This window comes from Alnus glutinosa, chromosome 5 (assembly GCF_958979055.1).
Source record: "Alnus glutinosa chromosome 5, dhAlnGlut1.1, whole genome shotgun sequence".
Taxonomy (NCBI): domain Eukaryota; kingdom Viridiplantae; phylum Streptophyta; class Magnoliopsida; order Fagales; family Betulaceae; genus Alnus; species Alnus glutinosa.
Genome location: NC_084890.1, coordinates 20487599 through 20559687, shown reverse-complemented (window position 1 = coordinate 20559687; position 72089 = coordinate 20487599). Strand labels below are relative to the sequence as shown.

At 36.9% G+C, this 72089-nt stretch overlaps 7 protein-coding genes across 7 annotated transcripts; 1 reads left to right on the top strand and 6 right to left on the bottom strand.

Annotated features, from left to right (window-relative positions):
* Positions 1 to 2431: 2431 nt before the first annotated feature.
* LOC133868709 (tetrahydroberberine oxidase-like) lies at positions 2432 to 4235 on the bottom strand. Its single transcript, XM_062305689.1, has one exon. It carries the CDS (start codon positions 4224 to 4226, stop codon positions 2571 to 2573), a length of 1656 nt encoding a protein of 551 aa, XP_062161673.1. The 5' UTR covers positions 4227 to 4235; the 3' UTR covers positions 2432 to 2570.
* A 13146-nt stretch (positions 4236 to 17381) lies between these two features.
* Positions 17382 to 19607, bottom strand: LOC133869071 (berberine bridge enzyme-like 18). Its single transcript, XM_062306044.1, has 2 exons — positions 18980 to 19607; positions 17382 to 17440 (listed from the first exon to the last, which is right to left on the bottom strand). Exons 1-2 carry the CDS (start codon positions 19605 to 19607, stop codon positions 17382 to 17384), a joined length of 687 nt encoding a protein of 228 aa, XP_062162028.1.
* A 7924-nt stretch (positions 19608 to 27531) lies between these two features.
* On the bottom strand, positions 27532 to 29042 carry LOC133869070 (uncharacterized). The gene is made up of 2 exons (XM_062306043.1): positions 28645 to 29042; positions 27532 to 28537 (listed from the first exon to the last, which is right to left on the bottom strand). The coding sequence occupies exons 1-2, from the start codon at positions 29040 to 29042 to the stop codon at positions 27532 to 27534; spliced, it is 1404 nt and encodes a 467-aa protein (XP_062162027.1).
* A 5370-nt stretch (positions 29043 to 34412) lies between these two features.
* LOC133869304 (tetrahydroberberine oxidase-like) lies at positions 34413 to 36259 on the bottom strand. Its single transcript, XM_062306259.1, has one exon. It carries the CDS (start codon positions 36214 to 36216, stop codon positions 34591 to 34593), a length of 1626 nt encoding a protein of 541 aa, XP_062162243.1. The 5' UTR covers positions 36217 to 36259; the 3' UTR covers positions 34413 to 34590.
* Positions 36260 to 43363: 7104 nt separating this feature from the next.
* Positions 43364 to 44425, bottom strand: LOC133869069 (uncharacterized). Its single transcript, XM_062306042.1, has one exon. It carries the CDS (start codon positions 44423 to 44425, stop codon positions 43364 to 43366), a length of 1062 nt encoding a protein of 353 aa, XP_062162026.1.
* A 22542-nt stretch (positions 44426 to 66967) lies between these two features.
* LOC133869907 (uncharacterized) lies at positions 66968 to 67895 on the top strand. Its single transcript, XM_062307002.1, has 3 exons — positions 66968 to 66977; positions 67070 to 67490; positions 67598 to 67895. Exons 2-3 carry the CDS (start codon positions 67076 to 67078, stop codon positions 67768 to 67770), a joined length of 588 nt encoding a protein of 195 aa, XP_062162986.1. The 5' UTR covers positions 66968 to 66977; positions 67070 to 67075; the 3' UTR covers positions 67771 to 67895.
* A 1836-nt stretch (positions 67896 to 69731) lies between these two features.
* Positions 69732 to 71578, bottom strand: LOC133869303 (tetrahydroberberine oxidase-like). The gene has a single exon (XM_062306258.1). The coding sequence runs from the start codon at positions 71533 to 71535 to the stop codon at positions 69910 to 69912; it is 1626 nt and encodes a 541-aa protein (XP_062162242.1). The 5' UTR covers positions 71536 to 71578; the 3' UTR covers positions 69732 to 69909.
* Positions 71579 to 72089: the final 511 nt, after the last annotated feature.

Below are 72089 nucleotides of genomic sequence, written 5' to 3'. Positions count from 1 at the left end.
CCGGTCATTCCAGATTCCGATGAAACTGTTCGGATTCTGGCCTATATCTTGGATTCGGGCTATAGTAGCCGGAATGGCAAAATCCGGTAAAAGTGATCGAAATCCTGTCTGTCAATGACGGAATCTCGTATTCGGTAATTTTTATATTATTTTACATTAATATTTATATGTTTTGAATAAAATTAATTTGTATAGGTTAATATGATTGAATAAAAATATTAATAATATTTATGATTTTCCGTACACGCTAAACACTGGAAAATGCTTTCGCCGAAAAATATTTTTCAGAAAAATGACTTCCCTGAAATCATTTTACGACGAAAACTATTTTACATCGAAACAAATGGAGCATTAGTTGCATCGGTGTTTGCTAAAGTGTGCTTTCTTCAACTTTACAAAAAAAAAGTGAAAAAAACTACTAAGGACAAAAAAGCAAGTATAGTGATCCAAGAAGATGTATCAAATTGTGTGTGGAATAAGGTGGGGGTGATAAGTGTAATTAATGTCCAACGTGAACTTTAGTTTTTAAGCTTAATTAACATATATACTTCTTGAATTCATATTTTTAATTGCATGTAAATCATATTTTACTCAAAAAGAATGTAAAAATATTTGTAAAATGTAGGAGTTCATGAATGACAAAATTGGCATTGATAATTATATAAACAAAATCCAAAATTTATTTTTTAAATTTTTTTTACAGGAGTGATGTTAAAAATTTTAGAATTGTGACTCGTGTGTATATATAATATTTTAGATTCCATATCAACTACGACAATTGTGTCGTCATTGATATATTCCCATCAATGATTACACATCCTGTCACTAATAGCAATGATATTGTCCTAAATATTTCCCTGTAAATGGAGAAAAAAGATTTCCACCCGAATATATAATTAACATAGTAATGTTTTTTTTTACAATTTTTATATAACTTTAACAATTTTTTTACAATGATTAATCATTGAATTTATTTTTTTATATGTAGGCCCTAAATATTCAATGATTGATTTTAAAAAAAAATTTGTTAAAATTATATATATAAAAGTTGTATAATAAATATTACTCTAATTAGTATTAGCAACGACAAAAGTTGTACACTTTTGTTCATGTAAATCATATTCCATTTTCTGTTGGGCTCATCCTCCATCTTGTTTCAATTTTCAGATTATTTTGACTTGAGGGTAGTGGTTATAGCTACCCATTAAACACTATATTTGGGCCTCTTTCTGGTTCCTCTTTTGATTCATGGACCATTGATCAAATGAATTTTTGGTCAAGATTCTCAATTAAGTGCAACCACCTAATCAAACTCCAACAGCTGTCTCAGCTTGCCACTCTTCAACCGCTTTACTCGTAATCAATAAAATGTCTCCTTATTACCAAGGAAAATATAAATTATTAACCCTTTTAATTTTCTTTCATTTGAAGAGACAGAAAGAGTAAAGAGTGTTTCCCAAATATATAAAACAATTTCCCTTTTTCTTTTCATTTTTACCTTTCTTTTCTTTGCTTCCTAAAGAAGATCCCTTACTTTTTACATATAGAAAAGAGTACTACTCTTCATCTTTTCCCAAATACTTACAAGTTAGAATCTCCGAAGACGTTTCTTGAAACTTTCTTGCATCTTTCAATCCCCTTTTGCCCAACTGTACAGGCTGTTGTGCTCTATTATTGTCTTACTTTTGCCCAAATGTTCAGCTGATAATTGCAACAATATTTAATACGTTTGGCCGCTAAATTCCTATCTCAATCAAACCATTTCAAAAGTTGTCCACTTGCTCGATGCATCCATATATAGAATATGGATCCAGTCTGTCGTTTTAGACGAAAACAAAAGGAAGCAGCCAAATCAACTCTACTTAATTAGATGATAGGCACTGCATTTACTATAGTTATCTTGTTAGAGTTGATCATTTGGTCGCTTCCTTTTTGTTTTCGACTAATTAGTTTGTTTATAAGCTTAGGCGAAGGGGGAAAAAAAATAGACATCTAAGTTTCTAGATGCATTCACATATATTCGTTACCAACGACAGAACAACAAAAAATTACACAACTAAGTTTCAGCTTAGGATTGGTGCCAATTTCAAGATGATGCTGGAATTACCTTGAATATCTTATAATGTCGGAAGGTGATCGATTCGTGTGGAAAGGGAGGCAAACGGATTCGAAACAGTTCATAGGTTAGCTAAGGAAGCGCTTTCCATTATGAATAAACAAATTCATATGGAGGATGTTTCTCTTTATATTTTTGACATAGTAACTACTGAACGCAGCGCCCATTATGAATGAATAAGTTCATATAAGTTGTTGGAGGGACTAATTAAGTTTCAGTTTAATTATTGGCAAACTAGTTACATAAACACTTTAGAATATGCAAAAAGATTCATGCCTACGTACGAAACCACCCAATCTATATTTTGCAATTCACATAGTATCCAATAAGCATTTATATATCTATATATGCTTATAGTAAAAGATCGAGAAAAGTAAAAAGGAAAACGTCCTTATTCATGAATACCGATCGAGTACAAATTTTTCTATCTGAATGGCTCTAATCGCCTCTAGCTCTACTTCCACCGGGATGAAAAAGGAGGGATGCTTTGTTCATTCTCAAAGAAATTAGCAGGATCAACCATAGTCTTCACATGCACTAACCTCTCAAAGTTGCTCTTAAAATATTTAGTACCCCATATGCTCGCCCGTTTATAGCTTGTGTTGCCTTTGTTATTATTTGCTCCAATGTCAAGGTCCCTATAATTGCAATATGCAGCTCTTGGAGATTTCGAAACGTAGGGAGCCATGTAACCGTAAAACCTTCTGATCCAACTTATATGCCTTTCGGATGCCGCAGTTTCTTTTTCTTCCCAGTACACGTAGTGTTGGATTTGGTAGATATTACCAGCTCTATGTGGGAAAGGAATTGCAGATTCGGAGATTTCACTCATTCTGCCACCATAAGGAGTCAGGATCAATAAAGCTGACTCTGCCTCTTTCTCGTGAAACCTCTTCCAGATCCCTTCCAACCCAACTTCGGGAATAGGTTCCTGGACATAGTCAGATTTTGCTTTAAAACGGGGTCTTGTGAGAGAAGTCCTATTTAGCAAAACGTCCAAGGATTCGCCAATCGGGAATCCAAAAAAGTAGAGGGTAGATTCAATCCAACTCATTTCAATACAATCTTCTCTCATCAAACCCAGCTCAGGGAAGCTCTCTTGCATCATTGGAAGGAGCTCATCTATCCCTCCAAGATACAAGGAATTGAATGAAGCTTGGATGGTCCTCTTCCCTTCCTGGCTGGCATAAACACTTTGTAAGATGACGCGAATGAATAAGTCTTCGTGAAGCTTGGCTGCAACATATTGCCACCGGTAAACAAGCTTGGTGGCATTTTCTTCCAAGTTCCGATTAACTTTGAAAACAGTCACCGTTGATGGAACATGAACCAACTTGATTTTCCATGCAAGAATGATTCCAAAGCTGGCCCCTCCTCCTCCTCGAATGGCCCAAAACAGATCCTCTCCCATGGATTCTCTGTCAAGGATTCTACCCTTAACATCAATCAATTGCGCGTCGATAATATTATCAGCAGCAAGGCCATATTTGCGCAACAATGTGCCGTACCCTCCCCCGCTGAAGTGTCCACCAACGCCCAGAGTCGTGCAAAGTCCCGCCGGAAAGCCAAGAGTTCTACTTTTCTCGGCAATCCTATAATAAACTTCCCCGACAGTTGCACCAGCTTGAACCCACGACGTTCTATTCTTTGCATGAACACTGATTGATCGAAGATTAATTAGATCAATTATGACAAACGGCACATCTGAAACATAAGAAAGACCCTCATAATCGTGACCGCCGCTTCGAACTCTTATTTGCGTGCCGTGTTTCAGGGAACATTTAATGGCTGCTTGGATGTGGGAGACATGCAATGGTGTAAGAATGACTAGAGGTTTTGGGGTGGCAGGTGTTGAGAATCTGGGGTTTTGTATCGAGAATTGCAAGACAGAGGAATATGAGGAGTTGGCTGGGGTGTAAATGAGTTTAGAAATTGAGGTGGAGTTTTCAGAACGCAGGGTCAGGCAGTGAAGAAAGCTTTGGTGTGGGTGAGCCGAAGTTGCCCATAAAAATGAGAAATGGAGTGCGAAGAGAAATGGAAACACAGATGAGCCGACAGACTTCATTCTCGAAATGATGAACCTTTGGGGGTGCTTAAAGCTACTACTCATATGCGCGAGGAGACTGTTCCAACATCAAGACTGAAAAGATTCCCACCATTAAAATTAGATAAGGAGACAGTCAGACAGAGAATTCGACAACCCAACAGAACTTTGACCATTCATTGGTTTTTGGTACGTACTTTGGAAGAAACAATTTTGGATGTTTCTAGTATCTAATTGATCATATTTTCAAATTTCACAGAATTTTGGGTTTCATTTCTGCTAAGTTATATATAGTTAAATAGGGTGAAAGTATATAAGCTAATTAGTTAGGCTCCGTTTGTTTTGACATAAAATGTTTTTGAATTAAATATTATTTAGCCTTCTAAACTAATAATCATTTTTTATGAAGTACCACGAACTGATAAATAAGTTTTATGATTTAGCCATTCAAACTACCAATTTGTTATTATTTAACCTCCGTTGTTAGTCTCGATTGTTATGTTGGATGAAAAATTAAACTTAACCAAAAAATTTTGAAAATGCCCTTATTTTGACCATTGAAAAACCAAAATTACCATTTTTTTTTTTATTAATTAGTAGAAAATGAGAATGGGTAATTTTGGTTTTTCAATGGTCAAAATAAGGGTATTTTCAAAATATTTTGATCAAATTTTATTTTTCATCCAACATAAGAGTCAAGACTGACGGAAGGGGGTAAATTTAAAATAATTACCGATTTACAACTCACGAGTTATTAATTAAGTATGAAAAATTCTCTAACGGTATAAACACATTTGCACCCAAACTCAAGTGTTCCACAAAAGGTGTTAAAAGGCTTTAAAAATTTTAGGGTTCTTCAAGAACCGAATGTCTAATGCTACCATCCATCATTTGATAGAACCATAACGAACGTTCGATAAAGGTTACATGCAATTTAAAATATGATAGCTCATCCATTTTGTTCATGCAGGATGTGAATATAAAATCATCCTTAGGATCCGTCAGCCCCATTTTTTTTTACCATTTTGCCTGTAAAACCATATATTTATATAGATAGAGAGAGAGAGAGAGAGAGAGGGGGGGGGGGGAGGGGCCTTTTCTTGGAGGTTTCGATTCTTGCATGAGTAATATTAAAAAGTAGACTTCGTTTTTAAGTAAAAAGAATCGCTAGATACCCATATTACAGTACTTCAAAATACTCTTACATGACTAATTTACAATGGGTTTTGATTTTGGAAATAAGATCTACCATCTTTAATGTTTTTAAAGCATGATTGGGGTTTGGATTAATTATGCTTGCTTTAACCTGTATGAATCATGAGTAATACTAAAAAGTCTCTCTTGTGTCACTCCAAAAATGATGTGGCTTTTAAAATCACCATTGAGCTTGTGATTGATCACTATTGAATTTTGATAAAATTGTGATTTTAAAAGCCACGTCATTTTCGGAGGAATACAAGAGTGACTCATGAGGGATTTCTAGAATTATTCATGAATGGTAGATCATGTGGTGCTTCAAGACTTCTGTGAGGATTACGATTTGGGTTATTGCATGCATGAGATTATGATGCTATATTTAGATCTTGAGTAATAGTTGTTGTTACAGTGGATCAAACGTTCGATTCTTGGCTTACCGAACGTTCGATGGTGACAGTAATGGATAATTAGGGTTCTGCTTGTAAGATTAGGATTTCCAGTTTAGTGTATACCAAATATTATAATGTGATTTGTAGCGTCGTAAAATAGGATGTCTGCGACAAGGATGATCGACCAAGATAAGTAAATGCTTACGAAATGGATACACTCCTTTAATATACAAATGTGCACTACCAAAAAATAAAAATTAATAATAATAAAATTAATGTCATTTTTTGAACGACACTATTCACAAACAACAATAACAACAACAACAACAACAAAAAAAAAAACCGACAACAGTCAATTAGTGTCCTTTTCTTTCATGACATTTCAGTTTGGCCGTGATACCACCTGTCAAGAATTATTTTTAACGACACTTTAGCCTTAAGCATCATAAATTTATGTCTTTTCAATGTTAAACGACGTAAATAGGTTTGCAACGTTTACACAGTAAACGTTATTGAAAATAGGGACGTTTTCTACACAAATGATGTGTTTTTGTGACACTTATACAGTAAACGACACAAAAAGACTGTTGTTGGGGATCATGCGCTAATCAAAGTATGCGCAGCGGAATACCGATCCCAGAAAAAATTTCTTCAAGATAAACAAGGTTAGATTAATTAAACTAACATGTTCATGATACTTACAATTGAAATCGGCCTCTGTTAGGCTACTAGAGCCAATTGACTTTGGTTGATGAAACCCATCTGAATTCTATGAAATGTTGAATAGTGAAGAAAGTGTTCTTGACTCAACCTCCAGATCTTTTCTCTGATGACTAAGAGTATGAACTCACAACTTGAAGTAGTAAATTAGTAATAATACTCCACTATAGCCCTCTATTTTTAGATTTAGATTTACACTCATGATAGGGTTAGGAGATAAGATAGAGCTATAGCATAGATAAGATAGGAGTTATAGGAGGAGTAGAATTTCACCTCCTACCAATTAGGGTACACAGCCATATGGGATTGAAACAGTCCCATTGGCCATACACCACATGGCCGTGGGGCATCTAGGACTAGGATTTTAGCCCTAGCCCATTGCTACCAATTTTTTAGCATGACTTGGATTTTATCCCTTAAGCCAAAGCTCTTTTATCTCTACTTAAGTCATTTGGAATTAATTCCAAGTGCCCATAACTCTTTAATTGCTTAAGCCCATAGAAATTAATTCATAGACCCAAAGCTCTTTAATTGTTTAACCCTATAGAAATTAATTCCTAAGCCCAATTATTTCTAAGTAATGAGCCACATAGGAATAAAATTCATTTGGCCTATGTTTTATCAAATAAAACAATCCAAATAAATAAATACATAACCGAGAGACATAGCATATGGTCAATTTACATTTGCTCAAAGAATTTCCTAAAGGGAAAAATATAAGTAGTTTTCAATAGGCCTGTGACAATATCTCACGACTCTATTTAATCACAATTGATTTTGCTAAACAATTGTGACTCCACTCTAATATTAATGAATCAATCCCTATGACGTACTTATTTATTATATATTACTCCTCCATGGAATCATTCTGTAGTTGAACCAAAGTCAATACAATGTTACTTAGTTTACTATCTATTTTCCTTGACACTAGTGATTTAATTACATAATATATCCCTTTTGTACCTTGTGAGATTTTCATCTCACCCTACACAAAACAAATTTTCAGTAAATACCACCGAAACACTCAGGTCCGAACTTTAAGATAATCATTCCCATTAAATATACATCAAGTGGAATATTTCTTATCGCTTTGTTCCATAACAAAGGATTTGAATTCCTTCTTGAAGAATGTGTTCCCACAATACTACATGTGATTACATAATGCACAGAAGTGTTGACCAGCAATTTGATCTCATTCTAAAACATCAAAGTGACTTACACTTTACATTTGAGTTAACAACCTTCTCAGGATTTAGAGTAACTGTTATTAGTCGTCGTGCACATGCATCATTTCAAATCATGGTGTTGAAAGAATGATGATTCACGTAGTCCATTCGGTGCATGGAACTACCTTGCACTTACACCAATATATCAACCCGACACCCTCCCTACTTCTCCTAATCAGGATAGATCGTTAAGGTGGACATGTTATAGGCTAGATGGATTTTCCAATTCCTTTTATGACTACTATCAATCTTCTATAAATTACAAGAACCTATTACTATGATCTTCTGTGTGAAAATTTCATTACTCACACCTTAGTCCAATACAATGTAACTTAGGGATCTTACATATATATCATATGAAAATATTCAAACATATATGTACATATAAAGCAATAATATATATGTCAAATATTCAATATTATACAATTATAGAAAAGCAACATCAATGCAATTGGAGTTTCAGACACCAGTCCCAACAATTGTTCACTGAAAAACAACGTAAATAGTTTGCGATGATTACATAAAAAATGACATTAAACTTTTATGATGTTTATTGTGTAAGCGTCACAAAATTATGTCTTTTACACAGTAAACGTCATCAACATTCCACATAAATTTGACATCATTTACAAACCACAGTAAACGACGTGATTTTTCCTTTTTATAAAAATGAAAAATAAAAAAATTGGGTATTATATTTCCTCCACTTTTTTAAAATTCAGTTTTCACTTTGAAAAATAAAATAATGACTTCTAACAACCAAGTGTGTGTTTGTGTGCAACAAAATATCTTAAATGAGGAATTTAAAGAAGACAAGACATTTGTTGACGAAGTGGAAACTCTAGGAAGAGAAAAACCACTCCGGAGCAGCCAAACCCAGGAAATCCACTATCCAAAAACAAAGTAAGTTACAAAGCACTCGTACTCACAAAACTCATTGCAGTAGTCATACCTTTAACAATAACATGAAGCCCATCGTGAAAGCTTCCCAACCAACTCTCCTACTTGAAAGGGTCTTTGATGGAATCATTTACCTTAGGGCCGACCCCTAAGCTACACTTCACACGAACAAGGAGCACACACCAGCAACAACTTGAGAGCTAACGGATCTTCAATTCTTCCTAAACACCCTCTCAAAGCTAAAAGAATTCAATACCGAATTCTGTACAATTTACAAGCTTAGGGCCCTCTATATATAGGCTTACAAAAACCTAAATCTGCTGAGATTCGGACTCTGGCTGTTAAGCGTCTGGATGGAAGTTAGCCACGTCCAGACGGTCTTCTGTGATTGCCTTTCAGAAATAGCACAATTCTATCCTTATCAAGTCCACGTCCGGACAGCTTGGCCGAGCGTTCGGACGGTCTTCACTATAACTCCTTTCTGCGTTCGAACAGAACACTAGAATATTCTGAAATGCTGGACAACGCCCGGACGTGTTGCCACGTCGTCTGGACGGCTTGCAGAGACTTCCCTAACAATGTCAACTTCTGAAATCCAACTTAGTGTAGAATAAAGATTGACCTAGCGTCCGGACGGTGTTGCTCTGTCGTCCGGACGTCTTCAACATAATCTGCTAGACACTGCGGGGCGTCCAGACGCCTTCAAAGGCTCGTCCGGACGGTTGCACAGGAACAGGTTGATTTGGCATGGAATATGCAAGGACTCTTCATAGACATCTTCTAGAAACTTGTGACCATACACATGGCATGAAATGAGACACTGTCCATATTACTTGAAGACTCTGAATAGAACCGATAATCCTGTTAAAACGCAACTATTACATAAAATGTTTTTGTCAACCAGAATGTTGTCAATATAAAATACTAACAAACTCCCCCTTTGGCCATTCATGGACAAAAAACACTTGACTGGTTTGGAAATACATTGCCGGTCCAAAACAAAAAATACTCCCCCTTTTTTGTCTCAAAAGAACAAAGGGTAAACAGAGTATAAGAGAAAACCACAATTACTAAAATTCAAAACAATAAGAATAGTAGTAAAGTGTCTCATCAAAAGCTTAAATCAACATAAGAGAAAACCAAAACCTCAAGATATCACATTTCCTGAATTTGAGCCACTTCGGCTTCTTGCTCCTGAAGCCGAGAAACCATAGACTGAAAATTTTCAGTCACTTGAGTCTTCTAGCCCGAAACTGATCATCCGCAGAAAGAAATCCTCTAGACAAGTGGTCTGCAAGATGATAAAGAAGATTCACCACTGAATCTCTAGCTGGGAGAAAAATGTTACAGAAGACTCTGTATGAGCAAGGGGAATGAGCTCATCTAAAATTTGAGATCTCTGGAACATATGATTTCAACACTGGTCTGTTTTCCAAAGAGCCCTTTGTCTGACACTATGTTGGCACTGGAAAACATAGTCCTGAAAATATTTAAACAGAAATCTATCCAAAAATAACACCACAATGAAACCAAATGAAAATAAATATTAGATCCTGTTAGTTTCAAATAGAATGTGGTATTATGATGGCTATCAATTGGATGCATAAAGAAATATAAAAGTAGATATAGCAATCCAAAAGGCACAGATTAGTAATATCCATCGAGCATAAAGACAGAAAAAGATATTCATGCACAATCTCTCAAATTATAATCAATTAAAGATTCTAATATTCTAAAAAGAACCAAAGCTTAAGAGAATAAGGAAAGTCAAAGGAAATACCTGGGAATGAGAAAAGATGTGCAAAGAATGCCAAAATCTCAGGATCAGTCCGAGAGAAAACACACACAACACAACATGATAGAACAGGCAAAAAGTAGTGTGTGTGTGTGTGTGTGTGTGTGTGTGTGTGTGTGTGTGTGTGTGTGTTTGCCAGAGAAAGCAAAAAACTCGCTTCAGGATGTGGTACATACTCGTCCGGACGGCATGCTGTCAGATAAGAGATCGACAGAGCCGAGCACGTCCGAACACAAGAATATGTCCGTCCGAACGCTTCACATAGAAGCTAAAAAACAGAGGGAAATATGCAAGAAAAAATTTTTCCTAACGTTAGCTTCAGAACACGCATGTATAAATAACTTATAAAATAGTCAAATAGCATTTCAAAAATATACCAAGTTATAATTGAGAGTTAAGAGTCAATAAGCACAAAAATTTCCCTACAGATAGAAATTTTTTAATCATAAACTTCACTCCTGCAATGTGTGTGTGTGTGTGTGTGTGTGTGTGAAAGCTTTCTCAATAAGGTATGAAGTTTACTGATATGACTTAAAGCAACCGGATTTTCTAAATAAGAGAGAAAATCAATGTAAGATCAGTCAAAAGTCAAATCTTATTTTACTAGGGCCTAGCCACCTTCATCTGATACACTCCCCCTAAGCTGTAGCACTTTTCTTTTACTTCGTCCTTTAGTGACCATCTATTTCCACAATGATTTGGTCACTGACTGTTTCTATAGGGACAAGTTCAAGAACAGATTTATAGCACAAAAGCAGTGGATCTTTTTATTCCTCCATATTTATTCAGTTTTGAATGCTTTTTATCACTTGGTGCTGCAACCAAAAAAGAATGCCACAATATATGGGTTCTAGGTTCAACTAGCGAGTTTGTCAATTTGACCATTTTAGCAAAAAAAAATCTCTCATTAGAATTTCCAGAAGCTAAAAGTCAGAGAGAAAAAAAAAAAATGTACCTTAGGGGAGCTTTGGATAGTGCACAATTATTCATTGCATGAGAAAAGCAACTATCTAGCATTAAGATGCACAGGAAAACTTAGCAGATATCAGACATAAACTCTCAATTAATGCACAATGAACTGAGATATCAGACAAAAACACATACAATCTCTGAAAAGCTATATGAAAAAAAAAAAAAAAAAATTCTGCATCTTCTACCCCAATTTTTTTTTTTTTTTTTTTAATAAAAGCGAAAAAACAACAAAGACATGCTTAAAAGGAAAAGAACATATGTCTAGACAAAGCATGTAGGTAAAAGCAAACATGTCCTTAGGGAGAGAGGTTTGACTATACCAAGACAGAAAAGCAGTGACATGCTTTCTCTATCATCCCTAAAATGTACTTGCAAAAAATTCTCAAAGCAACCAAGAGAAAATCTAGGGATAGAAAAGGTGATTCCTCAAACAAAATGCAAGGCAAAAGTAGGATATATAAGATATGACACTCAATGCAATGCAAACATACCTGGTATGCACTAGAATTTAGGAACCAAAATCTTAGGCATGGTGAGACTGCACCTATACTAGGTGAGTCCACTCCCCCTCAAGGGGTGAATGGTCTCATCCTTTCTGACCCAACCCTGGTGTACCCGTGGTAGATGTGATAGGGTATTGCTCATACTGTCCATTCTCATCGGCATCCCTTGTAACAAGCTCAACAACCCTTCATAGGCATGGTTGCTATAGGGCTTTTGCGACTTTTTCTTATAGAGCCTTGATGTGTTTTTCGGAACAGACCGATGTTGTCGCCGCTGATGCCGTGGAACCTGATGTCCCACCGAAGGTAGAGTACCAGATGTGGTGTTCCTAGGCAACTTCCTCTGAGCCTTCTTCTTCTGAGCTTGGAGCTGTGGACATTTGGGTCGGATGTGACCGATGATGCCGCAGTGATGACAGGTGGGCGCTTCTTTTGTTGGAATGCTGCTTGACTTTCTCTACAGAAATATGGTTAGCATTCTTACAAACAATATTGCCCTTACCTTTTATATGTCTCCTATGCGGAGGGACATATATTGATAAGAAAGAATCTTCAACTTCACTTTTCCTCAGAGCATCCTGCTTAATCCAAGGCCTGTGAAATTTCAACAAATAACAATTTGGCCTAATAGGACCAATCTTCCCACAATTATGACACTTAGGAATAAACTTACCTTGTATTCCTAATTCCTTGGAGTTAGGCATCACATGATTAGTTAAGCAAGAATTATCTAAACAAGCTGTATTTTCTATCACAGGCTTAATATCAATAAAATCTAATTCAGAATCAGAAGCATGTGAAGTAGAAGTACTTAAATCATTAACAATTAAATCAGGCTTGTTAGAAATATCTGTATAAATACAAAGCATGCTTTTCAAATTATTACTAGAGAATTTTTCCAAAAGATCCTATGACATCAACAGTATCAAAAAGCATGGTATTCTCAGATTTCAATGAGTCAATCAAAACATGTGATTCAAATAATTGTAAAATCAAATACTCTTTTTCTTGCTTAATCTTCTTGAGTTCTTTATTGGATTTCTTAAAGAGTTTACCTATCAAAAGGGTATCTTTAGAGAAATTATAAAAATCATCTTCAGAGAACTCAGAAAGATTTACGTTAGAAGAAGTCATGGATCACACTTAGGAAATAAATCCAAACACAAGTGTACCCGCTCTGATACCAATTGAAAAATAAAATAATGACTTCTAACAACCAAGTGTGTGTTTGTGTGCAACAAAATATCTTAAATGCGGAATTTAAATAAGACAAGATATTTGTTGACGAAATGGAAACTCAGTGAAGAGAAAAACTACTCCGGGGCAGCCAAACCCAGGAAATCCACTATCCAAAAACAAAGCAAGTTACAAAGCACTCGTACTCACAAAACTCATTGCAGTAGTCATACCTTTAACTATAACACAAAGCCCATCGTGAACGCTTCCCAACCAAGTCTCTTACTTGAAGAGGTCTTTGATGGAATCTTTTACCTTAGGGCCAACCCCTAAGATAGACTTCACACGAACAATGAGCACACACCGGCAACGGCTTGAGAGTTAGCGGATCTTCAATTCTCCCTAAACACCCTCTTAAAGCTAAGAGAATTCAATACTGAATTCTGTACAATTTACAAGCCTAGGGCCCTCTATTTATAGGCTTACAGAAAACCTAAATCTGCTAATATTCGGACTCTGGCTGTCGAGCGTCCAGACAGAAGTTAGCCACGTCTGGACGGTCTTCTGCCATTGCCTTTCAGAAACATTGCAATTCTATCCTTATCAGGTCCACATCCGGACAGCTTGGCCGAGCGTCCGGACGGTTTTCGCTATAAATCCTTTCTGTGTTCGAACGGAACACTGGAATATTCTGAAATGCTGGACAGTGTCCGGACTTGTTGCCACGTCGTCCGGACGGCTTGCAGAGACTTTCCTAACAGTGTCGACTTCTAAAATCCAACTCAGTGTAGAATAATGATTAACCTAGCGTCCGGACGGTGTTACTCTGTCGTCCAGACATCTTCAACGTAATCTGCTAGACACTGTAGGGCGTCCGGAAGCCTTCAAAGGCTCGTCAGGACGGTTGCACTGGAACCGGTTGATTTGGCTTGGAATATGCAAGGACTCTTCATGGACATCTTCTAGAAACTTGTGACCATACACATGGCATGAAATGAGACACTGTCCTTATTACTTGAAGACTCTGAATAGAACCGATAATCCTGTTAAAAAGCAACCGTTACATAAAGTGTTTTTGTCAACCAGAATGTTGCCAATATAAAATAATAACACACTTGATAAAACAATTACAGAATAACTTAATCCAAAACAAAATAATATTGCATTTCAGACAAAATAATATCATTAGATTGCCAACAAATATCCTCAAACAATGTTTTAACTCTATCCAAAACAAAATAATGCATAATGTTTTGTAAGCTTCTGAAATCACCATTGTTTCATAATACATAGTGTAACACCTAAGGATATTTTGGTATAAATGTAATGTCCAAGACATTATTTGAGTATTTAGAATGTAAATTCGATTAAGTACTAAATGATTAGAATTGGTAAAATGGCAAGAAAACACCTTGGAAACACTTAGAAAACACATAAAAGACAAGTTTTAGTAAGTCGTGTTTGGAGGGGCATAGGACGAAGTCAGGACGCAAGTTCCAGAGAGTGAAAATTCATTCCCTGGAAGTGATGTCCAGACAAGCATAAGACACGGACAGGACGCGTGTGTGCGGAGATGCATGGGACACGGACAGGATGCAAGTTACAGAATGCTAATTTTGCGACTCTTAAACCCACGTGTCCAGACATCCACTTACCGTGTTCGAACATCACACGATATAAAACCGAAAATTAGTCTTTTTAGCTCATTTTTCCGGATCTCTCTCACCCCCTCACGATTTCTCTTGGGTTTTTCACCCAAAACCCTAAATCTTTGAAGATCTAAGCCACCAAACTCAAATCTAACTTCATAAACGTAATCTACAAAGCCTGATCTACGTTTTGACTGATCGATTTGAGGTAATTTCGAAAACCCTTGTCTCTTGAAATTTTGGGTTTATTCTTGAAAGATTGAGTTTAATCTTTCATTATTCTTTAGGTTTTGTGTGTTTTTGAGCTTCCTAAATGATCCCCAACCTCTAAGTTGCGTTTGGGTGATTTTTGGTAAGTTTCCAAAACCCTAGCTTTTTGGGTTATCATTTTAATTGTGATTTTAAGTGCCTAACACTAAGATTATCTTATAATTTAGTAATATTTGTGTTTGGCTTGTTGAATGGAACCCTAAAAATTCTATGGGTTTTCCATGGGTTAAGCTCTTGAGTAATTCAAGAGTGATACATTGCAAGTTGTTGGCTAGGAAACCAAAGTTGAGCCCAGTATCCGCACAGCCAAAGGTGAGTATTCTACTCACTGAGAAAAATGATACTACGTTTTACGTATTTTATAGAAATGCTAATGATACGTTGTGTTTATATCGAGCCAACAATATGTTGATTATATGTGTTTGGATGATTTCAATTACTTTTAAGTATGTTGAGATATGATGATGATGATGTTTAAGTGATTTGAGATATGAACATGAAAGTATGCTTTGAAGTGTGTTTTGATGAAGCTTTATGTGTTTTAAATTACAAGTATGAAAGTATGAATTGAGCTATGTTTTGATTGAGTTTTAAAGTATGATGAGAATAAAATTGAATTATGTGACTTGTGTTTAGAAAATGACCCGATGAAATGTTTATGATTTATAAAAGAAGTACGTGTTGAAAGTATGAACATGAATGTAAATATAATATGATTTGAGCATGATAGCATGAGCATGTGAAAGACAACTGGGCCAACTTTCCCTTTGGCATTGTGTTGTGTTAGACCACTGGGCCAGTGTTCTCTATGGCACTGTGTTGGGTTAGACCACTAGGTCTGCGTTTCCTTTAGCATTGTGTTGTGTGAGACAACTAGGCCAGCGTTCCCTTTGGCACTGTGTTGGGTTAGAGCATTGGGCCTACGTTCCATTTGGCACTATGTTGTGAAAGATGTCTGGGCCTGCATTCCCTTTGGCACTGTGTTTTGTACATGAGCATGCATGATATTTTTATGTGATGTTTTAAGTTGTTTTCATGGCTAGACGTATCTATATGCCTATGAGGTTGAGTGGAACAACACATATGTATATGTTTACGGCTAGACTGTAAAAATGTATTAATGGCACTAAGCTTGATTTTGCTTAGATACTTGTGTTTCCCAAAATTTGGAAATGCCTGTATCTCTGTATACCTAAGTTTGATGCCATACATTTTTTACTTAGACGGACATGTATGTTAGTATTTCCCAATGGTTGGAAAGCTTGTATGCATATATAGCTAAGACACCTATTATGTATGTAAAAGATAATATGTGTAGATGAGCTCGTACATATGTACTTCCAAGTGGTTGATTGGAATGTGTATATACATTCACAGCTACGTAGTATGTTCACATGTTTCTAAAATATCAATGTTTACCTTAACAGCTACAATATGATTTCAAGGGACGGATTTTCATAAATATAAATGTTAGCGGTTATTGTAAACGAATGATAAAATGAAATATCGGTTCTATGCGAAAACTTAGTGAGTATTATTATACTGCTGAGGTGGTGAACTCATACCTTCACCTATACGGACATGGCTAGCTCTACGACCGTATAGATCTTGTTCCTTTGCCTACAGGCATTGCGGATGTAAAGGATGACCAAGTTGCCTTGTATTTGGGCTATTACGACTGAAGCATATCGCAATGCCTTATTTTGCCTTATTTTGTAGTTTTGTACATGGCTCACGTTGCTTGTGACACATACATTTGTTTAGCCATTCGTTCGAGTATGTAATTAATGTTTTGATATCGATTTAAGCCTTAAACAGATAGATGTTAAATGGCTCTTTTGTGTAATTAACAGTTGATTTTTTTATATGTAATATTTTCGCTATCCAGATTTATGTTTTCTGCTGCATAAATGTTGATTTTGAATATCAGGTACGTAGTATGGGATATGTACTATATGTTGACTTTGCAACAAATAATCGTGCCACTGTAATGATCCATTTATGTTTGTAAAAAAAAAAATTGGTCGTCACAATAAATATTGATATTAAATTAGACCAAATATATTTGGAAAATGTATTTTATGTCTAATTATTATGTTCTCGGTTTAGCATGAGAAGTTGATAGTTAGAACTAGGCTCAAAGAGAAAAGAAATTTTTGAAACTTTGGGAGTTTTTAAGAGTTGTAAAACTAAATAAATATATATATTATAAGAATTATCACTAGTAGTCATGTGAACATGCACTAAAGCATATAAGCATACTTGCTTTTATAGTTATTGACTATTGACCGGATTAGTATTTTGCTTTAAGAAAAAAAAAAAAAAAAAAAAAAAAAAAAAAAAAAAAAAAAAAAAAAAGAAGACAAAAGGACAAAGAAATAGAAGATATGGAAGGATCCAGATTAGTGTGTGAAATTTGTTCATCTACAGTGATGAACTAGTGGGTTTCCAAGAGTTTTCATTATAGAAAACTCCACCAAATTCTGTAGGGTAGTAGTAGCATGTTTTAAAAACAACAGCACTCACGTAAAATCTAGAGGAACTTCATGCTGGATGTGTAAGGTGCTTATATAGGAGTTATATGAAGTATGTCCACCATTTCATTTCTTTTGTAAAATTTCAGACTTGTCCCCAAAACTTTCCCTATAAATAGGCCGGATTAGAGGAGTTATTTTCATTCAAAAAAATTTGCTCTCTCTCTTTAATTGTCATATATATGTTAGTTATATATATATATAACTAACATGCATGAGTTATATATATATATATATATATATATATATATATATATATATATATATATATATATAGAATAGTAATTAGATTTGGAACTACTTAAAGTGGGAGTGCTAGGTATAATTCTTTTATCCCTATTTTATGTCAATTATAGGTATCACACAAAGATTCTTACTCATTTTGTATTAATGCTTTGATATTTAAATTAAACTATGTATTCTTCTTGATATTTTTTTTCTTTATACTTTTCATTTTAAGCTATGTATTCCTATGAGAACAAAGATTTAAAAATATTTTAATGTATATGGATTAAACTAAGATGAAGACTCTTTTGTTTTCCTGAATTCTTTTTCTTTTCTTTTTTTGCTTATGTGATTTACTCCATTTTTAGTCTTTTTTTTATTTTTTAAGTGTTTTTATGCTTGTGAATGCAAAACAAGGAAAAAAAAATTATTTGATTGTTGTGCATAAAATGAATTTAAATACTTTTGAAACATGACCAAAGAGATATTAAGCGTTGAACATGATGTGATGATTTATTTGATTGCGTTAAATGTTTAATGGAAGATTTTGTTTTATTTTGTATTTGTACAAAATTATTTTCCTTAGTTTGTTTAGTATTTTTTAAAATGTTTATAATTACTTGGGTTTTATTTATATTTAAATATAATAGATATCACACTAACAATATTATAGATTCTTGCTAATTTTTTATTAATGCTTTGATAATTAGATTAAACCATGTTTTCTTCTTGTTATTTTTTTTTCTTTATACTTCTTTTTCATTATAAACTATTCATATGAGCACAAAGATTTTAACATGTTTTAACTTATATGGATTAAACTAAAATCGTCTTATTTTTTAGTTCATTTGAATGTTTTATGGAATATTTTTGTTTTCGTTTGTATAATTTACTCGATTTTCAGCCATTTATTTAGGTTGCTATGTATTTTTGTTTAGAATGTTCGGAATTATATGGGTTTTATTTGTATCGAAATGTAATATGTATCACACCAATAATATTAGAGACTCCTGCTAATTTTTTTTTTTTTAATTGATGCTTTGATAATCATAATCTACAAGTTTTCTTTTTGCCTTTTATTTTTTTTTTCTATTTTTTTTTTCTTTATACTTCCTTTCATTTTAAACTACTCATATGTGAACAAATATTTTAACATGTTTTAAGTTATATTATATAACTTATATGGATTAAAAACAAAATTAAGGCTCTTATTTTTTAATATATTTGAATATTTTTTAATATATTGATGGATTCTACCATTACCATCAATCAATTGTGCGTCGATAATATTATCAGCAGCAAGGCCATATTTGCGCAACAATGTGCCGTACCCTCCCCCGCTGAAGTGTCCACCAACGCCCAGAGTCGTGTAAATTCCTGCCGGAAAGCCAAGAGTTCTACTTTTCTCGGCAATCCTATAATAGACTTCACCGATAGTAGCACCAGCTTGAACCCACGCCTTCCTATTCTCTGCATCAACACTGATTGATCGAAGATTAATTAGATCAACTATGACAAACGGCACATCTGAAACATAGGAAAGACCCTCATAATCGTGACCGCCGCTTCGAACTCTTATTTCCATGCCGTATTTCAGGGAACAATGAATGGCTGCTTGGATGTGGGAGACATGCAATGGTGTAAGAATGACTAGAGGTTTTGGGGTGGCAGGTGTTGAGAATCTGAGGTTTTGTATGGAGAATTGCAAGACAGAGGAATATGAGGAGTTGGCTGGGGTGTAAATGAGTTTAGAAATTGAGGTGGAGTTTTCAGAACAAAGGGTGATCAGGCACTGAACAAAGTTTTCCTGAGTGTGAGCCGAAGTTGCCCATAAAAATGAGAAAAGAAGAGCGAAGACAAATGGAAACACAGATGAGCCAACAGACTTCATTTTCGAAATGACGAACCTTCGGGGCGCTAAAAGCTACTATTTATATGCGCGAGGAGACTGTTCTAATATCAGTACCGAAGAGATTCCCACCATTAAAATTAGATAAGGAGAGAGAGAATTCGACACAGAAAATTTGACCGATCCGAAATTTTTAACATGCTCTAAAAAAATTAACAGTATTACCTGCTGTAAAAAATAAACGATTCAGAGTTAACATAATATTTTTTGGGTTAAATACATTTTAATCTCCTAAATTATTACCATTTCTCCGAATGGCTCTCCGAATTATCAATGCTTGGATTCTAGCCCCCCAAACTACCAATTTTTGATTTTTTGATCCTACCCGTCCATTTATGCCGTCAATGCCAACAGAAACTGGATCATGTGCACGACACGTGACCTTTTTAGCCCAAATACCCTAAAATACCCCTCCCTCTACACTCTGAAATTCCCACGGTACCCTTCGAAATAATGCAACAAATTATTGAAATAAATAGACAACTTAAAAATAGTTATTACAAGAATGCCATTCAGTAATAATCTATGCGATATGGTTTTTTACTTTGGGTAGATCATGGATTTTTACATTGGCTATTTTCTAGGGTTACCGAACAGACTGTGCCAATGAGGGGGTTGAAGATGGGATCGTGATTGTGCCGACCGATTGTGCCTAACTAACCGACTGTGCCGACTAATTTGTGGAGAATGAACTGACGCGAGGGTGCCGTTTTTTGGCCGGTTTCTGGGTGGCTTTCTTGCCAGTGTTTTGCTGATTGAAGATGAGAGGTTGCCTTGCTGGGTTTTTTTGCCGATTGAAGTCTGGGTGGGTGTCAAGTGTGTCGACTGTGCCGAAAGAGGGGTTGGGTGCCGAGTTATTTCCAAGCTGTTGCCGAGTGATTTCCAAGCTCCTCTTTCATCGGGTTCCTCTGCCTTACCAAACCCACGAGCATTGTGAGTTTTTTAGATTGCCCAAACCCACGACAGTATTTATAATGCCTTTTATTTTGCCATGTTGTTTGTTTATTGGGGGTATTTTCAATACCGACATGTTCATGTAGGTGGGGTTGTGTGAAGATAATGCCGACATGTTCATGTGGGTCGGGTTGTGTTGTCTGTTTGTTTGTTCAATTGGTTTAGTTGTAATAATGGTCCACTGATAATGCAGACATAGTTGACAATTGTTTTAGTGGATTGCGGACAGCTATGTTCATCGTGGGTCACAATGACCCCAATTGTTTAGTGGTCCCTTTCTGCAAATATTTAAATCACCTAGTTTTAGCTACATAATTTCATATCTATGGCTGTTTTAGGGTACCTCTTCCCCTCCATAATATTAATACTATTAATAAGGTATTTTAATAATATTGTCTCTGTTGAGATCTTTAACTTAATGAGACCACATTTCCTCCAACTTGTGTGTACTAACCAACGAAAGCATGCCAAGCGGGGAGCTTAGACCAAGAGAATTAGACTCAACTGCCTTGGAACAAAGAAACGTGTCAGATTCATATGGGAAATAGTATTTTCTAGTAGACGATAGATAGGCAAGCTATGATTTACTGTTTGGACATTTTGATTGTAGGATTTTTCCTTAGCTTTCCAACGACACCAATTTCGTCTCAATCCGATACTCGAGCAGAGAGTTATGATAAAAGCACTAAGACGTGTGCAGAATTCTTCCTGGAAACCTTAAAAGCGTTCTGACGGTGTTGTCCTTCCGTCCGGACGGTTGCGGTTTCCCGATCCGTGTCTGAACATGAAATCCATTTTCTACTTGAATTCTGAATAGCTTGACCTAGCATCTGGACAGTGTTGCCCAGACGTCCAGACGTTCTTCAACGCTGAAGCTTTTAGACACTACGGGGTATCTGGACGCCTTCAAAGGCCCGTCCGGACGGTTGCACAGGACCCGCCTATTCTGACTTGAAAATTGCATGGAATCTTTATGGTCATCTTCTAAGAAACTTGTGACCATACACATGGCATGAAATGAGACACTGTCCATATTACTTGAAGACTCCGAATAGAACCGATAATCCTGTTAAAAAGCAATTGTTACATAAAGTATTTTTGTCAACCAGAATGTTGCCAATATAAAATAATAACAAACTCCCCCTTTGTCCATTCTGGGACAAAAAACACTTGACTGGTTTGGAAATACATTCCCGGTCCAAAACAAAAAATGCTCCCCCTTTTTGTCTCAAAAGGACAAAGGGTAAGCAGAGTATAAGAGAAAACCACAATTACTAAAAATTAAAACAAAAAGAATAATAGTAAAGTGTCTCATCAAAAGCTCAAATCAACATAAGAGAAAACAAAAACCTCAAGATATCACATTTCCTGAATTTGAGCCACTTCGGATTCTTGCTTTTGAAGCCGGGAAACCATAGACTGAAAATTTTCGGTCACTTGAGTCCTCTAGCCCGAAACTGATCATCCGCAGAAAGAAATCCTCTAGACAAGTGGTCTGCAAGATGATAAAGAAGAGTCACCACTGAATCTCTAGCAGGTGCAGATCTAGAGGAAAAGGTTACGAAAGACTCTGTATGACCAGGGGGAATGAACTCATCTAAAATTTGAGATCTCTGGAACATATGATTTCAACACTGGTTTGTTTTCCAAAAAACCCTCTGTCTGACACTATGCTGGAAGCCGCTAGACAACATATTCCTGAAAAATATTTCAACAGAAATCTATCCAAAAATAACACCACACTGAAACCAAATGAAAATAAATAGTAGATCCTGTTAGTTTCAAACAGAATGTGGTATTATGATGGTTATCAATTGGATGCATAAAGAAATACAAAAGTAGATATAGCAAGCCAAAAGGCACAGATTAGTAATATCCATCCAGCATAAAGACAAAAAAAGATATTCATGCACAATCTCTCAAATCATAATCAATTAAAGATTCCAATATTCTAAAAAGAACCAAAGCTTAAGATAAGAAAAGTCAAAGGAAATACCAGGGAATGAGAAAAGATGTGTAGAGAATGCCAAAATCTTGGGATCAGTCCGAGAGAAAACACACACAACACAACATGATAGAATGGGCAAAAAGTAGTGTGTGTGTGTGTGTTTGGCAGAGAAAGCAAAAAGCTCGCGTCCGGATGTGGTACATACTCGTCCGGACGGAATGCTGTCAAATAAAAGAACGACAGAGCCGAGCACGTCCGGACGCAAGAACATGTCCGTCCGGACGCTTCACACTAGAAGCTGAAAAATAGAGGGAAATATGCAGAAAAAATTTCCTAACGTTAGCTTCAGAACACGCATGTATAAATAACTGATAAAACAGTCAAATAGCATTTCAAAAATATGCCAAGATATAATTGAGAGTTAAGAGTCAATAAGCACAAAAATTTCCCTGCAGATAGAAATTTTTCAATAGTAAATTTAACTCATGCAATGCGTGTGTGTGTGAAAGCTTTCTCAATAAGATATGAAGTTTACTGATATGACTTAAAGCAACCGGATTTTCTAAATAAGAGAGAAAATCAATGTTAAATCAGTCAAAAGCCAAACCTTATTTTACTAGGGCCTAGCCACCCCCATCTGATACACTCCCCCTAAGCTGCAGCACTTTTCTTTTACTTCGTTCTTTAGTGACCGTCAATTTCTGCAATGATTTGGTCACTGACTGTTTCTATAGGGACAAATTCAATAACAGATTTATAGCACAAAAGCAGTGGATCTTTTTATTTATCCATATTTATTAAGTTTTAAATGCTTTTTATCACTTGGTGCTGCAACCTAAAAAGAATGCCAGAATTTATGGGTTTTAGGTTCAACTAGTGAGTTGGTCAATTTGACCATCTTAGCAAAAACAATCTCTCTCATTAGAATTTCTAGAAGCTAAAAGTCAGAGAGAAAAAATGTACCTTAGGGGAGCTTTGGATAGTGTACAATTTTTCATCGCATGAGAAAAACAACTATCCAGGATTAAGATGCACAGGAAAACTTAGCAGATATCAGACATAAACTTTCAATTATATATAAGCATATTCAATTAATGCACAATAAACTGAGATATCAGGCAAAAACACATACAATATCTGAAAAAGCTATCAAAAAAATAAAAATTTTGCATCTTCTCCCCCAATTTTTATTTTTTTTTTATTTTTGTTTTGAAAAATAAAAGCGGAAAAACAACAAAGACATGTTTAAAAAGAAAAGAACATATGTCTAGACAAATCATGCAGGTAAGAGCAAACATGTCCTCTGGTAGAGAGGTTTGACTATACCAAGATAGAAAAGTAGTGACATGCTTTCTCTATCATCCCTAGAATGTATCTGCAGAAATTCTCAAAGCAACCAAGAGAAAATCTAGTGACAGAAAAGGTGATTCCTCAAACAGAATACAAAGCAAAAATAGGATATATAAGATATGACAATCAATGCAATGCAAACATACTTGTTATGCACTAGGATTTAGGAATCAAAATCCTAGGCTTGGTAAGACTTCACCTCTACTAGGTGAGTCCACTCCCCCTCAAGGGGTGAATGGTCTCATCATTCGTGACCTATACCTGCTTGACCCGTGGCGGTGGTTTGCAGGTCTTGTTCATGTTGTCCATTCTTCTTAGCATACATTACATTAGGCTCAACAACCCTTCATAGCCATGGTTGCTAATGGGCTTCTACGGCTTTCTCTTGTTGTGCCTTGATTTATTCTGCTTTGATTTGCCACTCTAATTGGCAAGAACCAACTTCAGTTGTCGCTGCTGATGCCATGGAGCCTGGAATGTAGTCGGAGGTAGAGTGCCTAATGTAGCTCTTGTTGGCAGCTCCTTCTGAACCTTCGACTTCTGAGCCTGAAGATGTGGACATTTGGGTCGGATGTGACCGGTGATGCCGCAGTGATGACATGTGGGCAGAATTCTTTTGTTGGAATGCTAATTGACTTTCTCTGCAGAAATATGGTTTGCATTCTTACAAACAATATTGCCCTTAACTTTTATATGTCTCCTATGCAGAGGGACATATTTTGATGAGGAAGAATCTTCAACTTCACTTTTCCTCAGAGCATTCTGCTTAATCCAAGGTCTGTGGGATTTCAACAAATAATAATTTGGCCTAATATGACCAATCTTCTCACAATTATGACACTTAGGAATAAACTTACCTTGCATTCCTGATTCCTTAGAGTTAGGCATCACATGATTAGTTAAGCAAGAATTATCTAAACAAGTTGTATCTTCTATCACAAGCTTAATATCAATAGAATCTAATTCAGAATAAAAAACATGTGAAGTAGAAGTACTTAAATCATTAACAATTAAATCAGGTTTGTTAGAAATATCTATATGAATACAAAGCATGCTTTTCAAATTATTACTAGAGAATTTTTTCAAGAGATCCTCTGATTCGTTTAATTTATTCTCTAGTGCATCAACAGTATTAAAAAGCATGGAATTCTCATATTTCAAAGAGTCAATCAAAACATTTGATTCAGATAATTGTAAAATCAAAGACTCTTTTTCTTGCTTAATCTTCTTGAGTTCTTTATTGGATTTCTTAAAGAGTTTACCTATCAAAAGGGCATCTTTAGAGAAATCATAAAAATCGTCTTCAGAGAACTCAGGAAGATTTATGTTAGAATAAGTCATGGATCACACTTAGGAAATAAATCCAAACACAAGTGTACCCGCTCTGATACCAATTGAAAAATAAAATAATGACTTCTAAATAACCAAGTGTGTGTTTTTGTGCAACAAAATATCTTAAATGCGAAATTTTTGTTCTTACCATAACTCCGAGTATACACCTTTATGGTTATATAAATAAATATAACCATAAAGGTGTATACTCGGAGTTATGGTAACCACATTTGTACCTTTAGTATACACCTTTATGGAAAATTTATGGTAACCCTTTAGTATACACCTTTATGGCTAACCACATTTGTCCCTCTTCCTACCGAATTTAGCGAATTAGCGAATTAGGTAAAATATTACGTGCAGTGCCCTTCTAGTGAAATACACTGGTTTTTGCAATCCGGACTCCTCTCGAACTAAAACTGAGCTGACAGTTGATGGTGACACTGCTAGGTATAAGTACAGAATTTCCCCTTCTTCTGGTGAACTTAAGAGTGGTGGGCTGGCTAGGTATTCTTTTAACTGGCCAAAAGCCTCTTCGCACTCGTTGCTCCAAACAAATGTCTTCCGAAGTATCTTGAAGAAGGGCAAGCATTTATCCGTTGATCGAGAAATGAACCGATTCAAGGCTGTTATCCTCCCGGTCAATTGCTGTAGTTATTTTGTTGTATGGGGAGCTTGCATTTCCAGCACAACCCGAATTTTCTCCGGATTTGCTTCGATCCCTCTACTTGAAACCATGAACCCCATGAACTTTCCTGATGAGACGCCGAAAGCACATTTCGCCGGGTTCAACTTCATCTGATATCTTCTTAGTGTGTTGAAAGTTTCTTCGAGATCAGCCAGGTGGCTGATCTCTTTCCGACTCTTCACCAGCATGTCATCCACATATACTTCTACATTTCTCCCGATCTGGTCACTGAACATTCTGTTGACCAGCCTTTGGTAGGTTGCCCCGGCATTCTTCAAAGCAAAGGGCATCATATTGTAACAATATAACCCTCGGTCAGTGATGAAGGAAGTTTTCTCTTCGTCGAGCTCGCTCATGTGGATCTGGTTATACCTCGAGAAGGCATCCACGAAACTTAGGAGCTCATGCCCCGAGGTGGAGTCGATTAGGACATCCATGCGCGGGAGAGGGAAACTATCTTTTAGGCATGCCTTGTTGAGGTCGGTGAAATCTACGCACATTCTCCATTTCCCGCTTGACTTTTTCACTAAGACAACATTGGCCAGCCATTGAGGGTAGTCCACCTCTCGGATGAAACCGGCTTTCAATAGTCTCTCCACTTCTTCATCTATGGCTTGGTTTCTTTCTGAAGCAAAGCTTCTTCTTTTTTGCTTGATGGGTCGGTAGTTTGGGTCGACATTCAGCCTGTGCGAAATTACCGAAGGATCAATCCCTGGCATATCGTCATGGCACCGGGAGAACACGTCAGAATTACTTCGGAGGAAAGCTATCAAGGATTCTTTGATCTCCAGAGATAACAGAGACCCCACTCTAACTCTTCTCTCTTTACCTCCTACTTCAAATTCTTCCATCTCCTCGGCTGGTTCTCCCGACTGTAATTGCTATTGTTCGCCTTTCTCCCCACCATTGCCCCGCGAGGGGGCTCCCTTCATTGTTACGTTATAGCACTGGCGTGCCACGCTCTGTTCTCCCCTTACTTCTCCGACCCCCCTCTCGGTCGGGAATTTAATCTTCAAATGTGGTATGGAAGTAATTGCCTTCAGATCGTTGAGGGTTGTCCTTCCGAGGAACGCATTATAGGCCGAGGGTCTGTCGATCAGAAGGAACTTAACCATGATGGTTTTTGTGGTTGGATAGTCCCCGGCATTTACAGGGAGTTCAATAGATCCGACCGGCTGGACTTGCTCCCCAGTAAACCCCACCAAAGGGCAGGTAGCCGAGATCACCTTTTCCGGGCTAATCTCCATGTGCTGAAAGGCCGACCAATATAGGATATCGGCCGAGCTTCCGTTATCGATAAACATTCGGTGAATTCGGTGGTTAGCTACTTGTAGCGTGACCACGATTGCGTCGGTATGAGGGAGCGAGACTCCCGTATAATCTTCATCTGAAAACCCCACCATTATGGACTCCCTCCGGTGGGATTTGTTGGGTCTCTCTACAGTCATAATCTCCTGATACTTCTAGTGCTGAGCATAGGCCTTTCTATCTGCACTCATTTCTCCTCCTCCACCGAAACCCCCGAATATGGTTCGGATATCGGCAATAACCGGTTCATTACGTGTGTCACGACCCCATATGCCTCTGCTGTTGCTTCTGCTTCTATTCCGTCGAGGCTCTTCCCTACGGGGTTCCTACCTCCTCCTGTCTCGACAAACTTCCCGGTGCTTCTGAAGGGAGCGATCTCTATGTCTCGACTCTTTGTCTTGATGCTCGCGAGACTCTTGATTCTGCCGAGGCTGGCCCTGGTTGTCTACAGTAAAACGGAGTAGTTTTCCATTTTTGATGAACTTCTCAATCAAGATTCTGAGATTTCGGCATTCCTCGGTGACATGGCCTCGTGCATCATGGAACGCGCAGTATTTATTTCTGTTTTCTTCTTTCACGTATTTGTTGTGGAGCGGGTAAGGCTTCTCGTACTGTGGGTCCCTCTTGATTTCCATCAGTACCTCGTTAATTGGAGAGTTCAAAGGAGTCCATTCATCTATGGAAAACTGGTAATACTTCGCAGGCTCCTTTTTTGTTTCGGTCCGTTTTTCTTCCTTCCCGGCTTTTTCCTTCTTGCCGAGATTGCTTGACTTCGCAATCTTTTGTTTGTGGGACTCCCTCAGAGCCGCAAGGATTTCCTCCTGATTAACGTACTTCTCAATCACGTCCGTGAGATCGGCCAGATTCTCAAGATGATTGAGAGCAATCTCGGACATGAGAGGCCCTTTTACCCGTAATCCTTGATAAAGAGCGGCATAAACCATCTCCTCGGTCAGGTTATCCACCATGAGCTTTGCCTGGTTGAACCAGATCACATAATCCTTTAGAGATTCGTCTCCCTTTTGCCGCATCACCATTAATTGACCGAACGGCTTCTTCCGTTTGCACCCAACTAGGAATTGGGTAATAAATTTTCGTCCGAGATCTTCAAAACTTGTGATGGAACCCGGTGGGAGTTTTCGAAACCAGTCCCAAGCAGAACCGGACAAGGTGAGCGGGAAGGCTCGGCACGCTAATTCTTGCGGAGTTCCCTGCAAATCCATGTGCGTTTTGTAGTTGTCCAGGTGCTCAGTAGGATCTTCAACCCCGGCATAAGTTTGGATAGCCGGAATTTTGAATAGCAGGAATTTTGAATTTTTTTCGGCAGTTGGACTGCCATGATACATTCAGCGAATGGGGAAGATCTATTCAAGAGACTGTCTACTCGATAAATTTTCCCCTTAGTCTTTTGCTGGATTTCAAGCTGCAACTAATTATACTTTTCTTCATACTTCTCATCGAGCGTGGCAATGGCTTCGTTGAGCCTTCTTTCTTCATAATGGTGATTCACCATCCCTTCACTAGGAGGAGGATTCACGGCTCCTTCAATTCGCCGAGACCGGTTTTCAGGTTGAGTTCTTTCCGTGAGGCTTCTACTCTCCTTGTCTTCTTCCTCGAGGGTGTTGCTTTCTCCTTCTTCATGTCCTCCAGGTACTTCAGGAACCCGTTCATCTGCCAGCCGCCTCTGCAAACGGATGTTCTGCTGAGTTAGGACCTCCATGTCCCTAGACATTTGGGCTATTCGAGCCTCCATCTCAGCCGTATGTTGATGAGATGTACCCCCCACCTCGTTGCGAGGGTTATTCGCTCCTGAAGCTGTGGCTCTTGTTCGTACCATTTCAGATATATTTTTGCGTAGTAAACAACGCACACTTGTTAGTCGTTTCCCACAGACGGGGCCAATCTGTTAGAACAGATTCTGGTATGGTAGTTGATGAACCGGATGAGCCTATCTCCTCTGTCCTGCAAGAGAGAAAGCTACATCGGGGGGAGTCCGACATCCCACTCCGATGCTTTTGTCATTATAATCTCAAGTGTATGTTACTCTCAATCGAAGTTGAGCAATCTAAATTATACCTGTCTAGTTGTGAGGTATTTATAAAAGGAGTGTCGAGAGCGGTCTGACTTTTCCATTGGACTACGTGTCAGATCCAGAGTACTTGTCGACTACTCGAGTCGTGGAATTGAGGTGTACTCTCCACGATCGTTGCCGAGTCGGTCTTTAACTGACTTGAGGTCGTGGCATCGTGGTTTGAACTCCGCAAAGATTGCGGAGTCAACTCTCAACCGGCTTTAGATCGTGGGGGCACCTCCATTTTGTGCGGATCATGGGACTGAGATATATTCTCCACGATCGTTGCCAAGTCGGTCTTTAACCGACTTGAGATCGTGGAGTCGTGGAACTGAGATATATTCTCCACGATCGTTGCCAAGTCGGTCTGTAACCGACTTGAGATCGTGGAGTCGTGGGACTTCCTTCATGGTCATCATAAGCTGCCAAGTCGGTCTTTAACCGACTTGAGATCGAGGAGTCGTGGGACATCCTTCATGGTCGTCATATGCTGCCAAGTCGGTCTTTAACCGACTTGAGATTGTGGAGTCGTGGGACTTCCTTCATGGTCATCATAAGATGCCAAGTCGGTCTTTAACCGACTTGAGATCGAGGAGTCGTGGGACATCCTTCATGGTCGTCATAAGCTGCCAAGTCGGTCTTTAACCGACTTAAGATTGATGAGTCGTGGGACTTCCTTCATGGTCATCATAAGCTGCCAAGTCGGTCTTTAATCGACTTGAGATTGAGGAGTCGTGGGATACTTCCTTCATGGTCGTCATAAGTTGCCAGGTCGGTCTTTATGTAGACTCAGCAGATTATCGAGTCCGTTGGAAATGATAGTCTTGATGGGCCACGGTCCTGGCCCATTTGGGCAGAATCGGATTTCTTCCCTAATATTTTTTATATGTGATATTTTCGCTATCCAGATTTATGTTTTCTGCTGCATAAATGTTGATTTTGAATATCAGGTACGTAGTATGGGATATGTACTATATGTTGGCTTTGCAACAAGTAGTTGTGCCACTGTAATGATCCATTTATGTTTATAAAAAAAAAAATGGGTCGTCACAATAAATATTGATATTAAATTAGACCAAATATATTTGGAAAATGTATTTTATATCTAATTATTATGTTCCCGGTTTAGCATGAAAAGTTGATAGTTAGAACTAGGCTCAAAGAGAAAAGAAATTTTTGAAACTTTGGGAGTTTTTAAGAGTTGTAAAACTAAATAAATATATATATTATAAGAATTATCACTAGTAGTCATGTGAACATGCACTAAAGCATATAAGCATACTTGCTTTTATAGTTATTGACTATTGACCGGATTAGTATTTTGCTTTAAGAAAAAAAAAAAAAAAAAAAAAAAAAAAAAAAAAAAAAAAAAAAAAAAAGACAAAAGGACAAAGAAATAGAAGATATGGAAGGATCCAGATTAGTGTGTGAAATTTGTTCATCTACAGTGATGAACTAGTGGGTTTCCAAGAGTTTTCATTATAGAAAACTCCACCAAATTCTGTAGGGTAGTAGTAGCATGTTTTAAAAACAACAGCACTCACGTAAAATCTAGAGGAACTTCATGCTGGATGTGTAAGGTGCTTATATAGGAGTTATATGAAGTATGTCCACCATTTCATTTCTTTTGTAAAATTTCAGACTTGTCCCCAAAACTTTGCCTATAAATAGGCCGGATTAGAGGAGTTATTTTCATTCAAAAAAATTTGCTCTCTCTTTAATTGTCACGTACTAACATGCATGAGTTATATATATATATATATATAGAGAGAGAGAGAGAGAGAGAGAGAGAGAGAGAATAGTAATTAGATTTGGAACTGCTTAAAGTGGGAGTGCTAGGTATAATTCTTTTATCCCTATTTTATGTCAATTATAGGTATCACACAAAGATTCTTACTCATTTTGTATTAATGCTTTGATATTTAGATTAAACTATGTATTCTTCTTGATTTTTTTTTCTTTATACTTTTCATTTTAAGCTATGTATTCCTATGAGAACAAAGATTTAAAAATATTTTAATGTATATGGATTAAACTAAGATGAAGACTCTTTTGTTTTCCTGAATTCTTTTTCTTTCTTTTTTTTGCTTATGTGATTTACTCCATTTTTAGTCTTTTTTTTTTTTTTTTTTAAGTGTTTTTATGCTTGTGAATGCAAAACAAGGAAAAAAAATTATTTGATTGTTGTGCATAAAATGAATTTAAATACTTTTGAAACATGACCAAAGAGATATTAAGCGTTGAACATGATGTGAGGATTTATTTGATTACGTTAAATGTTTAATGGAAGATTTTGTTTTATTTTGTATTCGTACAAAATTATTTTGCTTAGTTTGTTCAGTATTTTTTGAAATGTTTATAATTACTTGGGTTTTATTTATATTTAAATATAATAGATATCACACTAACAATATTATATATTCTTGCTAATTTTTTATTAATGCTTTGATAATTAGATTAAACCATGTTTTCTTCTTGCTATTTTTTTTTTCTTTATACTTCTTTTTCATTATAAACTATTCATATGAGCACAAAGATTTTAACATGTTTTAACTTATATGGATTAAACTAAAATTGTCTTATTTTTTAGTTCATTTGAATGTTTTATGGAATATTTTTGTTTTCGTTTGTATAATTTACTCGATTTTCAGCCATTTTGTTTAGGTTGCTATGTATTTTTTTTTAGAATGTTCAGAATTATATGGGTTTTATTTGTATCGAAATGTAATATGTATCATACCAATAATATTAGAGACTTCTGCTATTTTTTTTTTTTTTTTTTTTATTGATGCTTTGATAATCATAATCTACAGGTTTTCTTTTTGCCTTTTATTTTTTTTTTATTATTTTTTTTTCTTTACACTTCCTTTCATTTTAAACTACTCATATGTGAACAAATATTTTAACATGTTTTAAGTTATATGGATTAAAAACAAAATTAAGGCTCTTATTTTTTAATATATTTGAATATTTAATGTTTTATTTTTCTATGATTCATTCAAAAAAAAAAAAATTTAAGTATTTTTTTTGCTTTTGAAAGCAATATACGGTAAAAAATAATTTGATTAAGTATTGAACGTTGCCCTCCACAACTTTTGTTGATGTAAACAATATTTCATTTTCTCCAATTCTTTTTATTTAGTTACAAAGTAGAGACATAATTATTTTTTTACATTTCATTAAAATGTGAAAAGATAATTATGTCCCTCCTTTATAAGTAAATGGAGAGGATCCTGTTCCTTTTCTATTGCGGTGGGGCTGCCAAGTAATGGACCAGTCTGTCATTTTAGACGTAAACGAAAGGACACAGCCAAATCAGCTCTACTTAGATGATAGGCACTGCATGTACTATCCTTTTTGTATTTTTGACATAGTAAATGCTAAATGCAATGCCTTTTATTTTTATTATTAATTAATTGTTAAAGGACTAATTAAGTTTTTGATGCAGGGGGATTCGAGTCAGACGATGCTGAGCTGTCAGATTGCAAATTGATGGCCCTGAATTACCTGGAGCGGGTGGATCAGCGCAAGATTAGCAAGAAATCGTGATCTGACCTAATTGGAACAATTTCTGAGTGCGCTGCATTGTTTTGATCATAACTTTGGTTACGAGTATCCGATTCACACATATGACCCCAATTCGGAAAGCTCTCTTCGGCGTGCATGTCATGGCCACCAAGCTATGCTCTATGCGCCTTGTTTCGAGCCCAAAATTTGCTATTTTCATTTCCAAAAACTTAATTTTAGATTTTTTTTCTATTTATGGTAATTTTTTGTTTATTGTTTAGGAGGTGATTCTGAGCCCGATTTGGGTCAGATTATTGGCAGCCTACTTAATTTATTTTGTATTTTGTTTTATTAGGGTTATTAGCTTTTTGCTATTTTTGGTAAAATTCTACTAGAAGTTGAATTTTCATCTATATTAGCCCGACTTGTGAGCGTTTTTCGACATTCTTGATTATTTATATTTTCATTGAAATTCAGAGATTGTCTCTGTGTTTTTGGGATAATTTTTCTATTTTCTTTCTTGCAAACTGCCTGTTGAATAGCCTACAAAATAATTACTATTATGTCCAACGTCAGGTTTTTAAATTCATTTTACATCAAAAACAAACTGAACAAACCGAAATTCATGGTCACGTACGTATGCTAGGCACCCGGCCAACAAAAAGCCGACGTTGGGGGCAATGACACTTCCCTTTACCCAATGCCAGTTCACTTTTTTTCTGGAGATGTGTGTAACACATGTTTCAACTTTTGTTGCTGTTAACAGATTCCATTTTTCCATTGTGGTGGGGGTGCCAAAGCAATGCCAATGGACATGAATCACCATCTAGTACAAAGCAATGAAAGCATAAAATATCTATCCAACTAAGAGGCATGGGGTCATGCATGGTGAGAACCCTAACTTTCTTCCCTTGTGAAAGGGGCACTCATGTACTAGTCTATCATCTTAGAGTTGATCATTTGGTTGATTCCTTTTTTTTTTTCGTTTAGTTTGTTTGGTTCATGCTTAAAGCCTATTTGAAATTTCGTTAAAGATCTTAAAAATAATTTTTAGAAATAAAAAAGTTGTGCCAAATATAAAGTTGGAAAAAATTCAAAAAGAACTTTGATTTTTTGCTATAAAAAATGTCAAAACATATTTTTGGGAAAAAATTAAAATTAAAAAAGCTCTTTCTAACTCTAAAAACTCTGTTTCCAAATGCGATCCCAAACAGGCATTTGCACAAAAGGAGGGAAAAAATATATATATATTTCTAGATGCAATCAGGTTGGTTAATTACAAAGGAAAAAGCTACAAAAAAATTACATAAATACGGGCAAACTAGTTACATAAATACTTTAGAATATGCATGAAGATTCATGACTACCAAATCTATATTTCGCAATTCACATAATATTCAATGAGCATTTATCTATATATGCTTATAGTAATAGAGGAAAGTAAAAAACGAAAAAGGCCTTATTCATGAATCCCGATCGAGAATAAATTTTTCTATTTAAAAACCTTGTTGAAAATAGAAAACCACACACACTAAGAGATGGAAAGAATGGAAAAAGAAGAGAAACACTAAATATATAGATATACGATACAAATGACACTTCTAACTTTTTCACATTAATTTCATCTATTTACATTTCATAGAACTCCCATATATATAACTCCTATGTAAAATAAGTTCTGAAAACTAAAAAGACACCGCACCTTCGACTCCTACGTAAAATAACTTCTTCACATATATAGGAGAATAGAAGAAAAAAATTCAAATAAATGTTATTAAAATTAAGTCTATTATTCAATATACCTCTTCTAATCGCCTCTCTTCTTCCACCTGGATGAAAAAGGCGGGATACTTTGTTCATTTTTAAAGAAATTAGCAGGATCAACCATAGTCTTCACATGCACTAACCTCTCGAAGTTGCTCTTGAAATATTTAGCACCCCATATGCTCGCCCGTCTATAGCTCGTGTTGCCTTTGTTATTATTTCTTCCAATGTCAAGGTCCCTATAATTGACATATGCAGCTCTTGGAGATTTCGAAACATAGGGAGCCATGTAATCGTAAAGCCTTCTGATCCAGCTTATATGCCTTTCGAATGCCCCAGTTCCTTCTTCTTTCCAATACACGCAATGTTGGATTTTGTAGATATTACCAGCTCTATGTGGGAAAGGAATTGCAGATTGGGAGATTTCACTCATTCTGCCACCATAAGGAGTCAGGAACATTACAGCTGACTCTGCTTCTTTATCGTAAAACCTTTTCCAGATCCCTTCCAACCCAACTTGGGGAATAGGTTCCTCTACATAGTCAGATTTTGCTTTAAAAGGGGATCTTCTGGGAGGAGTCCTGTTTAGCAAAACATCCAAGGATTCGCCAATTGGGAATCCAAAAAAGTAGAGGGTAGATTCAATCCAACTCATTTCAATACAATCTTCTCTCATCAAACCCAGCTCAGGGAAGCTCTCTTGCATCAATGGAAGGAGCTTATCTATCCCTCCAAGATATAAGGAATTGAATGAAGCTTGGATGGTCCTCTTCCCTTCCTGGCTGGAATTGACACCTGTTAAGATGACGCGAATGAATAAGTCTTCGTGAAGCTTGGCTGCAACATATTGCCACCGGTGAACAAGCTTGGTCGCATTTTGTTCCAAGTTCCGATTAACCGTGAAGACGGTCACAGTTGATGGAACATGAAACAACCTGATTTTCCATGCAAGAATGATTCCAAAGCTAGCCCCTCCTCCTCCTCGAATGGCCCAAAACAGATCCTCTCCCATAGATTCCCTGTCAAGGATTCTACCATTACCATCAATCAATTGTGCGTCGATAATATTATCAGCAGCAAGGCCATATTTGCGCAACAATGTGCCGTACCCTCCCCCGCTGAAGTGTCCACCAACGCCCAGAGTCGTGTAAATTCCTGCCGGAAAGCCAAGAGTTCTACTTTTCTCGGCAATCCTATAATAGACTTCACCGATAGTAGCACCAGCTTGAACCCACGCCTTCCTATTCTCCGCATCAACACTGATTGATCGAAGATTAATTAGATCAACTATGACAAACGGCACATCTGAAACATAGGAAAGACCCTCATAATCGTGACCGCCGCTTCGAACTCTTATTTCCATGCCGTATTTCAGGGAACAATGAATGGCTGCTTGGATGTGGGAGACATGCAATGGTGTAAGAATGACTAGAGGTTTTGGGGTGGCAGGTGTTGAGAATCTGGGGTTTTGTATGGAGAATTGCAAGACAGAGGAATATGAGGAGTTGGCTGGGGTGTAAATGAGTTTAGAAATTGAGGTGGAGTTTTCAGAACGAAGGGTGATCAGGCACTGAACAAAGTTTTCCTGAGTGTGAGCCGAAGTTGCCCAGAAAAATGAGAAAAGAAGAGCGAAGACAAATGGAAACACAGATGAGCCAACAGACTTCATTTTCGAAATGACGAACCTTCGGGGCGCTAAAAGCTACTATTTATATGCGCGAGGAGACTGTTCTAATATCAGTACCGAAGAGATTCCCACCATTAAAATTAGATAAGGAGAGAGAGAATTCGAAGCAGAAAATTTGACCGATCCGAAATTTTTAACATACTCTAAAAAAATTAACAGTATACCTGCTGTAAAAAATAAACGATTCAGAGTTAACATAATATTTTTTGGGTTAAATACATTTTAATCTCCTAAATTATTACCATTTCTCCGAATGGCTCTCCGAATTATCGATGCTTGGATTCTAGCCCCCCAAACTACCACTTTTTTATTTTTTGACCCTATCCGTCCATTTATGCCGTCAATGCCAACAGAAACTAGATCATGTGCACGACACGTGACCTTTTTAGCCCAAATATCCTAAAATACCCCTCCCTCTACACTCTGAAATTCCCACGGTACCCTTCGAAATAATGCAACAAATTATTGAAATAAATAGACAACTTAAAAATAGTTATTACAAGAATGCCATTCAGTAATAATCTATGCGATTTGGTTTTTTACTTTGGGTAGATCATGGTTTTTTACATTGGCTATTTTCTAGGGTTACCGAACAGACTGTGCCAATGAGGGGGTTGAAGATGGGATCGTGATTGTGCCGACCGATTGTGCCTAACTAACCGACTGTGCCGACTAATTTGTGGAGAATGAACTGATGCGAGGGTGCCGTTTTTTGGCTGGTTTCTGGGTGGCTTTCTTGCCAGTGTTTTGCTGATTGAAGATGAGAGGTTGCCTTGCTGGGTTTTTTTGCCGATTGAAGTCTGGGTGGGTGTCAAGTGTGTCGACTATGCCGAAAGAGGGGTTGGGTGCCGAGTTATTTCCAAGCTGTTGCCGAGTGATTTCCAAGCTCCTCTTTCATCGGGTTGCTCTGCCTTACCAAACCCACGAGCATTGTGAGTTTTTTAGACTGCCCAAACCCACGACAGTATTTATAATGCCTTTTATTTTGCCATGTTGTTTGTTTATTGGGGGTATTTTCAATACCGACATGTTCATGTAGGTGGGGTTGTGTGAAGATAATGCCGACATGTTCATGTGGGTCGGGTTGTGTTGTCTGTTTGTTTGTTCAATTGGTTTAGTTGTAATAATGGTCCACTGATAATGCAGACATAGTTGACAATTGTTTTAGTGGATTGCGGACAGCTATGTTCATTGTGGGTCACAATGACCCCAATTGTTTAGTGGTCCCTTTCTGCAAATATTTAAATCACCTAGTTTTAGCTACATAATTTCATATCTATGGCTGTTTTAGGGTACCTCTTCCCCTCCATAATATTAATACTATTAATTAGGTATTTTAATAATATTGTCTCTGTTGAGATCTTTAACTTAATGAGACCACATTTCCTCCAACTTGTGTGTACTAACCAACGAAAGCATGCCAAGCGGGGAGCTTAGACCAAGAGAATTAGACTCAACTGCCTTGGAACAAAGAAACGTGTCAGATTCATATGGGAAATAGTATTTTCTAGTAGACGATAGATTGGCAAGCTATGATTTACTGTTTGGACATTTTGATTGTAGGATTTTTCCTTAGCTTTCCAACGACACAAATTTCGTCTCAATCCGATACTCGAGCAGAGAGTTATGATAAAAGCACTAAGACGTGTGCAGAATTCTTCCTGGAAACCTGAAAAGCGTTCGGACGGTGTTGTCCTTCCGTTCGGACGGTTGCGGTTTCCCAATCCGTGTCTGAACATGAAATCCATTTTCTACTTGAATTCTGAATAGCTTGACCTAGCATCTGGACAGTGTTGCCCTGACGTCCAGACGTTCTTCAACGCTGAAGCTTTTAGACACTACGGGGCATCTGGACGCCTTCAAAGGCTCGTCCGGACGGTTGCACAGGACCCGCCTATTCTGACTTGAAAATTGCATGGAATCTTTATGGTCATCTTCTAAGAAACTTGTGACCATACACATGGCATGAAATGAGACACTGTCCATATTACTTGAAGACTCTGAATAGAACCGATAATCCTGTTAAAAAGCAATTGTTACATAAAGTATTTTTGTCAACCAGAATGTTGCCAATATAAAATAATAACAAACTCCCCCTTGTCCATTCTGGGACAAAAAACACTTGACTGGTTTGGAAATACATTCCCGGTCCAAAACAAAAAATGCTCCCCCTTTTTGTCTCAAAAGGACAAAGGGTAAGCAGAGTATAAGAGAAAACCACAATTACTAAAAATTAAAACAAAAAGAATAATAGTAAAGTGTCTCATCAAAAGCTCAAATCAACATAAGAGAAAACAAAAACCTCAAGATATCACATTTCCTGAATTTGAGCCACTTCGGATTCTTGCGCTTGAAGCCGGGAAACCATAGACTGAAAATTTTCGGTCACTTGAGTCCTCTAGCCCGAAACTGATCATTCGCAGAAAGAAATCCTCTAGACAAGTGGTCTGCAAGATGATAAAGAAGATTCACCACTGAATCTCTAGCTGGTGCAGATCTAGAGGAAAAGGTTACGGAAGACTCTGTATGACCAGGGGGAATGAGCTCATCTAAAATTTGAGATCTCTGGAACATATGATTTCAACACTGGTTTGTTTTCCAAAAAACCCTCTGTCTGACACTATGCTGGAAGCCGCTAGACAACATATTCCTGAAAAATATTTCAACAGAAATCTATCCAAAAATAACACCACACTGAAACCAAATGAAAATAAATATTAGATCTTGTTAGTTTCAAACAGAATGTGGTATTATGATGGTTATCAATTGGATGCATAAAGAAATACAAAAGTAGATATAGCAATCCAAAAGGCACAGATTAGTAATATCCATCCAGCATAAAGACAGAAAAAGATATTCATGCACAATCTCTCAAATCATAATCAATTAAAGATTCCAATATTCTAAAAAGAACCAAAGCTTAAGATAAGAAAAGTCAAAGGAAATACCAGGGAATGAGAAAAGATGTGCAAAGAATGCCAAAATCTTGGGATCAGTCCGAGAGAAAACACACACAACACAACATGATAGAATGGGCAAAAAGTAGTGTGTGTGTGTGTGTGTTTGGCAGAGAAAGCAAAAAGCTCGCGTCCGGATGTGGTACATACTCGTCCGGACGGAATGCTGTCAAATAAAAGATCGACAGAGCCGAGCACGTCCGGACACAAGAACATGTCCGTCCGGACGCTTCACACTAGAAGCTGAAAAATAGAGGGAAATATGCAGAAAAAATTTCCTAACGTTAGCTTCAGAACACGCATGTATTAAATAACTGATAAAACAGTCAAATAGCATTTCAAAAATATGCCAAGATATAATTGAGAGTTAAGAGTCAATAAGCACAAAAATTTCCCTGCAGATAGAAATTTTTCAATAGTAAACTTAACTCATGCAATGCGTGTGTGTGTGAAAGCTTTCTCAATAAGATATGAAGTTTACTGATATGACTAAAAGCAACCGGATTTTCTAGATAAGAGAGAAAATCAATGTTAAATCAGTCAAAAGCCAAACCTTATTTTACTAGGGCCTATCCACCCTCATCTGATACACTCCCCCTAAGCTGCAGCACTTTTCTTTTACTTCGTTCTTTAGTGACCGTCAATTTCTGCAATGATTTGGTCACTGACTGTTTCTATAGGGACAAATTCAATAACAGATTTATAGCACAAAAGCAGTGGATCTTTTTATTTATCCATATTTATTCAGTTTTGAATGCTTTTTATCACTTGGTGCTGCAACCTAGAAAGAATGCCAGAATTTATGGGTTTTAGGTTCAACTAGCGAGTTGGTCAATTTGACCATCTTAGCAAAAAAAATCTCTCTCATTAGAATTTCTAGAAGCTAAAAGTCAGAGAGAAAAAATGTACCTTAGGGGAGCTTTGGATAGTGTACAATTTTTCATCGCATGAGAAAAACAACTATCTAGGATTAAAATGCACAGGAAAACTTAGCAGATATCAGACATAAACTTTCAATTATATATAAGCATATTCAATTAATGCACAATAAACTGAGATATCTGGCAAAAACACATACAATATCTGAAAAGCTATCAAAAAAATAAAAATTTTGCATCTTCTCCCCCAATTTTTATTTTTTTTATTTTTGTTTTGAAAAATAAAAGCGGAAAAATAACAAAGACATGTTTAAAAGGAAAAGAACATATGTCTAGACAAATCATGCAGGTAAGAGCAAACATGTCCTCTGGTAGAGAGGTTTGACTATACCAAGATAGAAAAGCAGTGACATGCTTTCTCTGTCATCCCTAGAATGTATCTGCAGAAATTCTCAAAGCAACCAAGAGAAAATCTAGTGACAGAAAAGGTGATTCCTCAAACAGAATACAAAGCAAAAATAGGATATATAAGATATGACAATCAATGCAATGCAAACATACTTGTTATGCACTAGGATTTAGGAATCAAAATCCTAGGCTTGGTAAGACTTCACCTCTACTAGGTGAGTCCAGTCCCCCTCAAGGGGTGAATGGTCTCATCATTCGTGACCTATACCTGCTTGACCTGTGGCGGTGGTTTGCAGGTCTTGTTCATGTTGTCCATTCTTCTTAGCATACATTACATTAGGCTCAACAACCCTTCATAGCCATGGTTGCTAATGGGCTTCTACAGCTTTCTCTTGTAGTGCCTTGATTTATTCTGCTTTGATTTGCCACTCTAATTGGCAAGAACCAACTTCAGTTGTCGCTGCTGATGCCATGGAGCCTGGAATGTAGTCGGAGGTAAAGTGCCTGATGTAGCTCTTGTTGGCAGCTCCTTCTGAACCTTCGACTTCTGAACCTGAAGATGTGGACATTTGGGTCGGATGTGACCGGTGATGCCGCAGTGATGACAGGTGGGCAGGATTCTTTTGTTGGAATGCTGCTTGACTTTCTCTGCAGAAATATGGTTTGCATTCTTACAAATAATATTGCCCTTAACTTTTATATGTCTCCTATGCAGAGGGACATATTTTGATGAGGAAGAATCTTCAACTTCACTTTTCCTCAGAGCATTCTGCTTAATCCAAGGTCTGTGGGATTTCAACAAATAATAATTTGGCCTAATATGACCAATCTTCTCACAATTATTACACTTAGGAATAAACTTACCTTGCATTCCTGATTCCTTAGAGTTAGGCATCACATGATTAGTTAAGCAAGAATTATCTAAACAAGTTGTATCTTCTATCACAAGCTTAATATCAATAGAATCTAATTCAGAATAAAAAACATGTGAAGTAGAAGTACTTAAATCATTAACAATTAAATCAGGTTTGTTAGAAATATCTATATGAATACAAAGCATGCTTTTCAAATTATTACTAGAGAATTTTTTCAAGAGATCCTCTGATTCGTTTAATTTATTCTCTAGTGCATCAACAGTATTAAAAAGTATGGAGTTCTCAGATTTCAAAGAGTCAATCAAAACATTTGATTCAGATAATTGTAAAATCAAAGACTCTTTTTCTTGCTTAATCTTCTTGAGTTCTTTATTGGATTTCTTAAAGAGTTTACCTATCAAAAGGGCATCTTTAGAGAAATCATAAAAATCATCTTCAGAGAACTCAGGAAGATTTATGTTAGAATAAGTCATGGATCACACTTAGGAAATAAATCCAAACACAAGTGTACCCGCTCTGATACCAATTGAAAAATAAAATAATGACTTCTAAATAACCAAGTGTGTGTTTTTGTGCAACAAAATATCTTAAATGCGAAATTTTTGTTCTTACCATAACTCCGAGTATACACCTTTATGGTTATATTTATACTCGGAGTTATGGTAACCACATTTGTACCTTTAGTATACACCTTTATGGAAAATTTATGGTAACCCTTTAGTATACACCTTTATGGCTAACCACATTTGTCCCTCTTCCTACCGAATTTAGCGAATTAGCGAATTAGGTAAAATATTACGTGCAGTGCCCTTCTAGTGAAATATACTGGTTTTTGCAATCCGGACTCCTCTCGAACTAAAACTGAGCTGACAGTTGATGGTGACACTGCTAGGTATAAGTACAGAATTTCCCCTTCTTTTGGTGAACTTAAGAGTGGTGGGCTGGCTAGGTATTCTTTTAACTGGCCAAAAGCCTCTTCGCACTCGTTGCTCCAAACAAATGTCTTCCGAAGTATCTTGAAGAAGGGCAAGCATTTATCCGTTGATCGAGAAATGAACCGATTCAAGGCTGTTATCCTCCCGGTCAATTGCTGTAGTTATTCTGTTGTACGGGGAGCTTGCATTTCCAGCACAACCCGAACTTTCTCCGGATTTGCTTCGATCCCTCTACTTGAAACCATGAACCCCATGAACTTTCCTGATGAGACGCCGAAAGCACATTTCGCCGGGTTCAACTTCATCTGATATCTTCTTAGTGTGTTGAAAGTTTCTTCGAGATCAGCCAGGTGGCTGATCTCTTTCCGACTCTTCACCAGCATGTCATCCACATATACTTCTACATTTCTCCCGATCTGGTCACTGAACATTCTGTTGACCAGCCTTTGGTAGGTTGCCCCGGCATTCTTCAAAGCAAAGGGCATCATATTGTAACAATATAACCCTCGGTCAATGATGAAGGAAGTTTTCTCTTCGTCAAGCTCGCTCATGTGGATCTGGTTATACCCCGAGAAGGCATCCATGAAACTTAGGAGCTCATGCCCCGAGGTGTAGTCGATTAGGACATCCATGCGTGGGAGAGGGAAACTATCTTTTAGGCATGCCTTGTTGAGGTCGGTGAAATCTACGCACATTCTCCATTTCCCGCTTGACTTTTTCACTAAGACAACATTGGCCAGCCATTGAGGGTAGTCCACCTCTCGGATGAAACCAGCTTTCAATAGTCTCTCCACTTCTTCATCTATGGATTGGTTTCTTTCTGAAGCAAAGCTTCTTCTTTTTTGCTTGATGGGTCGGTAGTTTGGGTCGACATTCAGCCTGTGCGAAATTACCGACGGATCAATCCCTGGCATATCGTCATGGCACCGGGTGAACACGTCAGAATTACTTCGGAGGAAAGCTGTCAAGGATTCTTTGATCTCCAGAGATAACAGAGACCCCACTCTAACTCTTCTCTCTTTACCTCCTACTTCAAATTCTTCCATCTCCTCGGCTGGTTCTCCCGACTGTAATTGCTATTGTTCGCCTTTCTCCCAACCATTGCCCCGCGAGGGGGCTCCCTTCATTGTTACGTTATAGCACTGGCGTGCCACGCTCTGTTCTCCCCTTACTTCTCCGACCCCCCTCTCGGTCGGGAATTTAATCTTCAAATGTGGTATGGAAGTAATTGCCTTCAGATCGTTGAGGGTTGTCCTTCCGAGGAACGCATTATAGGCCGAGGGTCTGTCGATCAGAAGGAACTTAACCATGATGGTTTTTGTGGTTGGATAGTCCCCGGCATTTACAGGGAGTTCAATAGATCCGACCGGCTGGACTTGCTCCCCAGCAAACCCCACCAAAGGGCAGGTAGCCGAGATCACCTTTTCCGGGCTAATCTCCATGTGCTGAAAGGCTGACCAATATAGGATATCGGCCGAGCTTCCGTTATCGATAAACATTCGGTGAATTCGGTGGTTAGCTACTTGTAGCGTGACCACGATTGCGTAGGTATGAGGGAGCGAGACTCCCGCATAATCTTCATCTGAAAACCCCACCATTATGGACTCCCTCAGGTGGGATTTGTTGGGTCTCTCTACAGTCATAATTTCCTGATACTTCTTGTGCCGAGCATAGGCCTTTCTATCTGCACTCATTTCTCCTCCTCCACCGAAACCCCCGAATGTGGTTCGGATATCGGAAATAACCGGTTCATTACGTGGGTCACGACCCCATATGCCTCTACTGTTGCTTCTGCTTCTATTCCGTCGAGGCTCTTCCCTACGAGGTTCCTCCCTCCTTCTGTCTCGACAAACTTCCCGGTGCTTCTGAAGGGAGCGATCTCTATGTCTCGGCTCTTTGTCTTGATGCTCGCGAGACTCTTGATTCTGCCGAGGCTGGCCCTGGTTGTCTACAGTAAAACGGAGTAGTTTTCCATTTTTGATGAACTTCTCAATCAAGATTCTGAGATTTCGGCATTCCTCGGTGACATGGCCTCGTGCATCATGGAACGCGCAGTATTTATTTCTGTTTTCTTCTTTCACGTATTTGTTGTGGAGCGGGTAAGGCTTCTCGTACTGCGGGTCCCTCTTGATTTTCATCAGTACCTAGTTAATTGGAGAGTTCAAAGGAGTCCATTCATCTATGGAAAACTGGTAATACTTCGCAGGCTCCTTTTTTGTTTCGGTCCGTTTTTCTTCCTTCCCGGCTTTTTCCTTCTTGCCGAGATTGCTTGACTCCGCAATCTTTTGTTTGTGGGACTTCCTCAGAGCCGCAAGGATTTCCTCCTGATTAACGTACTTCTCAATCACGTCCGTGAGATCGGCCAGATTCTCAAGATGATTGAGAGCAATCTCGGATATGAGAGGCCCTTTTACCCGTAATCCTTCATAAAGAGCGGCATAAACCATCTCCTCGGTCAGGTTATCCACCATGAGCTTTGCCTGGTTGAACCAGAACGCATAATCCTTTAGAGATTCGTCTCCCTTTTGGCGCATCACCATTAATTGACCGAACGGCTTCTTCCGTTTGCACCCAACTAGGAATTGGGTAATAAATTTTCGTCCGAGATCTTCAAAACTCGTGATGGAACCCGGTGGGAGTTTTCGAAACCAATCCCAAGCAGAACCGGACAAGGTGAGGGGGAAGGCTCGGCACGCTAATTCTTGCGGAGTTCCCTGCAAATCCATGTGCGTTTTGTAGTTGTCCAGGTGCTCAGTAGGATCTTCAACCCCGGCATAAGTTTGGATAGCCGGAATTTTGAATAGCAGGAATTTTGAATTTTTCCGGCAGTTGGACTGCCATGATACATTCAACGAATGGGGAAGATCTATTCAAGAGACTGTCTACTCGATAAATTTTCCCCTTATTCTTTTGCTGGATTTCAAGCTGCAACTAATTATACTTTTCTTCATACTTCTCATCGAGCGTGGCAATGGCTTCGTTGAGCCTTCTTTCTTCATAATGGTGATTCACCATCCCTTCACTAGGAGGAGGATTCACGGCTCCTTCAACTCGCTGAGACCGGTTTTCAGGTTGAGTTCTTTCCGTGAGGCTTCTACTCTCCCTGTCTTCTTCCTCGAGGGTGTTGCTTTCTCCTTCTTCATGTCCTCTAGGTACTTCAGGAACTCGTTCATCCGCCAGCCGCCTCTGCAAACGGATGTTCTGCTGAGTTAGGACCTCCATGTCCCTAGACATTTGGGCTATTCGAGCCTCCATCTCAGCCGTATGTTGATGAGATGTACCCCCCACCTCGTTGCGAGGGTTATTCGCTCCTGAAGCTGTGACTCTTGTTCGTACCATTTCAGATATATTTTTGCGTAGTAAACAACGCACACTTGTTAGTCGTTTCCCACAGACGGGGCCAATCTGTTAGAACAGATTCTGGTATGGTAGTTGATGAACCGGATGAGCCTATCTCCTCTGTCCTGCAAGAGAGAAAGCTACATCGGGGGGAGTCCGACATCCCACTCCGATGCTTTTGTCATTATAATCTCAAGTGTATGTTACTCTCAATCGAAGTTGAGCAATCTAAATTATACCTGTCTAGTTGTGAGGTATTTATAAAAGGAGTGTCGAGAGCGGTCCGACTTTACCATTGGACTACGTGTAAGATCCAGAGTACTTGTCGACTACTCGAGTCGTGGGATTGAGGTGTACTCTCCACGATCGTTGCCGAGTCGGTCTTTAACTGACTTGAGGTCGTGGCATCATGGTTTGAACTCCGCAAAGATTGCGGAGTCAACTCTCAACCGGCTTTAGATCGTGGGGGCACCTACATTTTGGGCGGATCATGGGACTGAGATATATTCTCCACGATCGTTGCCAAGTCGGTCTTTAACCGACTTGAGATCGTGGAGTCGTGGAACTGAGATATATTCTCCACGATCGTTGCCAAGTCGGTCTGTAACCGACTTGAGATCGTGGAGTCGTGGGACTTCCTTCATGGTCATCATAAGCTGCCAAGTCGGTCTTTAACCGACTTGAGATCGAGGAGTCGTGGGACATCCTTCATGGTCGTCATAAGCTGCCAAGTCGGTCTTTAACCGACTTGAGATTGTGGAGTCGTGGGACTTCCTTCATGGTCATCATAAGATGCCAAGTCGGTCTTTAACCGACTTGAGATCGAGGAGTCGTGGGACATCCTTCATGGTCGTCATAGGCTGCCAAGTCGGTCTTTAACCGACTTGAGATTGAGGAGTCGTGGGACTTCCTTCATGGTCATCATAAGCTGCCAAGTCGGTCTTTAATCGACTTGAGATTGAGGAGTCGTGGGAGACTTCCTTCATGGTCGTCATAAGTTGCCAGGTCGGTCTTTATGTAGACTTAGCAGATTACCGAGTCCGTTGGAAATGATAGTCTTGATGGGCCACGGTCTTGGCCCATTTGGGCAGAATCGGATTTCTTCCCTAATATTTTTTATATGTGATATTTTCGCTATCCAGATTTATGTTTTCTGCTGCATAAATGTTGATTTTGAATATCAGGTACGTAGTATGGGATATGTACTATATGTTGGCTTTGCAACAAGTAGTTGTGCCACTGTAATGATCCATTTATGTTTATAAAAAAAAAATGGGTCGTCACAATAAATATTGATATTAAATTAGACCAAATATATTTGGAAAATGTATTTTATGTCTAATTATTATGTTCCCGGTTTAGCATGAGAAGTTGATAGTTAGAACTAGGCTCAAAGAGAAAAGAAATTTTTGAAACTTTGGGAGTTTTTAAGAGTTGTAAAACTAAATAAATATATATATTATAAGAATTATCACTAGTAGTCATGTGAACATGCACTAAAGCATTTAAGCATACTTGCTTTTATAGGTATTTACTATTGACCGGATTAGTATTTTGCTTTAAGAAAAAAACAAAAAAAAAAAAAAAAAAAAAAAAGACAAAAGGACAAAGAAATAGAAGATATGGAAGGATCCAGATTAGTGTGTGAAATTTGTTCATCTACTGTAAAGACCAAGAAAATAAATAGGAGATTTATCAATTAATAAATTGTATTCATTAATAAATGGGCTTAATAATTATATTCTAGGTAATAATAATGGTGTTATCGAAATAAATTAAGCTTGAGGTAAAATAATAGAAAGAGTAATAATTATTATAGTGTGGTTTAAATAAATATAGGGTCAAATATATCTGGGACATTATTTAATAATTAAAGTATAAATTTGAGTAAATAATTAATTAAACTTAATTAGGTGCATTTAAAATGCAAGAGAAAATTTTTAGAGACTAAAGTTTATAAAATGAGTTTATCAGGATTAAATAAAAATAAGCCTATTTAGTGGGGTAAAATAAAATAGAGTGTTTTATTTTTAATCTATGGGCTTGTAAATAGTGGCCATGAAAAGAAAATACAAGTGATGTTTTTAAGTCCAAATAAAATAGGAAATAAAAATAATAGAAATCAAATTAGAAAGGAAAAATAATATTTAAAAGAAATTAAGAAATATAAAATAAATAAATAAATATATATATATATATATATAGTGGGGCGACCTGCGCCCCACTTTGAAAGACAAAGGTGAAGGGCCATGTGGCCTTTCACGTGATAAATGAAGGAAGGGCCATCTGGCCCTTTCCAATGAAGAAAATATATATATATATATATATATATATATATATATATATATATATATATATTAATAATAAGAGGCAATGCCTCTTTTTCTCTCAGAACCGAGAGAAGGAAAGAAGAGAAAGAAAAGATGGGGAAATTTTCTCATTTTTGCGATCTACGAAGATCTAACGGTCCGATCTTCGATCCGTCTTCGGAAACGTGATCCTTGCACTTGGATCTACGTTTCCACCGATCGTTTTAAGGTAAAACACTAAACTCATGATTTTGTAATTTTGGGTTAAAATATTGAAATGTGAGTTTAATCTAATATTTTCTTTAGGTAATGGGTTACTTGGAACTTGCTTAAGACTACCCAAACCATGGGTTTTGGTTTGGTGAATTTTGGTGAGTTTCCTTAAACCCTAACTTTTGGGTTATGTATTTTAATTGCGATTTCTTGTGTCTAATCCTAAGTAAATCTTACGGGTTAGTGTTATTAGTGTTTAAATAGCAATATTATGTATGGGTTAAAAGACTTTATGTAGGCATTCTCACTTATGTGAGAGGTTGGCCTTGATATGTAAATGGGAATTTTAAGGGTAAGTTGGAATTTGATATCGGTTAGGTGTCTTGATATTTGTTATGGGTTTTGATTCTTGATTTTTGATAACCTATGAATGATGCTTTGTGGTGAGTGCTTGATGTTGGAATGGAAAGTGATTATGAAGGGTATTTTGGTGAAAATCCAGATCTGGTCGGTGGTTGTAAATTGGGGATAATTTTGCTAATTGACGGTTATTGCTCCATTATGTTGATGGTAGAATGTTTGATTGAATTGGGTTTAGTTCTGGAAGAAATTTGGTAGATGATAGTGGCTATGATTATTGGAATTTTGGTGAGTTGATGTGAGGGAAAACCTTGCTATATTTGATGTTGTGTTCTAATGGATTCAAATATGGATTTTTGGATGGGTAATTTGATGATGTTAGTTTATGATTAATTGTTGAGGATTAAGGTTAATGCTTGTGATGGATTTATGGATTTAGTTTTATGTGGCGTCCAATGTTTGTGGTTGATCCTTGGTAGTCCTTAATGGCTATGGCTCATTGTATGTAAAAGAGGGGTTTCGATTGATCTTGATGTAAGGCTATGGATATTGAAGGTTTGGTGGTAGGAGATTGATCTTATTATGTAAATGGGTTGAAATTTGGCATGGGTTTGGATGTTTGGTTGTTATGGGCCGAGTATGTATGTGTCAATGTGAAATGGTATTTTAGTGAGGACATCTTGGTTATGGTTTGTTGAATAAGGCTAAAATATGTTCTATGTTATATTTATGAGTTGGATATTCTAGGTGTTGATGAGGTTGAATTGATTAAGGTTGATTACGATAAATAATTGAATTCTTTGCTATAGTTTATTTAGGTGTATAGGTTATGTAATAATAAGATTTTAGATGATGTCCTTTGTAGAGTTGGGTTGTTTTGATTAGTCTCATGTTATAGTCCTAATAAGATTCTCGGGTAGTGATGGTAGTTATAAGTGAGATGAATAGATCATAATCTTGGTACTTGGTGAAAATGAGGAATGTAAATGAAAGCGTATAGGAGATGGATGGAATACACAAAGATTATAAAATGTTAAATTAGGTTAAGTCCTAAACTTAAACTACTTGGATGATAGTAAATGATAAAGATTAAGTACTAAAGTCAAATAGTATCGGAACCTTATGATAAATGTGACTCAATAATAGTAAGTAAACAACTATAAGATTTATAGTTAATACCAATAAAAGATAAACTAATGCATATAGTAAATACATCTTTGTATTAATAATCAAAGATATCATTAGAACCTAAACCTAAATGATAACCTAATAATAGTTTAGGACACCTAACTAGCCTTAGTAGCAGATTACGCGATGTGTGAGCACGTGGGTAGTGTACGTGTTATAGAGTATAGAGTTCAATAACATAGTCTAATGTTATTAATGTTTGCAGGATAGTGTCCGGATTGGAGTCTTTAATGGGTTCTCCAATGTAGAGTTCGAGTCATGGTCCAATGCAGCCAAGGTGAGTATTCTACTCACTGAGAAGATATATTTTCGTATTTTATAGAAATGCAAATGATAGATAATTTTCTACTGAACCAACGATATGTTAACATGTATGTTTTGGATGTTTTAAGTAGTTTCAATTATGTTGAAATATCAATGATGTTATGAAATGATGCATGAATGAAAGGTTTTGAATTGATTGAAGTATTTGAAAGTGTGTTGTAGTTGGGATTTAATTATGCAAAGAAGAATGATGAAAATTTCATGTTGATTGGTTCATGGTATTTGAAGAAAGCATGATTTGCAAAGAATAGGAGTATAGAGTTAGAATTGTAAAGCATAAAGCATGAGGCCCATAATAAAGAAGAGAGCGTGAGGCTCATAATAAAGAAGAGAGCGTGAGGCTCATAATAATGAAGAGAGCGTGAGGCTCATAATAAAGAAGAGAGTGTGAGGCTCATAATAAAGAAGAGAGCGTGAGGCTCATAATAATGAAGAGAGCGTGAGGCTCATAATAACGAAGAGAGCGTGAGGCTCATAATGAACAAAAAGACTATCATGAGCATGCATAGCATTGTTTAAATTGTGTGATGTTTTCATGATAAGTATATTGTAGTTTTGCTAGACGTATTAGTATGCATAAAAGTCTTGATAGAAAAAGAATTTATGTATATTGGTATCGGATGGTTGCATGATTTAAATGTAGTTTTGCTAGACGTATTAGTATGCATAAAAGTCTTGATAGAAAAAGAATTTATGTATATTGGTATCGGATGGATGCATGATTTAAATGTAGTTTTGCTAGACGTATTAGTATGCATAAAAGTCTTGATAGAAAAAGAACTTATGTATATTGGTATCGGATGGTTGCATGATTAAATGTCATTGTGTTCTATAACGAATCTTTTTCGTATAATACTAGCTACCCACAGTATTTAAATGTTTTCTATTAGTCGGTGTTTGCTATATCAGCTATGGGGGTTTTTCAAACAAAAGTTTATAAAATTGGTAGCTGTTATAGTGTTCGCACGACTAAAAAATGAAAAGTCGGTTCTTTGCGAAAACTCAGTGAATAGTATACCTCTGAGGTCTTAGTGTATCTATGTATGCTAAGGCGGTGGGCTCATAATTCCACCTATACGGATGTGGCAAACCCCCACAACCGTATAGATGATGTTCTTTTGGCTGCAGGTATTCCGGTCGTAGTTGATAGCATTGTAGAAGGGTAATTTGGATGTTATGACTGAAGCACGCCGCAACGGTCGTAATTGGTGGACCACGGGTTGTCCACTTGTTTATAGGTTTGGTTTATGGCTTGTGACGTTTGTGTCACTTGTTATTGTACAAAACCATTTATGTCACTTATTTAATTCGTGGAAAGATTTAATCATATAGATATTTAATGGCTCTTTGTTGTAATTATTTGTGATAGATGTATAAGATGCGATTTCCGCTATTAGGTTATATTTTCCGCTGCATAGTTGATAGATGTTATACTCTGATTTGCCAGGTACATATTATGGGGTATGTACATATGTTGGCTTTGCGACATATCGTCGTGCCACTGTGAAGATCCGTTTATATTTTAAGGGATTAATGATTATGTGGATGTTTTGTAAAAAAAAAAAAAAAAAAAAAACGGGTCGTCACATCTACAGTGATGAACTAGTAGGTTTCCAAGAGTTTTCATTATAGAAAACTCCACCAAATTCTGTAGGGTAGTAGTAGCATGTTTTAAAAACAACAGCACTCACGTAAAATCTAGAGGAACTTCATGCTGGATGTGTAAGGTGCTTATATAGGAGTTATGTGAAGTATGTCCACCATTTCATTTCTTTTGTAAAATTTCAGACTTGTCCCCAAAACTTTGCCTATAAATAGGCCGGATTAGAGGAGTTATTTTCATTCAAAAAAATTTGCTCTCTCTCTTTAATTGTCACGTACTAACATGCATGAGTTATATATATATATATATATATAGAATAGTAATTAGATTTGGAACTGCTTAAAGTGGGAGTGCTAGGTATAATTCTTTTATCCCTATTTTATGTCAATTATAGGTATCACACAAAGATTCTTACTCATTTTGTATTAATGCTTTGATATTTAGATTAAACTATGTATTCTTCTTGATATTTTTTTTTCTTTATACTTTTCATTTTAAGCTATGTATTCCTATGAGAACAAAGATTTAAAAATATTTTAATGTATATGGATTAAACTAAGATGAAGACTCTTTTGTTTTCCTGAATTCTTTTTCTTTTCTTTTTTTGCTTATGTGATTTACTCCATTTTTAGTCTTTTTTTTTTTTTTAAGTGTTTTTAAGCTTGTGAATGCAAAACAAGGAAAAAAAAATTATTTGATTGTTGTGCATAAAATGAATTTAAATACTTTTGAAACATGACCAAAGAGATATTAAGCGTTGAACATGATGTGAGGATTTATTTGATTGCGTTAAATGTTTAATGGAAGATTTTGTTTTATTTTGTATTCGTACAAAATTATTTTGCTTAGTTTGTTCAGTATTTTTTAAAATGTTTATAATTACTCGGGTTTTATTTATATTTAAATATAATAGATATCACACTAACAATATTATATATTCTTGCTAATTTTTTATTAATGCTTTGATAATTAGATTAAACCATGTTTTCTTCTTGCTATTTTTTTTTTCTTTATACTTCTTTTTCATTATAAACTATTCATATGAGCACAAAGATTTTAACATGTTTTAACTTATATGGATTAAACTAAAATTGTCTTATTTTTTAGTTCATTTGAATGTTTTATGGAATATTTTTGTTTTCGTTTGTATAATTTACTCGATTTTCAACCATTTTGTTTAGGTTGCTATGTATTTTTTTTTAGAATGTTCAGAATTATATGGGTTTTATTTGTATCGAAATGTAATATGTATCACACCAATAATATTAGAGACTTCTGCTAATTTTTTTTTTTTTTATTGATGCTTTGATAATCATAATCTACAGGTTTTCTTTTTGCCTTTTATTTTTTTTTATTATTTTTTTTTCTTTACACTTCCTTTCATTTTAAACTACTCATATGTGAACAAATATTTTAACATGTTTTAAGTTATATGGATTAAAAACAAAATTAAGGCTCTTATTTTTTTAATATATTTGAATATTTAATGTTTTATTTTTCTATGATTCATTCAAAAAAAAATTTAAGTATTTTTTTTGCTTTTGAAAGCAATATACGGTAAAAAATTATTTGATTAAGTATTGAACGTTGCCCTCCACAACTTTTGTTGATGTAAACAATATTTCATTTTCTCTATTGAAGAATTTGGATCCTCTCCATTTCTCTCTATTTAGTAACAAAGTAGGGACATAATTATTTTTTTACATTTCATTAAAATGTGAAAAGATAATTATGCCCCTCCTTTATAAGTAAATGGAGAGGATCCTGTTCCTTTTCTATTGGGGTGGGGCTGCCAAGTAATGGACCAGTCTGTCATTTTAGACGTAAACAAAAGGAAGCAGCCAAATCAGCTCCACTTAGATGATAGGCACTGCATGTACTATACTACTCATCTTGTTAGAGTTGATCATTAACTAATTTGCTTGCTTCCTTTTGTTTTCGTCTAATTAGTTTGGCTATATGCTTAGAAAAAGGGGGCCGGAAAAGAATAGACATCTAATAAGTTTCAGTTTAGGAAGGGCATGCACCGCCGAGAGATGAAAAGAATTGGCCAATTTCTCGATGATGCCGGAATTACCTTGAATATCTTGTAATGTTAGAAGGTCATTCACGTTAAAAAAGAGGCAAATAAATTCGGGAACAATTTATAGGCAAGTGAAGGAAGCGCTTTCAGCTTTTCGTTATGAATGAACAAGTTCATATGGAAGACGCTCCTTTTTGTATTTTTGACATAGTAAATGCTAAAGGACTAATTAAGTTTTTGATGCAGGGGGATTCGAGTTAGACGATGCAGGGGGATTCGAGTTATTATTAATTAATTGTTAAAGGACTAATTAAGTTTTTGATGCAGGGGGATTCGAGTTAGACGATGCTGAGCTGTCAGATTGCAAATTGATGGCGCTGAATTACCTGGAGCAGGCGGATCAGCGCAAGATTAGCAAGAAATCGTGATCTGACCTAATTGGAACAATTTTTGAGTGCGCTGCAGTATTTTGGTCATAACTTTGGTTACGAGTATCCGACTCACACATATGACTCCAATTCGGAAAGCTCTCTTCGGCGTGCATGTCATAGCCACCAAGCTATGCTCTATGCGCCTTGTTTCGAGCCCAAAATTTGCTATTTTCATTTCCAAAAACTTAATTTTAGATTTTTTTTCTATTTATGGTAATTTTTCGTTTATTGTTTAGGAGGTGATTCTGAGCCCGATTTGGGTCAGATTTTTGGCAGCCTACTTAATTTATTTTGTATTTTGTTTTATTATAGTTATTAGCTTTTTGCTATTTTTGGTAAAATTCTACTAGAAGTCGAATTTTCATCTATACACTACAAAAACACCTTCATTTTGACGCGTGTCTACAGTACCCGTTACTGTAGACACGCGTCCAAATTGACACGTGTCAATTTGTGAAGCCGTCCAAAATGGACACGTGTATGACATACACGTGTCCATTTGGACACGCATATGAAATACACGTGTCCATTTCATTTGGACACGCATATGGAATACACGTGTCCATTTTGGACGCGTGTATATAGACACGCGTCCAATTGGACACGTGTATTCCATATGCGTGTCCAAATGGACACGTGTATTAATACACGTGTCAAAAATTTATTAATTCGCCAAATATATATTAAAAAAAAAAATTCTGTGTTGTATTAATTATTTTAAAAAAAAAATCAAAAAAAAAAACTCCTTACATTATTAATCATACAAATCTAATCCAAAAATACGGTGTAGATTACCCTAACCTAATTTACATATTGTACTATATGCTATATGTAAATTTGTTGGTTGGAATTTATACTTTTTAGGTTCCTTATTTATATATATATATAGTATACTATTAAGCACGTAAACCCTAACCTAATTTACATATTGTACTATATGCATAATTATACAAATTTGATGCTAAATATATAATTAAACTAAATAGTTTAAATTAGGGTTTAGTTTTGTACACCATCTACGTTTAGAAACCAAAAAAAAAAAAAATTAAACATAACAAAGTTAAAAAACCTATAATTAATACTATATATATAGATATGCATGCATGTAAACGGTTTAGAAACTATATACAGTAACCTTTTTATTTATGTCTATATATAGTAAATGCAATTATTTTTAGAGTTCTGCGCTACATAATGAATTAAATACTTATAGTTTAGTCCCTCGTAAATTTATGGCTATATATAGTACATACCCTTAGGGTTAGGGTTTATAGCATATAGTATATACACTTAGGGCTAGGGTTTATACCTATATATAGTATATATACTTAGGATTATGGTTTATCGATATATATAGTATATACACTTAGGGTTTGGGTTTTAGGGTTTATAGGTATATATAATATATACACTTAGGGCTATGTGTTATAATTTTATTGATTTTACGTTTAATGAATAATAATGTCAATATATTTTTCACGTGTCATTATTGTACACTTTTAAGTATATATATATATATGTTAAATCATGAGCAGTTCAAAATTAGATTGTTCCGATATATATATATAGTTATAGTTATAGTTATAGTACATTTACTTAGGGTTTAGTTTTATAGCTATATATATATATATATATATATATATATATACACTTAGGGTTTGGGTTTTAGGGTTTATAGGTATATATAATATATACACTTAGGGCTATGTGTTATAATTTTATTGATTTTACGTTTAATGAATAATAATGTCAATATATTTTTCACGTGTCATTATTGTACACTTTTAAGTATATATATATATAAGTTAAATCATGAGCAGTTCAAAATTAGATTGTTCCGATATATATATATAGTTATAGTTATAGTTATAGTACATTTACTTAGGGTTTAGTTTTATAGCTATATATATATATATGTATATAGATATTATATACTTTTGGATAGAGGATTAGGGTTAGGGTTTATGACTAGATATAGTACGTACCCTCATGATTAGAGTTTATAGCTATATATAGTCTAGCACTTAGGGTTAGAGTTTAATTTTATGGTTAGGTTTTAGTTTTTATTTTTTATGGTTTTAGGTTTTAGTATAGTACGTACCCTTAAGGTTATAGTTTATAGCTATATATAGTATATACACTTAGAGTTATAGTTTAATTTTTTGGACCATTAAATTATTATTTTTTAAATAATATATTTATTTCTATATATAATTATTTTTTATTATATATATAGATATATTTATTACTTTTTAAATTAAATACAATTTCTACTATGGGGGACGTGTATTTTAGGGTTAGGGTTTTTTTCTATATATAGTACATACAGTTAGGGTTATGGTTGTTTGCTATACAAAATACATACACTTATGATTAGGGTTTATATGATGAGTTATATATATATTATATTTATTACTTTTTAAATTAAATACAATTTCTACTATGGGGGACGTGTATTTTAGGGTTAGGGTTTTTTTCTATATATAGTACATACAGTTAGGGTTATGGTTGTTTGCTATACAAAATACATACACTTATGATTAGGGTTTATATGATGAGTTATATATATATATAAATATATATATATATATATATATATATATATATATATATATATATATATATATATATATATATATATATATATATATATATATATATATGGTGTACTTATAAGTACGTAAACCCTAACCCTAAATTGACATATTGTACTATATGCATAATTAAACCAACTTTGTGAAGCATATATGTAGACCCAAAAAAAAAATAATAATAATTAACATGAGTTCATGCAGTGCATGTACATGCAGTACATGCATTGCATGAACTTAGGGTTGCATGGGTTTATATAAAATAGATATAATATATATATATATATATATATATATATATATATATATATATATATATATATATATATATATATATATATATATATATATATATATATATATATATATATATATATATATTAAATATTAAATATATATAGCATGTGGAGACGTGTATTTATAAACACGTCTCCAACTGTTTGGCCGGATGCCGCGCGGGAATTCTCCCGCGCGCCACCTGGCCAAACATTATATATTATATACGTAAAACTAATTAATAATATAAATATATATTATATTATATAAATTATATACTTATATTTATATATAAGAAATGGGTAGCTTCCAGAGGAAGCTACCCATTTCTTCTCTCTCGCTCTCTCTCTCTCTCTCTCTCTCATTTCTTCTCTCTCTCTCTCTGTCTCTCCGGCGAGCTCAGCCGGCCGGTGTGGTGAGCTCCGGCGTCGTCACGTCTCCCTCTCACCGACTGTCTCTCTCTCACCGATTCCCTCTAGCTCTCTCGCTCTCTCTCTCTCTCTCTCTCTCTCTCTCTCTCTCTCTCTCTCTCTCTCTCTCTCTCTCTCTCTCTCTCTTTCTCTCTCTTTCTCTCTCTACTGGGACGTCCCTCCGGCAGGGGTTGGCTAGGCCGTCGGTTCCCTTTCCTCCGGTCCGGTCAGTGGCTCTCTCTCTCTCTCTCTCTGTTCAGTCGCCGGTGCTCTTAATATATATTGCAGATAAATTTAGTGTTATATATATATACATTTGCTAACTTTTTTTTCCTTTCTCCATAATGTATATCCGAATATGCAGGTATATATATAAAGAAGGAGCCCTAAATCCACAACCTACCGTCGACAGTGAGTAATTTCCCCTTAAATTTGTATTTCATTTTTTTTTCAACATGTAAATGAAATACTGATTGAATATATATTGTAATAATTTTTATTGTAATAATTTGGACATTTGTTCTTGATTGATAATTGTAATAATTTTTGGACTGTGTTATATTTTATTTTTTCAATTTTGCTGAATCAGTGTAAGCTTAAATTACTGTTTTTTTTTTTTTTTTTTTTGGGGGGTTTTCTTGGAGTAGGTATTTCATTTTTGCTATAGTTTGTGTTTTTTTTTTTAACAATGCTGCATGTATTTTTGTGTTAGTACACATTTGATATTTAGAAATTGTGTAGGCGTTTGTATTTTTGTGTCATTTAGTGTTATATGTATTTTTATTTTTTTGAAAGCCATGTTCTTTTTTGCCATGTTGTGTTTTTTATGTTTTTAATTTTTCCTGTCCTAATTTTTTATTTGAGAGGTTATATATATATATATATTTTGAATGTGTTATTATGGATTACAATGTTTTTTTGTTAGTCAAACAAAATCAAACAATGTCCGATATTAGTTTAACGTTATAAACCAACGATGACACTTTTGAAAATAATAAATGGGAACAACAAATAAAATGGGTTTGAATAAAAAAAGAAAAAATATTAAAATTGACCGTCTACTTTTTAAGAAATACTTAAACTCCAACCCTAAACTTTATATCTTCAAATCATAACCATAAAACCAACACAATAATAAACCCTTAAATAAACTTTGAATCCTACACGTTCTTAAAAAAAACCCTTACCCTAAACTCTAAACCCTAAATCGTAAACCCTAAAAAAAAAATTCCTACACTTAAAAACCCTAACCCTAAACCTTAAACCCTAAACCCTAAACCCTAACAAACCCTAAACCCTAAAGCCTAAAAAAAATATCCTACACTTTCTAAAAAAAGAAACCCTAACACTAAAAACAAAAGTCCTATCCTTAAACCCTAAACCCTAAACCCTAAAAAAAAAAATTATCCTACACTTTCTAAAAAAAGAAACCCTAACACTAAAAACAAAAATCCTAACCTTAAACCCTTAAAAAGAAAATTTCCTACACTTTCTAAAAAAAAAATTCCTAACACTAAAAACAAAAATCCTAACCTTAAACCCTAAACCCTAAGAAACTAAAACCCTAAACCCTAAACCCTAATCCTAGATCCTTTAAAAAAAAAAAAAAATTCCTACATTTTCTATAACCAAACCCTAACCTTAAACCATAACGAACCCTATATCCTAAACCCTAACAAAAAAAAAAATCCTACACTTTCTAAATTTATACCCTAAACCCTAACAAACCCTAACCCTAAACCCTTTAAAAAAAAAAAATCCTACACTTTCTAAATTTATACCCTAACCCTAAACCCTTTAAAAAATAAAAAAAAATCCTACACTTTCTAAATTTATACCCTAACCCTAACAAACCCTAACCCTAAACCCTTTAAAAATAAAAAAAAAATCCTACACTTTCTAAATTTATACCCTAACCCTAACCCTAACAAACCCTAACCCTAAACCCTAACAAACCCTAACCCTAAACCCTTTAAAAAAAAAAAAATCCTACACTTTCTAAATTTATACCCTAACCCTAACCCTAAACCCTAACCCTAACAAACCCTAACCCTAAACCCTAACAAACCCTAACCCTAAACCCTTTTAAAAAAAAAAAAAAAATCCTACACTTTCTAAATTTATACCCTAACCCTAAACCCTTTAAAAAATAAAAAAAAAATCCTACACTTTCTAAATTTATACCCTAACCCTAACCCTAAACCCTAACCCTAACAAACCCTAACCCTAAATCCTAACAAACCCTAACCCTAAACCCTAACAAACCCTAACCCTAAACCCTTTAAAAAAAAAAAAATCCTACACTTTCTAAATTTATACCCTAACCCTAACCCTAAACCCTAACCCTAACAAACCCTAACCCTAAACCCTAACAAACCCTAACCCTAAACCCTTTAAAAAAAAAAAAAATCCTACACTTTCTAAATTTATACCCTAACCCTAAACCCTTTAAATAATAAAAAAAAATCCTACACTTTCTAAATTTATACCCTAACCCTAACAAACCCTAACCCTAAACCCTAACAAACCCTAACCCTAAACCCTTTTAAAAAAAAAAAAATCCTACACTTTCTAAATTTATAACCTAACCCTAACCCTAACAAACCCTAACCCTAAACCCTAACAAACCCTAACCCTAAACCCTTTAAAAAAAAAAATTCCTACACTTTCTAAATTTATACCCTAACCCTAACCCTAAACCCTAACCCTAACAAACCCTAACCCTAAACCCTAAAAAAAAAAAATAACCTAAACCCTCCTAAACCCTAACAAACCCTAACCCTAAACCCTAATCCCTTACAAACCCTAACCCTAAACCCTTAAGAAAAGAAAAAAAAAAAAAAAAACAAAATCCTACACTTTTTTTTTAAAAAAAAAAAAAGCCTAACCATAAACCCTAACAAACCCTAACCCTAAACCCTTTAAATAATAAAAAAAAATCCTACACTTTCTAAATTTATACCCTAACCCTAACAAACCCTAACCCTAAACCCTAACAAACCCTAACCCTAAACCCTTTAAAAAAAAAAAAATTCCTACACTTTCTAAATTTATAACCTAACCCTAACCCTAAACCCTAACCCTAACCCTAAACCCTTTAAAAAAAAAAAAAATCCTACACTTTCTAAATTTATACCCTAACCCTAACCCTAAACCCTAACCCTAACAAACCCTAACCCTAAACCCTAAAAAAAAAAAAAAAACCTAAACCCTCCTAAACCCTAACAAACCCTAACCCTAAACCCTAATCCCTTACAAACCCTAACCCTAAACCCTTAAGAAAAGAAAAAAAAAAAAAAAAACAAAATCCTACACTTTTTTTTTTTTTAAAAAAAAAAAAAAGCCTAACCATAAACCCTAACAAACCCTAACCCTAAACCCTTTAAAAAAAAAAAATCTTACACTTTCTAAATTTATACCCTAACCCTAACCCTAAACCCTAAACCCTAACCCTAAACCCTAAAAAAAAAAAAAAAACCTAAACCCTCCTAAACCCTAACAAACCCTAACCCTAAACCCTAAACCCTAAACCCTTACAAACCCTAACCCTAAACCCTAAAAAACCATAAACCCTAAACCCTAAACTCTAACAAAAAAACTAAAACCCTAAACTCTAACCATAAACCCTTTAAAAGGGAAATAAATTCGTACACCCCATGTTGCGTTACATGCTCAACTTTTTTACACGTTTATTTGTTTGACGTATGATTTGTCTTGTCCTCTTAACCCTATACAGAGGAATATGGACAAGTCTTGGATGTCAGCACCTAGGGGTACGACAACGTATAACGACAGGTGTAGGGCGTTTGTGACATTTGCCGTTCGTAACTGTACGGCCGTCGATGGAAAAATTTACTGCCCATGCAAGTATTGTCGAAATAACCAGCGTCACACTCCTGATTACGTTCTTGCCCACCTGACTGGAGGTCGGGGGATGAATCCGGGATACCATTTGTGGTATATGCACGGTGAGACTACGACTGGGTCCGCTATTCCTGGTCAGTGTTCGATTTATCACAGTGGCACAGAGGCCGCTGACCATAGCACTGAACATGGTGAAGTCACAGAACAGGAGGGTGTCGCCATGGAACAGGATGATAACATGCACGCCATGTTGCGTGACGCCTTCGGCGTGCACGATGTTCCTGAAGCCGCAAGTACTCTTCCGCAACAAGTTGATGAAGATACGTCGTGCGGGGACGCATTGAAGTACCAAGAGCTGTTAAAGACTGCCGAGAAGCCCCTTCACCCTGGTACAAAGCACAGTAAATTGAGTGCTACTGTACACATGTACAACTTGAAGTGCGTTGGAGGTATTAGTAACAAGATTTTTTCAGACATTCTGGAATTCATCAATCAGTTGTTGCCTCCTTGCGATGAGGCATTGCCAGATAACACGTACGAGGCGAAGAAGTTCCTAAGTGGCATGGGTCTGGGGTATGAGAAGATTCCGGCGTGCCGTAACGACTGTATGTTATTCTGGAAAGACAATAAAGAATTAGATTCATGTACCGTATGTGGAGAGTCTAAGTGGAGGGCTGATACACATGTAGATGATGATGGTGAGATCATATCAGCGAGAAAAAAACGCCCGGTGAAGATCTTGAGGTGGTTTCCACTCATCCCACGATTGCAGAGGTTATTCATGTCTGAGCATACTGCGCCCCATATGAGATGGCATGCAGAAGGCCGCACTAGGGATGGCGTATTGAGGCACCCGGCCGACGGTGAGGCATGGAGATCGTTCGACATTTTACATCCAGATTTTATGGCAGAGAGTAGAAACGTCCGGCTTGGTTTGACAGCAAATGGATTTAATCCATTTGGGAACATGAGCACATCTCACAGCACATGGCCCGTAATGCTTGTGCCGTACAATTTGCCACCTTGGATGTGCATGAAACAGTCGTCCTTCATCCTTTCCTTGGTTATCCCTGGACCGAGCTCACCAGGTATGGATATTGATGTTTACCTTCAGCCATTGATTGATGAGTTGCTGGAACTATGGAATGTAGGGGTACGAACATTCGATGCTTTAAAGAAGGAAAATTTTATTATGCGATCTCAGTTGATGTGGACGATAAACGACTTGCCAGCGTATGCAGATTTATCAGGTTGGCCTAACAGGGGTGCGAAGGCATGTCCTTGCTGTATGCAATCGACGCGTTCTATACGCTTAAAGAACGGGTGCAAATTTTGCTATATGGGGCACAGGAGATATCTGCCGCCTGAACATCTGTGGCGGCTTAACAGGAGGACATTTGACGGTACCGAAGAATTTGCCAGCGCACCGATTGTGCCATGCGGATACGAGGTTCTCCAACAGTTGGACGGAGTTGCGTTTGGAGATGAGACCGCGGGTAAGAAGAAGAAACGAAAGAAGCGGAAGAAGGGTGCAGGGAGTTCCAATGTTATATGGAAGAAGAAAAGTATATTTTTCAGATTGCCGTATTGGAAAGACAATTTGCTTCGGCACAATCTTGATGTTATGCACATAGAGAAAAATGTCATGGACAATATACTTGGCACTATTTTGGATATAAAAGGGAAAACGAAGGACAACTTGGCAGCTCGGCTGGACTTGCAGGAAATGGGGTTGAGACCTAAGTTGCATCCGTTCACGGCCGCCAACGGTAAAACGTATATTCCCGCTGCCTGTCACACAATGTCTAGAGAGGACAAAGAAAATTTTCTGAAGGTTCTTCGAAATGTTAGGGTCCCGGACGGATACGCTTCGAACATTTCACGATGTGTTCGGCTCAAGGACCGTACAATTTCCGGCTTGAAGAGCCATGATAGCCACATACTGATGCAACAGCTTCTTCCAATTGCACTGCGTAAGTCATTGCCTGATAAAGTGGTTAGACCTCTTGTGGAGATTTCTGCATTTTTTAGAGGCATATGCTCAACAAAGCTATCACAAGAAGATATGGACCGACTGCAGGGTGACGTCTGTATCACTTTGTGCAAGCTAGAACAGATATTCCCTCCAGGGTTTTTTACCAGCATGGTCCACTTGGTTGTGCATCTTGTGCGCGAGTGTAGACTGGGCGGACCCGTGCAGTATAGATGGATGTACCCGGCAGAGAGGTAAAATTCGGCGTAATATGTAAATAAATATTTTTATTTAATTGTAATCCTAATTGACGACAATTAAATTGTCGTGTATGTGTTTAAACCAGGAGTCTGGGGAATTTCAAAAATAATGTGCGCAATAAAGCAGCTCCTGAGGGGTGCATTGCGGAGGGGTACATAGCGACCGAGCTGGTAACGTTCTGTTCAAGGTATCTGAATAACGCACCAACATTCCACAACAGACCTCAGAGGAATCCTGATGGATCCAAGGGAGCGGGCACGCGTGTTACCATGAACCGGTTGATAATGCACCAGATTCATCGTTATATTGTGTTCAACTCTGAAGAGTTTCACAATTTGCGGACGTAAGTAGTCCTAACCTTATATTTAGCAGAATTCGAGTAAAAATATTAATAACAATTATTACATAATTGTATACGCTGAATGTAGGATGCACAAAGACGCGCTTAGGCGATCATGCACTATGGGTCGCATTACGGAGGCTCTTATTGAAGCACAACATCATGAGCAGTTCTGCGAATGGTACCGTGCATATGTAAGGAAATAGTTGTAAATTTTAAATTGGATAAATTTATGCGGGTTCAGGATTATAACCCAATGTGATGTTTACTATTTGTAATTAAAACATAGGTCGATGGCCTGGACGATCAACGTAGGGAGGAATTGGGCCACAAGTTGGTTATGCGTTGTAGAGGGCTAAAGGAGACAGCGGTGAAGTACAACAGGTACGTGGTAAATGGAAAATTATTTCGCACGCTTGCTCATGATGTGGGAAGGAGGACTCAGAATAGCGGCGTCTGTGTTCCTACCGTTGAAGGCGAAACGTACTACGGACAGTTAACCGATATATTTGAGGTCGAGTACTATGACAGGACTACGTACGTCTTATTTAAGTGCAATTGGGCAGACCCCACAATGGACAGAGGATTCACAATAGACGAGTATGGCCTAGTGTTTGTCAACTTCAATCACCTCGTCCACAGGGGAGAACAGATTCAGGACGAGCCGTACGTGCTTACATCTCAGGTGGATCAAGTATTCTACGTAGAAGATGGAAGGAACCCAAATTGGGTTTGTGCGGTTAGGACCAAACCGCGCAACGTGTACGACGTTGGACAGGGGGATGGGAGTAATGAGGATGGTACAACCTACCATGAGTGCGTACCGCTCGTACTAGCCACTGCTGACCTACTAGATACGAATGACGAATTCGAGTACGATAGGCCCGACGTAGATCCTATTGAAGCTCCCGTGATACAATGATTGATGTATTTGTAGTGAGTATAATTAGCTTGAACTCAATACACTTGACTGATATATATATTGTTTGTACAATTCGCTTGTACTGAATACAAATTTTTATTAATTGTATAAATTTCGCTGTTCTTTAGTATGTTCATTAAAAATATATTAAAAAAACATATTCTAATTAATTTGTCTGCATTTGTTCGCAGGTATTGATGGACCAGAGACCCCCCCATTATGCGTATCGGGCACCTAGCCCACCCGTGCCCCCCATGACCACGCCCACTGTTTCGACGGCATTGTATTCTGCAGCGTGGCCACACCACCCAGACGGGCCTTATAGACCATTGTTGCCGGGTACGGTGGCCGTGCCCACGTCAGATCACGGACAGAGCAGCACAGCTGGACCTTGCAGCTCTCCATTGTCGGAGCTGCCGACATTATCTCAGATAGGGTTCACCCAACCGGGTAACGCATATCGATGGTGGCTGCGAGAAGGGATGGGGTCACAGGGTTATGCGCCGTACTTTCCGTTTACGTATAGTGGACCTATGACGTGTAACCCTGATAGTGAGACGCAGGATGTAGGATTTCCACTGTCACAGACCGGGGAGATGCAGATGCCGGCTATGGGGTTGGGACAGATACCGGCACAGGCGGCGATGCCTGGCCAGATTTTGGGGCCGAGACAGATGCCAGCATCGGGGGCGAGTCAGGGCCCGGGCCCGAGACAGATGCCAGCATCGGGGGCGAGTCAGGGCCCGGGGCCGAGACGGATGCCAGCATCGGGGGCGAGTCAGGGCCCGAGGCATGTAGAGAGCCAGATGCCTTTATCTGGTGAGAGCCAGATGCCACTTTCCGGTGAGAGTCAGATGCCACTTTCCGGTGAGAGTCAGATGCCAGATGTGGGGGGGAGCCAGAGTACCCATGAGGAGGACGTTGCGATGTTGGGTACCGATCAGTTGGCCCCCGGTAGTCCCCAGGATATGGATTCAGATGATGATCAGCAGGATCCACAAGCCGGAGGGGTTGGGGAGGAGGTTGCGGGCGACCCAGCGACCCAGCACATACGGATTGAGCAGATTCGGTTGATGGGTAAGTACATATTTAGACATCCTTAAAACTCAGATTCTCTTACCAAATTTTTTTTTTTTTTTTTTGGTTTTTAAATAAATAAATATTTGATTAGAAATTGTTTATATATATATATATATATATATATATATATGTTCTTTAATCTTATGATTAAATTTTTAACATTAATGTTGAATATTTCTTTCATTAGGGTACAACCCAGACGGGACCATTTATTATGAGGTGATTGACGACCCAGCGAGAAACTGGGTCCTCCCGAGGGGTAAGAAGGTTGTATTGCAGTACAATGCTGCTATACAACCTGTAGGACGGGCCTGCAATCGATTTCAGCGGGCTGAGGGCAAGATGATCAGGAGTGGGTCCTACATACACATGCGGGACGAATGGGCGAAGGTAAATAGGCAGATTAAGCAGGCAATGTGGGACGCGCTGATGGTATGTCTATGAATATAATTTAATTATTTATTTGAATTAAACTTGAGATTAATGTATTTCTTGAAGTTTTTAAACCTATAAAAATGTGTTGAATGTGCAGGAGGAGTTCTATGTACCTGTATCAGTAGACGCGCGCAGGGCACAACAGGAGGCTTTATGTGATATTGGCCGTAAGCACCGCTCGTGGAAGTCGAGGTTCAAAACCAAACTACGTATTAGAGACGGTGACACGCCCGAGATTATCCGTGCGAGAATGCCGGACAATTTTTTTGGCAACTATGACGCAGAAGATGTAGAGTTCCTGCTGAGAGATTGGTGCCGTGAGCAAAAAATCGTATGTAGGCCAAGAAAATGTTGTGGTTTTTTAATAACAGTTTATTTAATTTTAGTTTTAATTTAAGTGTGTCAATGCTTACATTTTTATTTTCATGTTAAATGCGTAGGCAACCTCTGAACGGATGAAGAGGCTGCGCGAGCAGAATGACCTTTCTCATTGTACGGGATCTAAAAGTTATGCCAGATTTAATCACGAGGAGGTATGAAAATATATATGTTTATGTTATATATATTTGTTGATAATTGTTTTTATTTTTATTTATACTATTTTTATCGCTATCTGTTTCTTATATATGTCAACTGCATGACGACAGACATGTACATCTGGCACGCCCCCCACTCGCGCCGCGTCGTTCGTGAAGACCCACACAAGGAAGGACGGCACTCACGTGAACAAACGTACACGGGTCCTATGCGTATGCTACTGATTTAATTTACTATTATTTTTAAAATTATGTGTGATTTGTCATTATTCAATATATGACTTGTTCATGTTGACGACGTACAGGAGAGGATGACGCAGAGTTTATCCAGTGATCCAGCCGCCACGCAAAGCGTCTCCGCAGACACGGTGCGTTGGGCACCGAACGACGCTTACGAACAGGCGGTTGGGAGGCCTGAGTATGCAGGGAGGGTTCGGCAGGTTGGGCCGAACGTCACACCTGTTCGGGGGACATGTTTCTCATATAGGCCTCGGTCACAAGGGGGACCATCTCAGGGCACGTCTCGGGATTGGGCCGAAAACACTCGGAAGATGGAAGAGATGCAAGCGGAGCTACAGGCTGAGCGAGCGAGGAATGACCTGTTGGAGCAGCGCCTGCGACAGGTTGAGGTCTTCATGTCCTCCATGGGAGCATCAGCACCATGTCTTGGTACGCCTTCACCTGCACACGTAGGTAGTACGTCGTCTGTTAGTAGTGCATCTGCAGGTATGATTTATACTGTGTGTAGGAAAAAATTAATTTCAATTTATTTTAATTACCCCTTTAATTTTGCAAGTAATATTATATACTTTAATTGTCTATATGATTTGCAGGTAATTCGACAACGGTTGGTACGTTGTCGCCTGTTGGACGACGGCTGACCCAGCATTCCATTGTCGCTACACCTTCGCCCGCTACACCATTCCTTGCTCAGCAATCGCCGGTTGGCGATAACACGCCTGGGACGGTACCTCCTCATTCGCAGGGACGCCCTTCAGATTTGTAGATATTTTGTGTAATTAATTTTTATGTGTAAATATTTGCTTAGTTAACGAATACGTTATTAACTTATGATTTGTGTAATATTATTTTGTGTAGTTTTTCTGTAAAATCAATATTTTGTTATTTGTGGTCGGAAATAATAAAATTTGAAATAACTATTAAAATTATTATACCAAATAATTTTAAATAACCAATACCAAAACTAAATTGAAGAAAAAAAAATCCAAATTGGGTTTTTTATTTAATTAAATTTTTAATTTAATTAATTAATCGTATTTTTAATTTAATTTAAAAATACAATTAAATAATTAAATTAAAATTTTATTTAAATGAAAAATTCGATTTGGATTTTTTTAAAAAAAATATAACCAATTTGACACGTATATCTAAATACACGTGTCAAAACAAGTTGACACGTGTATTGAGATACACGTGTCAAATTTGACACGTGTATCTCAATACACGTGTCAAAGTGTTTTGACACGAGTATTTAAAATACTCGTGTCAAACGGTTTGACACGTGTATCTTAATACACGTGTCAAAACACTTTGACACGTGTATTGAGATACACGTGTCAAATTTGACACGTGTATCTCAATACACGTGTCAACTTGTACACTTAATGTCGTGCACATTTGACACGCGTCTTACGCGTGTCAAAGTGCACGTGTCTAAATGTTTGACACGTGTACAGCACTGTACACGTGTCAAAATGCACGTGTCAAAGTGCATACATTTTTGTAGTGTATATTAGCTCGACTTGTGAGCGTTTTTCGACATTCTTGATTATTGATATTTTCATTGAAATTCAGAGATTGTCTCTGTGTTTTTGGGATAATTTTTCTGTTTTCTTTCTTGCAAACTACCTGTTGAATAGCCTACAAAATAATTACTACTCTGTCCAACGTCAGGTTTTTAAATTCATTTTACATCAAACACAAACTGAACAAACCGAAATTCATGGTCACGTACGTATGCTAGGCACCCGGCCAACAAAAAGCCGACGTTGGGGGCAATGACACTTCCCTTTACCCAATGCCAGTTCACTTTTTTTCTGGAGATGTGTGTCACATATGTTTCAACTTTTGTTGCTGTTAACAGATTCCATTTTTCCATTGTGGTGGGGGTGCCAAAGCAATGCCAATGGACATGAATCACCATCTAGTACAAAGCAATGAAAGCATAAAATATCTATCCAACTAAGAGGCATGGGGTCATGCATGGTGAGAACCCTAACTTTCTTCCCTTGTGAAAGGGGCACTCATGTACTAGTCTATCATCTTAGAGTTGATCATTTGGTTGATTCCTTTTTTTTTTTCGTTTAGTTTGTTTGGTTCATGCTTAAAGCCTATTTGAAATTTCGTTAAAGATCTTAAAAATAATTTTTAGAAATAAAAAAGTTGTGCCAAATATAAAGTTGGAAAAAATTCAAAAAGAACTTTGATTTTTTGCTATAAAAAATGTCAAAACATATTTTTGGGAAAAAATTAAAATTAAAAAAGCTCTTTCTAACTCTAAAAACTCTGTTTCCAAATGCGATCCCAAACAGGCATTTGCACAAAAGGAGGGAAAAAATATATATATATTTCTAGATGCAATCAGGTTGGTTAATTACAAAGGAAAAAGCTACAAAAAAATTACATAAATACGGGCAAACTAGTTACATAAATACTTTAGAATATGCATGAAGATTCATGACTACCAAATCTATATTTCGCAATTCACATAATATTCAATGAGCATTTATCTATATATGCTTATAGTAATAGAGGAAAGTAAAAAACGAAAAAGGCCTTATTCATGAATCCCGATCGAGAATAAATTTTTCTATTTAAAAACCTTGTTGAAAATAGAAAACCACACACACTAAGAGATGGAAAGAATGGAAAAAGAAGAGAAACACTAAATATATAGATATACGATACAAATGACACTTCTAACTTTTTCACATTAATTTCATCTATTTACATTTCATAGAACTCCCATATATATAACTCCTATGTAAAATAAGTTCTGAAAACTAAAAAGACACCGCACCTTCGACTCCTACGTAAAATAACTTCTTCACATATATAGGAGAATAGAAGAAAAAAATTCAAATAAATGTTATTAAAATTAAGTCTATTATTCAATATACCTCTTCTAATCGCCTCTCTTCTTCCACCTGGATGAAAAAGGCGGGATACTTTGTTCATTTTTAAAGAAATTAGCAGGATCAACCATAGTCTTCACATGCACTAACCTCTCGAAGTTGCTCTTGAAATATTTAGCACCCCATATGCTCGCCCGTCTATAGCTCGTGTTGCCTTTGTTATTATTTCTTCCAATGTCAAGGTCCCTATAATTGACATATGCAGCTCTTGGAGATTTCGAAACATAGGGAGCCATGTAATCGTAAAGCCTTCTGATCCAGCTTATATGCCTTTCGAATGCCCCAGTTCCTTCTTCTTTCCAATACACGCAATGTTGGATTTTGTAGATATTACCAGCTCTATGTGGGAAAGGAATTGCAGATTGGGAGATTTCACTCATTCTGCCACCATAAGGAGTCAGGAACATTACAGCTGACTCTGCTTCTTTATCGTAAAACCTTTTCCAGATCCCTTCCAACCCAACTTGGGGAATAGGTTCCTCTACATAGTCAGATTTTGCTTTAAAAGGGGATCTTCTGGGAGGAGTCCTGTTTAGCAAAACATCCAAGGATTCGCCAATTGGGAATCCAAAAAAGTAGAGGGTAGATTCAATCCAACTCATTTCAATACAATCTTCTCTCATCAAACCCAGCTCAGGGAAGCTCTCTTGCATCAATGGAAGGAGCTTATCTATCCCTCCAAGATATAAGGAATTGAATGAAGCTTGGATGGTCCTCTTCCCTTCCTGGCTGGAATTGACACCTGTTAAGATGACGCGAATGAATAAGTCTTCGTGAAGCTTGGCTGCAACATATTGCCACCGGTGAACAAGCTTGGTCGCATTTTGTTCCAAGTTCCGATTAACCGTGAAGACGGTCACAGTTGATGGAACATGAAACAACCTGATTTTCCATGCAAGAATGATTCCAAAGCTAGCCCCTCCTCCTCCTCGAATGGCCCAAAACAGATCCTCTCCCATAGATTCCCTGTCAAGGATTCTACCATTACCATCAATCAATTGTGCGTCGATAATATTATCAGCAGCAAGGCCATATTTGCGCAACAATGTGCCGTACCCTCCCCCGCTGAAGTGTCCACCAACGCCCAGAGTCGTGTAAATTCCTGCCGGAAAGCCAAGAGTTCTACTTTTCTCGGCAATCCTATAATAGACTTCACCGATAGTAGCACCAGCTTGAACCCACGCCTTCCTATTCTCCGCATCAACACTGATTGATCGAAGATTAATTAGATCAACTATGACAAACGGCACATCTGAAACATAGGAAAGACCCTCATAATCGTGACCGCCGCTTCGAACTCTTATTTCCATGCCGTATTTCAGGGAACAATGAATGGCTGCTTGGATGTGGGAGACATGCAATGGTGTAAGAATGACTAGAGGTTTTGGGGTGGCAGGTGTTGAGAATCTGGGGTTTTGTATGGAGAATTGCAAGACAGAGGAATATGAGGAGTTGGCTGGGGTGTAAATGAGTTTAGAAATTGAGGTGGAGTTTTCAGAACGAAGGGTGATCAGGCACTGAACAAAGTTTTCCTGAGTGTGAGCCGAAGTTGCCCAGAAAAATGAGAAAAGAAGAGCGAAGACAAATGGAAACACAGATGAGCCAACAGACTTCATTTTCGAAATGACGAACCTTCGGGGCGCTAAAAGCTACTATTTATATGCGCGAGGAGACTGTTCTAATATCAGTACCGAAGAGATTCCCACCATTAAAATTAGATAAGGAGAGAGAGAATTCGACACAGAAAATTTGACCGATCCGAAATTTTTAACATGCTCTAAAAAAATTAACAGTATACCTGCTGTAAAAAATAAACGATTCAGAGTTAACATAATATTTTTTGGGTTAAATACATTTTAATCTCCTAAATTATTACCATTTTTCTGAATGGCTCTCCGAATTATCAATGCTTAGATTCTAGCCCCCCAAACTACCACTTTTTGATTTTTTGACCCTATCCATCCATTTATGCTGTCAATGCCAACAGAAACTGGATCATGTGCACGACACGTGACCTTTTTAGCCCAAATACCCTAAAATACCCCTCCCTCTACACTCTGAAATTCCCACGGTACCCTTCGAAATAATGCAACAAATTATTGAAATAAATAGACAACTTAAAAATAGTTATTACAAGAATGACATTCAGTAATAATCTATGCGATTTGGT

Bases quoted from the DNA above. Each gene is read 5' to 3' on its own strand.
- LOC133868709 (XM_062305689.1), bottom strand. From the start codon at position 4,226: ATGAGTAGTAGCTTTAAGCACCCCCAAAGGTTCATCATTTCGAGAATG.
- LOC133869071 (XM_062306044.1), bottom strand. From the start codon at position 19,607: ATGAAGTCTGTTGGCTCATCTGTGTTTCCATTTGTCTTCGCTCTTCTT. The intron at 17,441-18,979 runs GTAATGGTAGAA...ACTACCCTACAG, and splicing joins CGACGCACAATTGATTGATG to AATTTGGTGGAGTTTTCTAT.
- LOC133869070 (XM_062306043.1), bottom strand. From the start codon at position 29,042: ATGGTACGAACAAGAGCCACAGCTTCAGGAGCGAATAACCCTCGCAAC. The intron at 28,538-28,644 runs GTATAATTAGTT...GTATCATGGCAG, and splicing joins GATGAGAAGTATGAAGAAAA to TCCAACTGCCGAAAAAAATT.
- LOC133869304 (XM_062306259.1), bottom strand. From the start codon at position 36,216: ATGAAGTCTGTTGGCTCATCTGTGTTTCCATTTGTCTTCGCTCTTCTT.
- LOC133869069 (XM_062306042.1), bottom strand. From the start codon at position 44,425: ATGAAAATCAAGAGGGACCCGCAGTACGAGAAGCCTTACCCGCTCCAC.
- LOC133869907 (XM_062307002.1), top strand. From the start codon at position 67,076: ATGACGCAGAGTTTATCCAGTGATCCAGCCGCCACGCAAAGCGTCTCC. The intron at 67,491-67,597 runs GTATGATTTATA...TATGATTTGCAG, and splicing joins TGTTAGTAGTGCATCTGCAG to GTAATTCGACAACGGTTGGT.
- LOC133869303 (XM_062306258.1), bottom strand. From the start codon at position 71,535: ATGAAGTCTGTTGGCTCATCTGTGTTTCCATTTGTCTTCGCTCTTCTT.